This window comes from Oryctolagus cuniculus, chromosome 19, assembly GCF_964237555.1.
Source record: "Oryctolagus cuniculus chromosome 19, mOryCun1.1, whole genome shotgun sequence".
Taxonomy (NCBI): Eukaryota; Metazoa; Chordata; class Mammalia; order Lagomorpha; family Leporidae; genus Oryctolagus; species Oryctolagus cuniculus.
The window spans coordinates 5,736,246-5,797,372 of NC_091450.1; the positions used below are offsets into that span (position 1 = coordinate 5,736,246).

The 61,127-nt window shown below is 50.3% G+C and overlaps 1 protein-coding gene, 1 long non-coding RNA gene and 1 other non-coding gene across 3 annotated transcripts; all 3 read right to left on the reverse strand.

The window, feature by feature from the left end:
- Window positions 1-495: 495 nt before the first annotated feature.
- LOC103345192 (uncharacterized) lies at window positions 496-5,841 on the reverse strand. The gene is made up of 3 exons (XR_515178.4): window positions 5,677-5,841; window positions 3,926-3,999; window positions 496-1,582 (listed from the first exon to the last, which is right to left on the reverse strand). It is a non-coding gene; the product is annotated as an uncharacterized lncRNA (long non-coding RNA).
- Window positions 5,842-13,635: 7,794 nt separating this feature from the next.
- Window positions 13,636-13,742, reverse strand: LOC127487916 (U6 spliceosomal RNA). The gene has a single exon (XR_007915194.1). It is a non-coding gene; the product is annotated as a U6 spliceosomal RNA (small nuclear RNA).
- A 9,605-nt stretch (window positions 13,743-23,347) lies between these two features.
- On the reverse strand, window positions 23,348-24,062 carry LOC100341219 (cytochrome c oxidase subunit 6A2, mitochondrial). The gene is made up of 3 exons (XM_002721728.5): window positions 23,832-24,062; window positions 23,575-23,711; window positions 23,348-23,471 (listed from the first exon to the last, which is right to left on the reverse strand). Exons 1-3 carry the CDS (start codon window positions 23,902-23,904, stop codon window positions 23,388-23,390), a joined length of 294 nt encoding a protein of 97 aa, XP_002721774.1. The 5' UTR covers window positions 23,905-24,062; the 3' UTR covers window positions 23,348-23,387.
- Window positions 24,063-61,127: the final 37,065 nt, after the last annotated feature.

A 61,127-nucleotide genomic window follows, 5' to 3' on the forward strand; every position in this document is an offset into this window, starting at 1 on the left:
ATTTCACAGCAAATTGGAAGTGTTTTGTTCTGGCTAGAGCTGGAGCCCCACAGACTAGGCCTGAATGAGACGTGGATTAGCTACATCTGTAGGCTTGAACATATCCAATAGTTTGAGAATCACCTAGTGCAGGAAACTGGCCTGCAAATCCTTCTGCCACCAAGGAAACTAGATCAAAAGCTGAGTTTGTATCCCCAGGTGAATGGTTAAGTGTGGGCTCACCTTCTGTGGGGAGAATTTCCCACAGTTGTTGTTAGGGGACTCTGTGGTCAATATGATAGGCCCCAGGCCACGGACCCTATTAGGAATGTTAGGGCAGTAGCTTGCTGACATTTTTACACATCTCTTGGTTCTCATGTTAAGAGTCATGAATAGACACCTCAGCCAGTAACACCCCAGTTTCACAAATACAAATTCAAAAATATATACCTATATATATATATATGTGTGTGTGTGGGAGCTCAAAAATGTTTGTAAAAAAGTTGAACGACAGAATAAAATATATAAGCTTTATTTTTCAACATAAGCTCCATCAACATCAAGATACAGCTGCAAGGGATAATAGCAGTCATCTAGACAATTCCTAAAGAACTGAGGATACTAGGCATTTAACTATGTGAATACAGTCTGTTTTTACATTTTTAAGTGAAGAAAAAATGGGCTTTTTAAGCCTTACTAACATTAGGAAACAAACAGAAGTCAAAGGAATCAAATCCAGACTAGCAAAGCTGCATGTTTGGTCAGAGGAATAAGCAGGAGCACTGTTATGGTGCAGAAGGGCTCTCTGATGTGGCTTTCCTGGCCAATTTTCCACTAAAGCTTTGAGTAATAGTTTCAAAATACTCTCACAACTCACAAATATCATTATTTGGCCCTCAAAGTCAACAAGTAAAATGCACTGAGTATTCAAAAAAAAAAAAAAAAAAAAAAAAGGTTGCTATGACCTTTTGACCTTTTTTCTTGACTGGACCACTTCCACCTCTTGGTAGCCATTGCTCTGATTGTGCTTTGTCTTCAGGACAGCACGGGTAAAGCCGTTTCATCTCCTGTTACAATTCTTCTAAGAAATGCTTCAGGATCTTGATCCCACTCATTTAAAATTTCCTTTGCAAGCTCCGCTCTTGTGTGCAGCTGATCTGGGCCCAACAATCTCGGGACCCATCGAGCAGACAGCTTGCTCAACTTTAACTTTTCAGTCAGAATCTTGTAAGCTGAACCAATCGAGATGTCTATGGTGTTGGCAATTGCTTTTGCTGTTAATGGTCGGTCCTCTTCAATGAGGGCACGGACAAGATTAATCTTTTCCTCGCAAATTGATGTAGATGGCCTGCCACTGCGAGCTTCATCTTCGACATCCTCTCGACCCTCCTTAAAACGAGTTATCCATTTGTAAACTGCTGACTTCTTTGGTGCACTGTCCCCATAAACTTTTCGTAAAGCATCAATGATTTCACCATTCTTCCACCCAAGCTTCATCATAAATTTGATGTTTGTTCTTGCTTCAATCTTAGCTGAATTCATGTTGCTCTGATAAGGGCTCTTCTCAAACTGATGTCTTATCCTTCTTTTGTCAAACTAGGTTCTGTTCAGACATGTTATAGTAAGTTAGTACAAATTTATTTTTATGCAAAATAATTTTGAAGTCCATGCATGGTTTTTCTCATAATACACATTTTCCATTAATACAATACAGTTTACTAGTCACTAAATTTGTAAGACACAAATTATTTCACAAGGTTATGTTAATCTTTTAAGTCCCAAGTTTCAATTGTATGAATATTTCAATGACATATTATTTATTTCAAAGTTAACCTAAGTGGTATATTTATTGCTCCCTTTAAGTCTTTATAGGTGTCCTACATACACAACAATGGGACATAATGGGTTAAAATTCACAAAATGACGCCAGCACACCGGGTTCTAGTCCCGGTCGGGGCGCCGGATTCTGTCCCGGTTGCCCCTCTTCCAGGCCAGCTCTCTGCTATGGCCAGGGAGTGCAGTGGAGGATGGCCCAGGTGCTTGGGCCCTGCACCCCATGGGAGACCAGGAAAAGCACCTGGCTCCTGGCTCCTGCCATCGGATCAGCGCGGTGCGCCGGCTGCAGCGGCGGCCATTGGAGGGTGAACCAACGGCAAAGGAAGACCTTTCTCTCTCTGTCTCTCTCTCTCACTGTCCACTCTGCCTATCAAAAAAAAAAAAAAATTTCACAAAATGGGATTTAAAATATTTAAAGTCAGAATCACAGTGTGGAAGGTAAGAGAAGGTATTATAACCTTATGATAAAATAATGAAGCTTTAACGAAAGGAGTTAGAAACAGGTCATGTCCATCTTGGGGTTCCTACATGTGGTATCTGGTTCCACTCCTGACTACAGTTTCTTGTTAACACAGACGCTGGGAGGCAATAGCTATGGCTCAAGTGACTGGGTTCTTGCCACCCATGTGAGAGACCCGGATTGAATTCCTGACTCCTGGGTCCAGGCTAAGCCATTCCACTGTGGGTATTTGGTGAATTAACTAGCAGATGGGAGTTTGTTCTGTCTTTCAAATATATAAATCTATTTTTAAAAATAAGTCACTTTGTGTTCTATGGCACTGCCTAAATAAAGTGGCCTGCTCTCAATGCCTGGAATAAACACTATTCATTAGAAACATTGTAGGGTCTGCACTGTGACACAGTGGGTTAAACCACTGCCTGTGATGCCAGCATCCCATGTAAGGGCCAGTTCGAGTGCTAGCTGCTCCTCTTCTGATCCAGCTCCTTGCTGATGTGTCTGGGAATGCAGTGCAGGATGACCTAAGTACTTAGGCCCCTGCTACTTGTGTGGGAGACCCGGGTGGAGTTCTAGCCTCTTGGCTTTGGCTTGGCCCAGCCCCAGCTGCTTAGCCATGTGGGGAGTGAACCAGTGGATGGAAGATCACTCTCTCCCTCTCTCTGTTTACTCTGTCAAATAAATCAATCAATCTAAAAAACAAGAACCAAAAAAGCCTGTCACAGCTTGATCTGGGCTAAACTGAGGCCAGTAGCTCCACCCTCATTTCCCACATGGGCGGCAGGGGCTCAAGGACTTGGGCCGTCTTCTGCTGCCTTCCCAAGCACATTAGCAGGAAGCTGGGTGAGAAGCAGAGCAGCCAGGACTCAAATTAGCACTCAGATATGGGATGCCGGTGCTGAAGCAGCAGCTTAACCCATTGCAGCATAACACCAGCCCCTACAACAGCACCTCTAAAACGGTAAAAACGTCTTTCGACATCTGAAAAGTAAATTTTGGTAACTCCCATGGCCTTCAGAATAAAAACAAAAATTTAATTATCAGGAAGTTTAAGTCAAACTCCACAAACTACTAAGTGACTAGATAAGCAATATTTCAGCGGGCCATCCAACTGTGATGCTGTAATAAACAGTAAGAGACTACACTGTTATGACATCTGGGCATCAAGACATTTGATTAAGTCTGTTTGTGTTTTTATTTTTTTGAGTGAAGCTGTTGACAAAGGCAAGTTACTTAACAGTGCACCATTCTCCCTTCTGTAAAACGGTTAAAATTCTTAGCTACCTAATCAGTAAATAAAAGTAATACAATACTCTGTAACCTGCTATGCATATATTAAGATATCTACTTAGAGAAACCAGGGGAAATTGGGATTTTTGCATCCATTTGTTTAGTACTGGGCAGCGGAGGATGATGCTATGCTACTAGGTTGAAAAGCTAAATTATGAACTAGAACACTCATATATGCCAGCTTTTGGCTCATTTATATGATTATGTGCCATTTTTTACATCTGGTCAACTCAAGAAATAAGGGCTCTGAAAGTTTCTGAACAGTTCAAATTTCTAAGAAAATGTTTTACATTTATTCAGATACATCTTGGAACATCATATGCCAGGCACTATGTTGGGCCTTGAAGGAATCAGCAGTATTACCTGGAAACTCCTGGAAAGTGTTCTTTGCAGTGTAGAAGAGGAATAGAGACAGTTGGTGTAAGAGTTGAGCCAATCTGTGGGGAAGAACAAGCAGTTCTGATTGGTCTGAAAACAGCAAGCAAAGGAAGGGATATGAATGTCTTAACAGGCAGGCTTCACCCCGTCATTTGAATCAGTTCATTTCACAGCGAGCTCACCTGAATGAACCCCAGATTTTTTTCAAGTATACAGAAAGAACCAGTAAGGCTGTGAGGGGCTAAATGGCACTCTGCCCAACCAAGTACCTCCAACAGTGCTTGGGAAGCACTGAGTAGGCAACAAATACCAAATTCTTGGGTCTTCCTTTGTATATGGACACACAGCATACGGTCAAGAGTGAGTGATGAACTACGTACATAAACCTGCAGCTTCACTGGACCCTGGACAAGCCCTGCTCTTCACGTCTCAGAGAGGACAGGAATAGTAATCACCTCTCAGATTTGCTGTGAGACTCAAAGACACAAATCTTAGTCACTGCCTGGCACACAGCAAAACCTCAACAATCAGCTTTTACAACAGGTCTATAAACTCCTTTAGCTGCCACTCTCACGCGGGAATCTCTGAAAATGAAAAGAAGCATCCCCAGGTTTAGCACAAAACCCACCTGATGGCAAAATCTGACCTGAAGCTATTTATACTTTCTGCTAATCCCCACTTGGAGTGAATATTCACTTCGGGCGGCTGCATAAATAGCAATATGGGATAACAGCGCCCCCTCCACTCCGTGTACCCAGGGGTGTCACATCTCCTCTTTGTCTAACACATAAAGATGAAACCTCAATGGTTCTGAATTCCAAAATACAATGGGCCCCAAAGGCTGCAGTTAAGACACAGGAGGAAGGGACAAGGCGTGCCCAACATATGCAACGCAAATCAGTTTCAGAAGCAAATTAGTTTTTCAGGCTCAGACACCAGCCTTAAGAAAAAAATGCTATTCTTCCTGCCCAAAGAGCACTCTGCAGCAGAGAACTTCTGAACTATTCTGAAGGCTACCTCTGCCTTCTAAACATGCCTTTACAACTAGCAGGTGCACGAACGGTGTAGGAAAGCCATATTAATTCTTTTTTTTTTTTTTTTTGGCGACTCTCGTTTGATGCTTCAACATTAAAATCTCGTTAAAAGCACTACTCTCGGTTCTCAGGCTAAAGAGGAAGACTGTGCAGCTATTTATTAGCTACGTGCTCCGAAACCCTAAAAGAAAAGCATAGAGACAATAGTACAGAACACGGCACGCATCAGTCGGTCGCGGGTGTTCCGCTAGTGTTAATATGTGGAGCCTCGTCAAATGGCAGACTGCCCCAAAGCAGCCTCCGAGATTCCCGAGCTGTTCCGATCGAACGATCCCTTTTCATCGGAAGCTCACGGGAGGCCGCGGCGCCCGAGCAGCCGCCCTTTCAAGGGGCCGCAGAACAAAGGGAGGCTGGGATCCAAGGCGGCGGCCCCGCCCCGCGCCCCGCCAGGCTGACGTCAGCGCCGGGGCCCGGGCGGCCGCCCCGCGCTGGCCCCCGCTGTCTTCTCCCCGCGAGGCGAACCGAGGGGCAGCCCCGCGGCGCTGGAGGGAAGCGAGCGAGGCCACGCGCGGGGCCGCGGGGAGGCGGCCATGGCCCTGGCGTGGAGGTGACGCGAGGCACCGCGCGCCCGCGCCCGCCAGCCCGGCCACCTCGGCCGCCCCGCTCCTCCCCGCGACGCCCCTAGCTCTGAAACAGCCTCACCGGACGAAAGCCGAGCTCGCGGCAGGGTCCGCAGGCGGCGGCGGCGCTTCCGAGAGGATGGAGCCGGAGACACCGGGAGCAGCCCACTGCCTGCAGCAGCGTCCACTGCGCCAGCGGCTGAGCTCCTCCCAGCGCCGGAACTGGAAGCGCCCAGCGCCACGCCCCGCCCCCTCCCCTGGGGCCGGGCGGCGCGCGCCCCCTGCTGGTCCCTGCGAGCACTGCGGCCCTCCCGGGCTGGCTCGGGTGTGGCTGGTATTCGTTGTCTCAGCGGTCAGCGGCCACACTCCTGGCTCTCTAGGCATTCGGAGGAAATGCCCCGGGCAGGTGCGGTGCAGGGCATCCCGGCAGAAACTGCGAACTCGTTGCCTCAAGAATAGATTTTGGATTCCCTATGCTCAGTTCAGAATTTTACAGTCAAGCCTCGATTCCCACTGTGTGTGTGACTGCAGACAAATTGCAGCCGGATCTGGGATTCCTGACTCAGAAATGTGTGAACTGAGACGGAACCCATTAAAATCCGTTTTGCAAAGGCATTTCTCTAATATCTGTAACTCTAGTTTGTAAGAGGCTAAACCAGAGAGCTTCTTTAGGAAGGGCTTATAATTCATGGAATAATAGCAATCACAGTAAATAGCAAAATATGGCGCAGTGATTAATTACGGATTTTGAGCAGAGTAACTAGGTTTGAAATTAACCTGCTACATCCTGGCTATGTTATCTTAGGACAGTTACTGAACCTCCTTAATTGTCGTAGTGCACTTTCTGCTTCTCTAATAGAATAATAAAAGTAAGTAAATAAAAACAATAAGTAATAATAACAATCAGTAAAAGAGACATTTTCATTTGGAGTTCTGGAGCCTGAAAGCCCAAGATTGGATGGCTTCATGTGGTCAGCTTCTGGTAAATGCTTCAGGGTTGAAGAACAGGGGCTTAACTTTCAGGGTGGCTAACCCATTTCTGGGAGACGGCACTAATCCATCCAGGAGGGCCCCGCCCACATGAATACCTGCCCTAGGTCTAACCTCCCAAGACTGCTGTATTAAGGAATTAAGCCTCAAAAGCGTTCTGGGGGGGGAAACCCCAGCACTTATCACCACTTTTCCTGTTAGAAAGTGAGAGCAATCATGGTATCTAATGCAGCTTGTGTTGTGAGCACTAAATAAAATAACACACGTAAAGTAATTGACTTAGAGTTGGCATATGGTAAGGGTGCATTCAACTTAAATGTGGTTTCCACTTTTTGTTGTGGTGTTCTGGTACAAGTGCAGGTTGTATTTTGATTTAGAATCATGGGGTACTTCTAAATATCTGTTTGCTAACACAGAAAGTATCCCCCCCTCTCAAACACACACACACACACACACACACATTATTCAGTAAAGTTAAATAAAAATTCCCTTATTTTTTTTTCCAAAATCTGGGGCTGTTTTTTCGCATGGCAAAAAATATTTTCCTATTCCAAATCAAACATGAAGAGATACATGGGCACCCAGATTAACAGGCCACATTCCTGGTGAATTTCAGCCACAATTCGGAGACATTTAAAGATCAGAACCCAGGGAAGCTGCCAGGAAGTCTCGTTCCTTATATATCCTGTACATCAACACTTCAGTGTCAGTCAGCGCTCACGCTGACCAACATGGGGTAAGCGTTCTAATCATCACAGATGAGGAAACAGAAAAGATTGAGCAGCTTGCCCGAGGTCAAAGAGCTAAAAGCTAAAACCAAATGCTTAAGCAGGCATTCAACTGACCCTAACAGCAATATTCTTGATCATTCTACAAAACTAAACATCAAATCATACATGCATACATTTTTATAAATTTTTTTTATTTTCTTGTCCCTGAGCTGGGTTGCCTCACAGGGAATATTCCACCACAGACACATTTCCAAAATTTAGAACTTGGCTTTTCATAAAAAGACCATTTGGTAAATGCCACAGGAGAACTGACTTTTGCAATGAAAATTGTATTTACCTTGTAAATTTAGATTCTGGGATATTATGCTTGTTCAAAATATAGTATACATCCTCATGACCAGTTATGGAAACTCTTTTGAGTTCTTAGTGTATCAGATTGGGCTAAGGTCTCAAATCCCAATAGGAAGCAGACTGGAATCCTAAAAATATGCATGGCTTTGAGTCCTAAATTCATCACTGTGACATTAACTTTAAATGTCTCACCACGTTTTACCTTTAAGAAAGTACTTTGAGAAACTGCATTTTGTGAGTGATGAAAATGAGGCTTCAAAAAATTCATCTATGTTGGCTGAGGTCACACAAGGCTAGCTATCAGATTCCAGAGGCAAGGCAAGCATTCTCTATAGCCGTGTTTGTGACCACGAATGCTCTCCCTGCTGCTTCTACCCTCTCCTGATCCCAGTGGTTTGCAGCAACTCTCTAGGCCTCCATTTGCATTGGAGCCAGTGTTGTGGCACTGTGGGTAGTGCCACTGGTTGCAACACTGGCATCCCATATGGGTGCCAGTTCGTGTCCTGGCTGTTCCACTTCCAATCCGGCTTCCTGCTGGTGACTTAAGAAAAGCAGCTGAAGATGACCCAAGTACTGGGCTCCTGCACCCACGTTGGGAGACCCAGGTGAAGCTCCTGGCTCCTGGCTTGGGCCTGGACCAGCCCTAGTCATTGTGGCCATCTGGGGGAATGAACCAGCAGATGGAAGATTCTCTCTCTCTCTCTCTCTCTCTCTCTCTCTCTCTCTCCTCTATAACTCTGACTCTCAAATAAATAAATGAATCTTTAAAAGATTAAATGAAGAAAAAAAAAAAAAAAAAAAGGCCGGCGCCACAGCTCAACAGGCTAATCCTCCGCCTAGCGGCGCCGGCACACCAGAGTCTGTCCCGGTTGCCCCTCTTCCAGGCCAGCTCACTGCTATGGCCCGGGAGTGCAGTGGAGGATGACCCAAGTGCTTGGGCCCTGCACCCACATGGGAGACCAGGAGAAGCACCTGGCTCCTGGCTTTGGATCAGTGCGGTGTGCCAGCTGCAGCGCGCCGGCCGCGGTGGCCATTGGAGGGTGAACCAACGGCAAAGGAAGACCTTTCTCTCCGTCTCTCTCACTGTCCACTCTGCCTGTTGGAAAAAAAAATTAAATGAAGGGAGAATTATGAGATAAATAATGTAAATCATCTTATAAAGAGACACATTATCTTCCTACCTCCCATAACTGCCACCATAATTACCAAAAATGCCTAACAATAGAGAAATATGAACTAATGAATTGATTCTAAATACACTAAAAAATAGAAGCACGAGTAAAACACAGTCCTCCTGGGATTGCTAGAATGGAAATCCAGAGACATGTTCTCCCTGGCTTACACAGCAGTGGCTGTTTCTGGGTCCACTTCTGCTCCCACAGATACAACTTACGCCAGATAACTTTGAATTTGGGCATCTGTGCACTCCTCCGCTTCCTCACTTCAGCAGCGCTTGCTGTTGCCTTAGCTAATCTCTGCGCCTGAAAGTTCCAAGGAGATTTTGTTGCAGTTCCCTTTTCGTGCAAGGAAGCATTCACTCTGGCCACAAGGTCATCACCTGGCCACAAACGCTCTCATGAATCTGTGTACTGTTCTAACACATACACTCCCTCCCTGCAAACAAGGAACAGTCAGGCAATTCTGGCCCCAACCAGGGACACTACGCGACATGGAATGTAGGGGGCACGCAGGTTTGCAGGCACTGATTAACATAGAGAGAAGGAAACGTCTGTCTTGACAGTGAGTGCTAAGGATGAGAGTGAGCAGATGTGTCTCCTTATCGCTTGGGAAGCTGTCATCTGGTTCCTCACTGCTTCCCAATCAGACCAAGCCCAGGTGCTCAGGTCTTTTCCTCCTGTTTTATCTCAGAATTCTCTATGCTTTGGCAGTCTTTTTTTTTTTTTTTTTTTTTTTTTTTTTTTTTTTTTTTATAGGCAGAGTGGACAGCAAGGCAGTGATCTTAAATACAGCTGCACGTTTGCTGAACTGAAAAACAGTTCGGACAAATCAGGTCTTCATGTTTCCAGACCACAGAAAGAGAGGAGGCTGATGTCAGAATAAGATCAGGCGGCAGAGAAGGCACCAGCACCAAAGACAGAGCAGCTAACTCAGGAGAGGGCACACAGTGCTTCCCAAGCCCGAGTCCGCCCCGACTCCACCCAGAAGTGCGGCTCCACAGCGTGTAGTCAGGTGCTCATTTTAAGCCATGGAAAGACACATGTGCTGGCCTCCCAGAACAGAGGGCCCCCCTCAAAAGCTGTACATGGTGATCAGACGCCGAGAGCAGCCAAAACCCTTGCCAAATGGCAGGGGTAACCAGAGCATCCAGAGACCGCTTGTTCCAATGTCGTCACAGGAAATCCCAGCCTGGAAGGGCAAAGAGGACGTCGGGCTGTTCCTTTCACTGTGCACCCAGCAGAGGAAAGAGCAGTGTCCCTGCCCCTTGTCCCCATCCCTGAGGGTGGGCAAATAGGAAGAGCAAGGAGCTCACCAAGATTTAAGGTTTACTTTAGCTGTGTGAAGGGACGTTCTTGTCATGCGGGTGTATCACTGAGACTAGAGAGTTGTCTTGCTGAGATTCTCACTAAAACGAGTGGAGTGTTCTCAGGAGTAGCTTCCATCCCCACCATTAATTGCGTTCATGCAGGGAATCTAAGAGTCACAAGGCAGCCGTACTCTGGACTTTGATCAGACTTGTAAGGAGCTTGGAAATGGTCATTCCTGTCTACATCAAGAAAAAAAATGAACAAACTAGAAATCAAAAGCCCCCTTAGATCCATCAGGGAGTGGATGCTACAGTGCAAACTATTGCTTGAAAAATTAGAGTGACAGCCGGATACAGTGACTGAGCACACCCCAGAGTGGAATCCTCAGAGGGGTCAGCACGCGGTGCTAGGACAACCTGGGATGTACCTGCTGAGGCCCTGGAGGCCCATGGGGACACACATGACCTTTCACAATGCCACGAGTGCCCGGTCACACCAGGGCTGCCACACTTTGTGTGTTTTCTCTCAGTGAGTTTCAACAGTCTCCCAGTATATATTGGAGAAACAACATCTCCTTAAAGAACCATGGTATGGTAAAGCCAGCTAAGCCTCCACCTGTGGCACCAGCATCCCATACGGGTGCTGGTTTGTGTCCCGGCTGCTCCACTTCTGGTCCATCTCTCTGCTATGCCCTGGGAAAGCAGTGGAAGATGGCCCAAGTGCTTGGGCCCCTGAGCACACGTGGGAGACCTGGAAGAAGCTCCTGAATCCTGGCTTCAGATTGGTTCACCTCCGGTCGTTGTGGCCATTTGAGAAGTGAACCAGTGGATAAAGACCTCTCTGTCTGTCTCTGTATCTATTTCTCTCTCTGTCTCTCTAACTCTACATCTCAGATAGATAGATAGATAGATAATCTTTTAAGAAATCAGTATCATCAATATGAAGCACATGAATTAATGCAAGCCCCTGAGGGTCGGCACTGTTGCATGGCAGGTACAGCAGCTACAGTGGGCTAAATGGGGCTGTGAAGCTCTCACCAAGCAAGCTAATGGGACAGTCGTGATAGGGAATTCCTCTCTGATCACAGACTTCACATAGGAATCCACAGTGAAGGAAGCTGGGAAGCTACAAAGTACTCGGAGATTACACAACAGCATTCTAGAGAGCACCTGAGCCAGAGAAGCAGTGTTGAGACAAACAAAACACTTCTACGTAACGACTGTGCAAGGGGACTTGTTCAAATTGGCAGGAGGCGGTCCACGTGGAGCTCTGAGGGCAGCTTCGAGTGCTGAGTGCAGCTGCAGGGTGCCGGGATGCCCCCATCACGCTCTGTATGACTCCACGGACACCCATGTGCTACTGCTGGATTCTCCCAGCAAGGCCAGTTCTCCAGAAGAAAATGGCAAATTCAGAGATTCGCAAGGAGCCAGCAACACTGAGCAACTTCCAAGAAATTCCCAAGCAATCACGCATACAATGAAAATGGCCAGGCCAGAGAGGGAATATGTGCGATGATGACATTTGTGCAATTGTGAGAGGTCTCCAACCACTTACAGTATTTCAGTCCAAAGAATCAGCAAGCTTCCCCAAGGTGATCCTACCTCTCAGTGAGGCAGGGCGGCCCACTGCTTCAGGTCTCACAGTTCCTGCGTGGTAGCAGCCTGGTGGGTGCTGTGGCATGGGCATCACAGAGCGAGGGTCCCACGGGCCCCACCCTTGCCAGCGCCCAGTGCCGTGCAGGAGTCCTTCTTCATCACACTCCTCCCTGGGATTAGGCAGTTCCTTCATTTACAGATCAGTATTATGGCTTCATATCCACATTTTTGCAAAGCAAACTTACCTTTAATATTTACATGTCTTCCTATATATAACTATATATAATATTTAAGTCTTCTTATAACTTTTAATGAAGAAACGTATAAAGAAACATGGACTACTAGTTCATGACAGTTATGTTGATATTTTGGAGCAGCATACTGAAGTCTGAAACTGAACCTGTAACAGCCACAATAAGGTGGGCTGATGCCCAGAGGGGTGGATGCACAGATGGCTGGATAAAGATACACCCAGTTTGGTAAAATGTCAGTCTTTCAGGTGTTCCATGCTTTAGTGGTCTCATAGGAAGTTGGTGGCATTTAGCTAAACTCAAATGTCTCCCATCAGTGACTTTTCTTCTGAAGAGTCCCCAAAATGCTTAGAATTCTACATATTTGGAAAAGTGTAGGCATACTCCCAATTTGAGTTTTCCCCAGTGAATTCGGCATGGAGTTGGAAAATGCAAGGACATACTGAGAAGTTTTATGGAGATTTTACGTTTCGGGTGTTTTGTTTGTTTTTTAGGGAGAGGATCAATGGGAAAAACAAGTCCCATGTCCCTTCCCAAGGTAAACGATAGAGAAATTGTGGTGTGTCCAACAATTCTACACAGGCAAGAAGGGGAGCAAATTACTAATACATAAAACAATATGGGTCTGTTTCTGGCCATGCTGACTTAAGTGACCCAGAATAATAATAACCAGCAGCCGATCACAATGAGTCCCTTCTGTGACATGTGGCTGACTGGGACCAGTGGTGCAGAGGAGCATGGGAGGACAGGAGGAAGGGGGGAGCGGCTCAGATGGATGCACAAGGGGCAGAATTCCATCTTGAATGCGGTGATGGAGTCATTGCTTCCACAATGTTAAAAATGAATCATTCCAGGGCTGGCGCTGTTGCATAGTGGGTAGAGCCACCACCAGCAACTCCCCAATCCCATATGACATTAGGGAGCGGCTGCTCCACCACTACTACTACTACTTCTTCTTCTTCTTCTTCTTCTTCTTCTTCTTCTTCTTCTTCTTCTTCTTCTTTTTATTTTTTTGTTAGTTTTAATTTTTACTGTGGACGCTTTATATAGTTATTCAATATTTTAAAAAGCACGAAATATTGAAATTTGCTTTATTAACATAGTGTGAAATTTTCAGTAACAAAATTTCTCATCACAAAAGATGTTTAAGTACAACAGAAATACTGTCACTGACAATTCAATGAGATAACTTTAAAAAAATGCCCTATGTCATGCTTTTTCTAGCCTGTCTAAATTCACTTTTGTGAGACAGGTACTCTCTCCTATCTTATTCTTCTGAATAGATCCTGCAAGATGCTGTGAAGACCACTTGCACCATCCCCCATCCATCCAGAAACAGCAGGCTTGCAGGATTTCTTTAATTCTCTTGAAATCAATAATCCTCAATGACAATAGTTCTTGAAGGATAAGATTCAGCTTCTACAAATATATATCAAAAATCACATTCGCCACTCTTTGGGTTCTCTTTCACTTCCATGTGCACTGTTCCTTGCTTCCCTGGCTCAGAGCCCTCAGTGTAGAATTTCACATGCATGTATTTCAACCCATCTTTTACATATTCAATAAAACTGTCAAGAAAAGTTAGTAACAGAAGTCTAATTTCCTTTCATTTAAAAATTATCCCTAAGCCTCCTGAAAAAAAATATGAATGCTTCATGAATTTGCATGCCATCCTTGCACAGGGGCCATGCTAATCTTCTCTGTATCATTCCAATTTTAGTATATGTGCTGCCGAAGTGAGCACTGCTCCACTTCTAATCCAGTCCCTGATAATGTGCCTGGGAAAGCAGGGGAAGATGGCCCAAGTGCTTGGGGCCCTCCATCCAGGTGAGAGTACTAGAAGAAGCTCCTTGTTCCTGGTTTTTGGCCTGGCCCAGCCCCAGCCATTGCTTGAGGAGTGAACCAGCAGATGGAAACTCTCTCTCTCTCTCTCTCTCTCTCTCAAGCTCTCCAGTTCTGCTTTTCAAGTAAATAAATAAATCTCATAAAAATAAATCATTCTATTATTTAAAGAAATACTGTCTAATATAAGTAACTTTACTGAATTTGATTTGTAGAAAAAAACCTAATATATAAGATGAGAGCTTTATTTTTCTGCCAAAGACGTGGAAAATACTAAAAAATAATTGACAGGATTTCACCTCTGAATTAATGTCAATGTATAATTGACTAATAAATATATACAAGCTGACTGTGGGTGAGAAGCCAAGATCATTTTTTTTTTTTTTGACAGGCAGAGTGGACAGTGAGAGAGAGAGACAGAGAGAAAGGTCTTCCGTTGGTTCACCCTCCAATGGCCGCTGCGGACTGCGCACCGCGCTGATCCGATAGCAGGAGCCAGGTACTTCTCCTGGTCTCCCATGGGGTGCAGGGCCCAAGCACTTGGGCCATCCTCCACTGCACTCCCTGGCCACAGCAGAGAGCTGGCCTGGAAGAGGGGCAAGCGGGACAGAATCCGGCACCCCGACCGGGACTAGAACCCGGTGTGCTGGCGCCGCAAGGCGGAGGATTAGCCTAGTGAGCCGCAGTGCAAGCCCAAGATCATCTTTTAAATATTCAGGAACTACCTGTTAAAAATTTTGCAGGACATAATAAAAATAGTAACTGTATGAAAAATGAAAAAAATACATAAATGTGCTCAACATATCGGTAAGAATCTTATTTGGATACATGTTTATAGAAACGGACTTTACAGAGAGAGGCAGCTGCCATAGCAATAATACTGGAGTCCTTTTTGCAGCAGAAATTAAGTGCAGATTCTTGTTTAGCCAACTTTCTAAAAAGATTAACATTTTCTCTCACTGTTCAATATTTTTTAAACTAATTTAACAATAACCAAATTAACTTCAACAGAAAATGACTGAAGAAAACACACAGGTCAAATACACCAGCTGTGAGCTTCTTAGGCTAATTCTGACAAAGACAATCCCACTGTTTGAGTGCTTATCAGAGCCTGCTTGTCATTTCTCATGACGCAATGCATGTCCTCCTGAAAGCCACTGTGTTGGAGCCGGTGTCGGGGCACAGCAGGTAAAGACACTGCCTGCAGCACCAGCATCAGCTATGGGCACCAGTTCCTGTCCTGGCTGCCCCACTTCCAATCAGTTCCCTGCATATGGCCTGAGAACGCAGGGGGAGATGGCCCAAGTGCCTGGGCCCCTGCACCCACATGGGAGACCTGGGTGAAGCTCCTGGCTCCAGGCTTCAGCCTGATCTGGTCCAGGCTGCTGGGGCCATCTAGGAGTGAACCAGTAGGGGGCAGATCTCTCTCTCTCCCCCTCTCTCTCCCTCTCTTTCACCCTCTTTCTCTCCCTCTCCCTCTCCCTCTCCCTCTCCCTCTCCCTCTCCCTCTCCCTCTCCCTCTCCCTCTCCCTCTCTCTCTCCCCATCTCTCCCTCTCTCTCACAACAAAACCACTGTACTGTGCACAATCAGCAGCATCACAGGTCTTAGAGGGAAACGGTTCAGCAGCACAACACTGAAATCCCCATCAGTGCCACAGGAAACACACGCACTGCCCAAGGAACCTCACACATGGCAGCTACAGTCATCACAGGGCTTGCCTGGCAGGGGTCCACTCCTGAGCTCCCTCTCTGGACTGACGATAGTCTCAGCGCCCCCCCACCCCGCCCCGGCTGCCATCCAGACCTTTGCTTTCTGAGCCTCTACTTAGGGAAGTGTCCAATGTGGCAGGCGGCTTCCCCAGACCAAGAAGAGTGAGGAAGGTCACCCAAGTGGAAGCCACGGTCAACTACAGGGTGTCGTCCATTCCCACTGGACATTCCCCAAGGAAGGAGGGGCCCAAAAGTTGAGATCACATAATCTCATTCGTTTCTGGAAGCTGAAAAATGGACCTCCCAGAAGAAGGGCATGGGAGAGAGGTCACAGGAGCAAGGGACGGGGGAGCAAGGGCACAGAGCATAGAATTACACAGGGAGACAGGGTGGGGGGCAGTCAGGTATGGTCATCCTCGTACGGGGGGCTAACTGTCTACACCACCGGCTTAAATGGATCTCAGACTCACTACTGCAAGTGAGTTCATAGGGTCCCAGCACATGTCTGAGGGGCTGAAAGTGCTCTTGACCCTGATCTGATCCTGACATGGTTGGTGCATGTTCATGTGTTGAAATATCACACTAGGCCCTAAACAGACACAAAGGTTAGATGTCACCAAGACACAAACACCACATGGTGATGACAATGAAGAACAGGAGCAACCCCCCGCCCCCATCCTCAACTCGGGGAGCTGTGGGCAGCACTCTCCCTGGGCGAGGAGGGCGGGGCTCACTGGGGGAGAGGTTGGAACAATGCCCACCTCCCCGTTATTTTGAAAAGGTTAGGAAACCGGCTCTTTGCTATTTTTTCTATTATATGGACATGATGATTTTTTTAAAAGATTTATTTATTTATTTGAAAGGGAGAGAAAAATGGAGAATGTGAGAGATCTTCCATCTGCTTTTTCACTCCCCACATGGCTGCAATGGCCAGACTGAAGCCAGGAGTCTGGAACTCCATCCAGGTCCCCCATACAGGTAACAGGGACCCAAGCACTTGGTCCATAACCTGCTGTCTCTCCCAGGTGCATTAGCAGGGAGCTGGATCAGAAGTAGAGTATCCGGGTCTTGACCTAGCATTCGCATGGGATGCCTACATCACAAGTGGTGGCTTAACCCTCTGTGCCACAATGCTGACAACTGATCGAAATTATACATGCTTTAAATAATTGCCACATCTATACCAAAATAATTTATGCCAGAGGTAGAGATTTTGTCACACATTTTAACCTTCAGAGTCCATTCCTGGGTTTTTAAAAATAGATAATTTAGGTTGGCACCACGGCTCACTAGGCTCATCCTCCACCTGCAGTGCCGGCACTCCGGGTTCTAGTCCCGGCTGGGGCGCCGGTTCTGTCCCAGTTGCTCCTCTCCCAGGCCAGCTCTCTGCTGTGGCCTGGGAAGGCAGTGGAGGATGGCCCAAGTGCTTGGGCCCTGCACCAGCATGGGAGACCTGGAGGAAGTACCTGGCTCTTGACTTCAAATCAAAGCAGCGCACCTGCCGCAGCGCTGACTATAGTGGCCATTTGGGGGGTGAACCAACGGAAGGAAGACCTTTCTGTCTGTCTGTCTCTCTCTCTCACTGTCTAACTCTGCCTGTCAAAAAAAAAAAAAAAGATAATTTAGGGGTTACCATTGTGGCATAGCAAGGAAAGCCACCAACTGGGATGCAACATCCCATATGAGTGCCCATTTGTGTCCCGGCTGCTCTACTTCCAATCCAGCTCCCTGCTAATGGCCTGGAAAAGCATCATAAGATGACCAACGTCCTTGTACCCCTGCATCCACATGGGAGACCTGGAAGAAGCTCGTAGCTCTTGGCTTTGGATTGGCCCAGGTCCAGACATTGTAGCCATTTTGGAGTGAACCAGTGGATGCAAGACTTTCTCTTTCTCTGTCTCTCTCTGTCTCTCTGTAACTGTGACTTTTAAATAAAAAAATCTTAAAAAAGGCCAGCGCCCGTGGCTCAATAGGCTAATCCTCCGCCTGCGGCGCCAGCACACCGAGTTCTAGTCCCGGTCTGGGTGCCGGATTCTGTCCCGGTTGCCCCTCTTCCAGGCCAGCTCTCTGCTGTGGCCAGGGAGTGCAGTGGAGGATGGCCCAAGTGCTTGGGCCCTGCACCCGCATGGGATACCAGGAGAAGCACCTGGCTCCTGGCTTCAGATCAGAGTGGTGCGCCGGCTGCAGTGCACCAGCCGCGGCAGCCATTGGAGGGTGAACCAACGGTAGAAGAAGACCTTTCTCTCTCTCTCTCTCTCTCTCTCTCTCACTGTCCACTCTGCCTGTCAAAAAAATCTTAAAAAAAGATATGTAAAATTTTAAAAATTATTTATTTTAATTATTTGAAAGAGAGAGAGAGATCGCCCCCTGCTGGTCCACTTGCCAAATGCTCACAACAGCCAGGGGCTGCGAAGTCAATCCTGGTCTCCATTGTGGGTGGCAGGAACCCAACTATTTGGCTCACAATCTACTGCATCTCAGTGTGCACAGCCGCCGGAAGCTGGAATCTGAAACAGAGCTGAGACTTTAACCCGGGTACTCTGGTATGGTATATGGATGTCTCACGTGGCATCTTAACCACTGCTCCAATCATCCATCATTCCTTGCAATTTTAATTTGGATTTTTCTAATGACATTAAGCAACTTTTTCCTGTTTTTCCTGTTTTCCTGGGTCATTTAGATATTTCCATTTGAGAAGTGATTTTCCACATTTGTTTTTTCATTGTTCAGTAGAAGGTCTGTATTTTTCGAGAGTTCTTTACGTATTCTGGGTTATCGATCCTTTTTTTTTTTTTTTTTTTTTTTTTGAAAGATTTATCCTTATTTATTTGAAAGATAGAGTTACAGACAGAGATAGAGCCAGGGAGAGTAAAAGGTCTTCTATCTGCTGGATCACTCCCCAAATGACCACAATGGCCAGAGTTGAGCTGATCTGAAGGCAGGAGCCAGGAGCTTCTTTGGGTCTTCCACGTGGCTGCAAGGGTCCATGGACTTACGCTATTTTCTACTGCTTTCCCAGGCCACAGCAGAGAGCTGGATTGGAAGTGGAGCAGCCAGGACTCAAACCAGCGCCCATTGGGATGCCAGCACTGCAGGCTGTGCCACTCCACCAGCCCCAAGGTTACTAATCCTTTACTAGTTACATGTGTCTAAATATTTTTCCAAACTGGCTGTTTGTCATGTCAGTCTCTTTATAGTGTCTCTTAATAAGCAAGATGTTTTAATTTGATTGCAGATTATTTTATTAATCTTTTATTTGTATTTAGTGTCTTTGTCCTGATTAAGAAATACTTCTGGGGTGGGCATGGTAGCTGGAGCAGAAGCAGAGCAGCCAGGACTTGAACCTGTGCTCTGCTACAGGACACTGGCACAAGCCATGGCTTCACTGAGACACAACACTGGCCCCACATGCGTGAGGCTTCATCACAAGGCGTAATCCTCCCATCAGCATCTCTTTTAAAGAGGGAGAAATGCAGGCAGGGCTCCAGCAAGGTTCAGTAGCTTGCCTCAGGTTACTCAGGCCTGAGACGTGGAGCCAGGTGGTCCTACCCCAGTGCCCGTGTGTTCTGAGTCGCCAGGAAGGCTGGGAGAAGACTGCTGGGCCTGCAGGGCTTCTGGGTGCTGGGGGCTGTGCAGAGGAAGGCTCCTCTGGTGGGCCCCTTGATTCTGCTGAGACTTGAGAAGTTCAGCTCCAAGAGGGCAGGGGTTGTGGCTTAGCTGCTGACTAGAGGGCCAGCACACACAAAACACTGATAGAGGCCATGGGTGGATGGACGAGTGGACCGACAGGGTGATGGATGGGTGGATGAGTGGATGGATGGGTGGGTGAGTGGATGGATGGGTGGATGAGTGGGTGGAAAATGAAGAGAGGGAGGGATGATGAGTGGGCTGACAAGAGTGATGGATGGGTAGTTTGGATGGATAGATGGATGGATGGGTGGGTGGGAGGACCAACAGAGAGGGAGGGATGATGAGTGGACTGACAGAGTGATGGATGAGTGGGTTGGATGGAGGGAGGGAGGGAGAGAAGAGGGAAATCCTCCTGCAGCCTGGTGCCCATGTGCCGTAGTGCCTCATGCTTACTTAGACACCTGTCTTTCCTGCACTCCGCCATGGAGGCTCCCACTGCCACGTCTCCCAGGTGGCCCAGCTGTTGTCCCTGCAGGCCCCTTGCAGCCTCCCCAAGCTTAGCCCCAGGCTCACATGCACCTGCCCCAGATGCAACGTGAACGCCTTTTCCCACCGGGAGATGTTGTGATGCTGAGTGGGGTGAAGGTTCGGGTGGGACATTAGGTGGAAATTTGCAGAGTGGGAGTAAGGACACTCAGGCAGAACAAGAGCTTGGGCGACGTCATGGAGGACCCAGGGCTGGCAGAGGACCAGTGCATAGTCCCAGTGACAGAGGCAAAAGGCATGGAGGTGGTGGAGACCCCGTTCTGCCCCTGGGTTCTCGGCTGGGCCCCTCCGAGTCCCTACGCCTGACCCGGCACAGCCCAGCACAGCCTCGAGCAGGCCGTCACCAGGTGGCCTCTCTGTCCAGGCACGAAGGCTCCACCAGGTTCTTCAACTTTTCCACTTCCGCTGAGAAGAGCAGCAAAGAGGCCGAGCACCGCTATCGGGTGAGCGCCCGGGGAGCCCCCACGTCCACGCATCCACGGGGCAGACAGAGCAGGAAGTTGGTGGGGGAAGATGGAGAGGAGCTGAGGGCCCCGCTAGCGAAGAGGTGGGAGTGGGCCGCGCCAGGGACCACCGTCACGTCCTGCCTCGGTTTCCCGCAGGTGAACAACCTGAGTCTGCGAGATGTGGCCGTCAGCGTGGACTTCTGGGCCCCCGTGCAGCTGAACGGAGCGGCTGTGTGGGACGTGGCGGTGGAGGCCCCAGGCCAGGTGCCCACCACGCCTCGCTGGCCAGGGCCCGGTCCCACAGCCCGCACACCCTGGCAGGGGCACCGTCCACGCTTGGGTGGCTGAGGATTCACGTCTCTCTCCAGAGCCTGCCCTGTGCGCGGGAGAGGGAACCTCCGAGGACCTCTGACCTGAGCCGGGTCCCGGGGAGTCCCGTGCTGGTGAGAAAGGCCCTGAGCCCCCAGTCAGTGCGGGCGTGGCCGCGCTGAGGGGCAGAGGTGCAGCGCTGGGCTGAGGGCAGGACCGCGTCCTGGGCTTGCTCAGCGCTGCCCCGCCCACACAGCCTCGGTTCTCTGCCTCGGCCCCTCCCTAAGTGAAGCCCCCGCAGCCTCGCGCTCCTCTGGTCCCTAGGACTGCGGCGTTGCGCACTGCCTGAGGTTCCGCTGCCACATCCCCTCCTTCGGCGCCAAGGAGGAGCTCCACTTCACCCTGAAGGGCAACCTCAGCTTCGCCTGGTCAGCCAGGTTCGGAGGCCCCAGCGGCAGCGCCCGTCCCCCACCCGCGGGCGGCACCTGCTGTGGCTGCGCCATGCTCCAGCCTGGACAGTTCTGGAACTCGGAGCACCCCCAGAGCCAACCGCCCGGCTCCTCTCGCCCTTGCAGATGCCGCAAAAGAAGGTGTCGGTGGTGAGCGTGGCCGAGATCACCTTCAACAGGGCCGTGTACTCCCAAGTTCCGGGTGAGGAGCCCTTCATGAGAGCCCAGGTAGGGTCTGCGAGGGAGGCTGGGCCAGGTCCCCAGGGCTCCTGGTGCTGCATAGCTAATGCTGGGTGGGGGTTGCCAGGGTGCAGGGAGGAGGAGGAGGGGTGAAGGTCTCTGGGCAGGACGGTTGTCCCTGAGCTCAGGGGTCTCTGCCTGGCAGCCCTTGGAGCAGGGGCAGGAGAGAGAGGAGGCAGGAGCTGGGAGGTGGGGACAGAAGGCCTGATGCCCCTGCAGGTGGAGACGGTGCTGGAGGAGTATGAGGAGCACGACCCCGTCCCCCGGTGGTGGGCAGCTGCGTGGGCGGCCTGCTGCTGCTGGCTCTCATCTCAGCCAGGCTGTACAAGGTGAGCGCGTGGCCCTCTCTCCACACCACCTGCATCCACCAGCCTTCTCCAGACAGGCGGCAGAGGGATTGCTCAGAGCACCGGCCCGCAGCCTGGCTCATTGTTGGCTCTGTTCCCGATGGCTGTTTAAGGTCAGAGGAGTCGCTTGACCTGCAGTGTCAGTGTGTCCCTTCTAAATGCTCACAGCATCCACAGTGCAGAGCGGCTGAAGTGAGACAGCCATGCGCCCGGCGCCTGCTTTCCCCCAGACACAGCGTCGCAGCCGCGGGGCACATTCGTGGTCTGGCCCAGAATCTCAATCCCGCGCAGCCCCCCTCCCTTCTCCCCACTCAGCTCCTTCCTGCCCCCACCTTTGCCCCTGCCCTCTCACCCTGATTCTGCGGTTTCTTTCCCCTCCAAGCTTGGCTTCTTCAAGCGCCGGTACAAGGAGATGCTGGGCGAGAAGCCGCGAGACGCGGCCACCTTCCCCGGGGAGGATGCCAGCTGCGGGGCTTCAGATTTGCCTTTGTCCCAGTGATCCCCTCTCCTGCCCGTCTCCTCCCGGGGCTGGTCCTGCCTCCCACTGGAAAGCTGTCTCCGTGGGTGCAACCTCTGCAAGGGTCGACTGGTCTGAGCATCCCCTGGGTGCTGAGCCCCATCCCAACGGTGGAAAGGTTCTTCTACTTCTGCACCTCTGCCAGGCTGCTCCAGTGACAGCACTGCTGACGCAGGAGGCAGGGTGTGCACGTGTAGAAGAATGGCCACATGGAATGAGGATGTCGGTGATGCATTTGCCTTGTATGGAAAATGCCCTAATGCAGGCATTGGCATGCTACCAGAGGTAGAGTTGAGAGAACCTACTTATGTGTACAGAAAAAGTTCTCTCACTTTTCTCTGGTGCCTGGGCCGGAGGTCGTCTTTGCCTGATGTTCCATGAGGAATACAAGGGGTGTGGGACAAGGATGTGTCTGTGCACATGTGTGTGAGTATGTGTGTGTGCTAGTGTCATCTGTGAATGTACATGTGTGTGCATGAACATGTGCACCTGCATATGTATGTGCTAATGAACACGTGTGAGTATACATGCGTGTGCATGCATGCCTATACACCTGTGTGTACCTGTGTATGTGTGTGCTAGTGTACATGTGTGTGCTCATGTGTGTACTGGCACATGTGTGCACCTGTGTGACTGTGTGTGTGAGTGTGCATGTATGTGCGTGTGTGTCCTGGGTCTCAGTAGCGGCTTCTGTCCGGTCAGTGGGCAGGCTGTCCTAGGAGGTGAATGAGACATGTAGCTCATATGCACCAGTGCCGCCCTGAATTAGGTCTCCAAAAGCCAGGAAGTCCAGGCTTCCAGGAAGGAGCTGATTTCCCAGACTACCCCGAAAGAGCATGACTAGAATATTCCGTGTAAAGATTTAGGACCCGAGGCCGCACGCATTGGCTCAGAGCCCACGATTGAGATGGGGTTTCCTCCAGATGGCCGGAGTTCAGAGGCTGTTACTCTGGGCTGTGGGCATCAAGGGACAGTGGGGATGCAAGGTCTGCAGCCCTGGGTTCACTCGGGACATCGAGTCCCAGCTGCCTGAGCCGAGACCAGCCATTGAATCTGCTGGCACCTCAGCGAGTCTATCTTGTCCCCTCTCCCCGTTCCTGTGACAATTCCGTGTAAGGGAAAGCCCTCTGCTGCCTAGAGCCCCAGTTAACCACCGGAGGCAGAGGCGCGAGGTCTCCCACTTGCTCATGAAGGCCACGGCCTCGGACACCCCCGAGTCAGCGACGGGGACAAGGGGGAGGAAGCACATGGCGCGCCAAGGGCACTGCACCTGCGCGCGGTCCCGCCCATCCCGCCGTCCCGCAAGCCGGACTCGGGGCTTCTACACCTTTATTGGCCTGGGCCGCCCGGGTTCAGGGGTCCTCGTAGCCCGTGGGCAGGGCGTTGAAGTGCGGGTTGTGGAAAAGCGTGTGGTTGCCGTCCCCCCAGGAGTAGGGCTGCGGAGAGAGGGAGGGGAGCACAGGTCAGCAACGCCCGCCTGGGGTCCCGCACCCCGTCCTGCCCCACGTCCCGCCCCACGGCAGGGCCTCGGCCGCCTACCTTGGTGCGGATGCGCAGGTGGTGGTAGGGGATGAACTCGGGGCGCTCGCGGTGACCTGCGTGGAGCCAGCAGTTGAGGGTGCACAGGGCCACGCTGGGCAGCGCCAGCACGAAGGTCAGGAGGCGCCAGGTGTTGGCTGCGGGCGGCCAGGGGAAGGCATGTGAGTCTGGGCTGAGGAGGCCTGGTGGCTGGGGGAGGGCGGTCTCCGGGACCCCTGGTGGACCAGGTGGGCAGGGGTAGGCCGCACCCTACTCACCTCCGGCGCCTCCGTGGTCGCCCTTGGCTGCGGTGGCCAAGCCCCGGCTCAAGGCCCTCAGCGGCAGGGCCATGGCGTTGAGGACTTTGGGCAGGACTCTGTGCTGCAGGCTCCTTCCCCCAGGCCGCTCTCTCCTCCCCTCTCTCTGGCCAATCACCTGTCCAGCCTGGGACGTGCGGGCCTATTTTTAGGGCGATTCTATCTTTAAAATGGGCCCTGACTGGCAGGAGGGCTCTGCGGACAGCTGCCCTCAGCTGCCTTTTATCTTAGCAAGCAGGCAGGCATCTGGAGTCTGAAATGCCAGTGTTACTGTAGCCTGTACCTAGGCTAATTGGCTGACACAGGGTATGCTTTTAATAAATATTTGTGGCATTCGTTGTGTCTTCTGCTTGTTCATTTTTTTTTTTAAAAAGATTTATTCATTCATTTGAAAGGGAAAGTTACAGAAAGGGAGAGGCAGAGGCAGAGACAAAGACAGATTTCTTCCATCTGCTGATTCACTCCCCAGATGTTTGCCACGGGCAGGGCTGGGTATACCAAAGCCAGGAGCCAGGAGCTTCATCCAGGTCTCCCACAGGGGTGCAGGGCCCAAGCACTTGGGCCATCTTCTGCTACTTTCTCAGGTACATTAGCAGAGAGCTGGATTTATTCAATTTTACTTAGAAAGGCAGAGGGAGACAGAGGAGAAGGGTGGGGGGGGGAGAGAGGGAGAGAGATCTGCATACCCTGGTTCATTTCCCAAATTCCTAAAACAGAGAGGGCATTGGACGGAAGCCATGAGCTCAGAACTCAACCCCTGTCTCCACTACATGGGCTGCCTTCTGCTGCCCCAGGATGCACCTGCAGGAAGCTGGTTTTGGAGGTGGAGCTGGGATCAGACCCAGGCCCTGCTCTGCAGGATGCAGGCATCCCAAGCTGCGTCTGCCCTGCTGACCCCACACCTGCCCTTCATGCCCTTTGACCTGGAAGTGCACCGGTCAAGTCACAGTTCTTTGCAAGGAGCAGGGCTCACTCTCAGCATGGTATAAGGTCAGTATGTGAGAACCACGGGTAGCCCACAGTGTCTCTGCTATGGCCACTGCAAACCGCACATCCAGAAGCCTCCGTGTGGGCCAGCTGCCCCAAGAGCCCACCAGGGCCCCCACTGCTGCACCCCGGCTGCCAGAACCTTCGTCAGCGCTGCCTGGAGAGCCACACGCTCACACCACACTCCCTTTTGCACCCAAAGGAGCGCTGCACCAAGCCTGTGCCCTCGGGTCTCTCTCCGCTGAGTCAGCAGGCCACACAGGTGCACCCATCAGCTGTGCCTGCGTCACTGCTGTGCCCTTGCTCTGTGAAAGGCTGGGAAGGTGAGTTCTGCCTTCAGCTGCGTGGAGTGGGAGCTGCATTGCAGAGAAAATCCCCAAACACAGGAAGAACATTGAAAAGATCCGGGGTAGCCACGAACCTGACCGTGCCTACTGCAAATGAAGTTCTTGAAGTCTGAAACTCGGACTGCCTGGAGGAGAGAGAAAGCCTGGGCAGGACCACAGCAACCCTAGACCCCAGCAGCTCTCGGGAAAGCCACAGGGTTGGGCGCGCTCACCGTTTCATCCTCAGCACCCGGCACAGAGTGGCTGTCCTGAAACCCGTATTTGATAAATGGGTGAGCATTGCTGCATTGTGCCCCTGCAGAAATGGCGTCTCAGAGCAGCCGTCCAGCAGGATGCCTCAGCTGTGAGCAAAGGCCGAGGAACCCAACGGAGGAACAGTGAGGAAGGTGCATTTCCTGAAGGGGCTGTGCACCTGCTCCTCCTCGGATTCTCAGCTGAACAGTAGCTCCCAAGAGGCTGCTGCTGTTTTATTTTAGGGACCTTGTCGAGCTGTCAAATGTTGCTAAAGTACCCCTGAGCCCTGAGATGAAACTGAGCTTTGCCTACTGTTGCTTTTCCCACCTTGGCCTCTGGCATGGCTGCAGACATGGGGCCTTAGTCCGGGTAAAGTGACCTGGCGTCTCCCTCCACACAGGCCCCTCGGATCCCCGCCTGCTCAAGTAAGAAAATGGCTCTGGAGATATGAAACCAGGAGGGGAATTTTAGCTTGAGAAAGTTCCGCCCTCCATTTTCCGCCACTATATAGCCTCTTCCTCTGACACCACGTCTTGATGGACACTGTCTAACAGCGTTCTGGGGGCTTCCTATCCCACGTTCTCATCATGGGAGCTCCCACCTTGAGAATTCAACGAATGCCTCCAAGGCTGCTCCCACCCTTTGCACCTGGCGCCCTCGTGTTGTGCATGGTCGCTTGCGCCCTCGTGCGGTGCTTGGCCGCAGTGCCCAGAGACTTTGGCTCTGCACGAGTATCTGGGTTTTTTCTCCAATGCCTTTGAATGTAGGCGAGCAGAGTTGTCTCTGCAATCCTTGCTACCCCCTTTGTGTCCTACGTTCTTCCTAACACGAGTGGGTAACTGGGTGCCTGCCGCAGTTGCTGGCCTCTAGAGGTTCAGCTCTTCTTGGTTGTAGATGAGGGAGGAGCACACTCAGTCCGCAGCATCCCAGCCCTGTGCCACACACACCTCTGCTGTGGGCGGTGAGGGTGTGGTCCACAGCTCAGTGTATTTCTCTAGGCTTCTTCTGGGACGCTCTGTACCCTGGCCATACCTTGCGAAGATTAGGGGTGGGCATTGTGGCATGGTGGGTTAAGCCGCACCACTCGAAATGCTGGCATCCCGTATCTGAGTGCCTATGCAAATCCCGGCTACTCTGCCTCCAGTCCAGCTCCTTTCCAACGTGCCTGGGAACCAGATGATGGCTCCGCTCCTTTTGCTCCTGCCACTCACTTGGGAGGCTGAAATGGTCTTGGCTCCTGGCTTTGGCCTTGCCCAGCCCTGGATACTGCAGCCATTGGGGGGAGTGAACCAATGGATGGAAGATCTCTCTCTCTCTCTCTCTCTCTCTCTCTCTCTCTCTGTCTTGTCTTTCAAATAAAACAAATGAACCTTAAAAAAAGTTCAATCACAGCATGCAATCTATTACGTCAAAATTTGTTCATGGTGCCCTAGGACAGAATACTCAAAGTCGGAATTATCTCTCAAGGGCAACCGTGTAATGCTATAGGATCTGCACTAGCCAGGCTGAATGGCAGAGGGAGCTGTAGATACGGCAGAGCCAAGGGTGGAGCCCACCTGTGGGCTGATGGCAGTAGGGTGGGAGCCTCAGAAGAGGGGCTCTTGTCTCCCTCAGTCCTTGGGAGAGGCTTGGGAGCCTGTTCTAGTGAACATCCATTGCTTTGTGTCATCTTCCCAACTTCTCTTAACAGAAAAAATAAAGACATTAAATTCAGGCTGGCGACGTGGCTCAATAGGCTAATCCTCCACCTTGCGGCGCCGGCACACCAGGTTCTAGTCCCAGTCGGGGTGCCAGATTCTGTCCCGGTTGCTCCTCTTCCAGGCCAGCTCTCTGCTGCGGCCAGGGAGTGCAGTGGAGAATGGCCCAAGTACTTGGGCCCTGAACCCCATGGGAGACCAGGAGAAGCACCTGGCTCCTGCTTTCGGATCAGCGTGGTGCACCAGCAGCAGTGCGCCGGCCGTGGCGGCCATTGGAGGGTGAACCAATGGCAAAGGAAGACCTTTCTCTCCATCTCTTTCACTGTCCACTCTGCCTGTCCAAAAAAAAAAAAAAAAAAAAAAGGAAAGAAAGAAAAAAAGAAAAGAAAAAGAAAAGAAAAGAAAGAAATTAAATTCAGCGGTTTATTTGAGCAAAGAATGATGTACAGTTTGGGCAGGGCCCTAAGCTGAAACATGTCAGAGTGTTCCCCTTGTAGGAATCTTTTAAGGGGGGGGGGCAGCGCTGTGGCGTAGCAGTAAAACCACAGCCTGCAGTGCCAGTATCCCATGTGGGCGCCGGTTCGAGTCCAGAATGATCCACTTCCAATCCAGCTCTCTGCTATGGCCTGGGAAAGCAGTAGAAGATGGACCAAGTCCTTGGGCCCCTGCACCTGCATGGGAGACCCGGAAGAAGCTCCTGGCTCCTAGCTTCGGATCAGTGCAGCTACAGCTGTTGCAGCCAATTGGGGAGTGAACCAGCAGATAGAAGACCTCTGCCTTTCCTCTCTCTGTGTAACTTTTTCAAATAAATAAACAAATCTTTTTAAAGTCATTCATTTTTCATTGATTTACTTAAGACAAAGAGCTATTCAATGCACTGCTTCATTCCCCAAATGCTAACAGCATTTAGGTCTGGGCCAGGCTGAAACCAGAAACCCAATCCAGGTTTTCCATGTGGATGCAGGGGAGCAAGTACTTGAGCCCCAACCTGCTGGCTCCTAGGCTGCCCATCAGCAGGGAGCTGGAGTCAGGAGCAGAGCTGGGACTTCATCCAGGCTTTCTGAGATGTGCTGTAGGCATCTCAGGCAGTGTCTGAACCCTGCCAACAGCCAACACCAGAGAGCTTCATGCTCTTGAGCCATGGCCGGTCGCCTCTGGATGCAGTAGCAGGACGCTAGCTGGGACATGACTGTGCACTCTGATGTGTGATGCAGGCTTCCCCAGCAGTGATTTAACCTGTTGTGGCATAAAGCCCGCTCCAGGTGGGCCTTCTTTGGACCCACCCCTTTCATTCTTTCCCTAGAAGTGAGTTACCACTTGAAAGTGACCCAGTGGGGCAGGCATTTGGCACAGTGCTTAAGCTGCCTCTTTGGATGCCTGCATCCCATCCACTGAAGTCCCTGGGTTCAAGTCCCAACTCTAACACACACCCTGGGAGGTACCAGAAGATAGTTCAAGTACCGTCATCCATGTGGGAGACCTGTGTTTAGTTCCTGATTCCTGGTTTTGCCCTGGCCCAGCCCCAGCTGTTGTGTGGACATCTGGTGAGTTGGTCGGTGGATGGAAGCTCTCTCTGCCTGTCTCTCTTTCTGCCTTTGAAACAAAAAGTTATAGAAAAATAAAAGTTATGTGCTATCATCATTCACCAGGGAAATGCAAGTTCGATGAGTAGGAGGCACCTGTTAAACTGCAAAAATCAAGTAAACAAAGAGGCATGGCAGAACTTTAAGGGGTGATGGAAAGATTCTACAGCGGCTGGCGCCGCGGCTCACTAGGCTAATCCTCCGCCTTGCGGCGCCGGCACACCGGGTTCTAGTCCCGGTCGGGGCGCCGGATCCTGTCCCGGTTGCCCCTCTTCCAGGCCAGCTCTCTGCTGTGGCCAGGGAGTGCAGTGGAGGATGGCCCAAGTGCTTGGGCCCTGCACCCCATGGGAGACCAGGAGAAGTACCTGGCTCCTGCCATCGGATCAGCGTGGTGCGCCGGCTGCAGCGCGCTGGCCGCGGTGGCCATTGGAGGGTGAACCAACGGCAAAGGAAGACCTTTCTCTCTGTCTCTCTCTCTCTCACTATCCACTCTGCCTGTCAAAAAAAAAAAAAAAAAAAAAGATTCTACAGCATGAGGGTGAAGGTGGTCACACCAGTATTGACATTCATCAAGGATCATCAAACTGTGCACTTCTAACGGGTGCATTTTATGTGTAACTTACACTTCAATAACACTATCAGTACAGACATGCTAAGCCTTTACTCAGATACCGAGGGTGGATAAAGCATTGGTGCTGACTGGCCAATTATTCTGAAAACCTTTTATTAAATTATAAATAAACTGGTTAATTAGCTAGCACTTATACTGACTACATGCCAGGTACGGGTCTAAGTTTCCACAAAAAGTTTGAGGCAGGGGCTGCCGCTGTGGCATAGTGGGTTGGCCATCTGCCCACAGTGCCGGCATATCATATGGGTGCCAGTTCAAGCCCTGGCTGCTCCACTTCCAATCCAGCTCCCTGGATTTATTTATTTATTTGAGAGGTGGGGGGGGGCAGAGAGAGGTGTCTTTCATTTGCTGGTTCACTCCCCAGATGGCCGCAACAACCAGAGCTGGGCCAATCCAAAGCCAGGAGTCAGGAGCTTCTTCCGGGTCTCCCACGCAGGTGCAGGGGCCCAAGCACTTGGGCCATCTCTTACTGCCATAGCAGAGAGCTGGATCGGAAGTAGAATGGCCGGGGCTCAAACTGGTGCCCATATGGGATGCTGGCACCGCAGGCAGCAGCTTTACCCACTATACCACAGTACCAGCCCTATAAATAAATCTTTTAAAAAAAGCGTTTGAGGCCAAAAAAATTGAAATTCATGCAATTTTTTGTAATATGTATTTTCCACTAACTGATGACTCCTTGTATGCATGGATTTCAAAACTGCACTGAAATAAACTTATCTTTTCATTCCATATTTCCATGAACTTTTTGAAGTCCCCTTATACTGATTAAACATCACAACACCTTTAAGATAGGTGGCCACCATTACTCTATCTCTGGGGCACAGAAAGGTTAAGTGATTGGCCAGAGGTCAACCATGTGTGTGGCCGACCCAGGATTCAGGTTTGGCTCCTCCTAGCTACTCTGCTACAAACCCCTCATTTAGCCAATTTTGTACAAGAAATCCTCTTTGTGGGGCCAGTGCTGTGGCGTAGCGGATAAAAGCCGCCACCTGTAGCACTGGCATCCCATATGGGCACCGGTGCAAGTCCCAGCCGCTTCACTTCCTATCCAGCTCTCTGCTATGGCCTGGGAAAGCAGTAGAAGATGGACCAAGTCCCTGGGCCCCTGCACCCGCGTGGGAGACCCGGAAGAAGCTCCTGGCTCCTAGCTCCGGATCAGCACAGCTCTGGCTGTTGCAGCCAATTGGGGAGTAAACCAGCAGATGGAAGACCTCTCTCTCTCTGCCTCTCCTTCTCTCTGTGTAACTCTGACTTCCAAATAAATAAATATTTTTTTAAAATCCTCTTTGCTCCATAATCCACCTGCTCTAACAAAACCTTCTTTGTATCTGCCTTTGGCCCAGGCTGCACAAGATGCACTAGAAACAGGCAGGGAACACCGAGACCCTTTTGGTTGGGGTAAGGGCTATCTAAGTTAATTCTCTGTGACCTCTACCGCTTATCCTGTCTTCACTACAGTGTGACCCTTCTGGGGAGTGGCTCCAGGCTATTAATAAATAAAGGTCAAGGCCCTGAACTGAGGCATTGGATGCGCGCGGGAGCTGGACTAAAGGTCACAGGCTACATTTTAACCTCATCCAACTGTGCAAGCCTCAGGGAGCGTCTGGGCGGGGGGCTAGCCCGTACAGGCTTAAGTCACAGCGATCTGAGAGCAAGCTGGCCACAGGGAAAGTGGGAGCTCCCGCCCCCAGCGCACGGGGTGGCAAAGGGCTGGATCCGGGAACAGGCGGAGGCCGGGACTTAGGCGGGCCGAGCCGCCGTGGCGGGGCCAGGGCTGCCGGAAGCGGCAGTTTGGGGAGGGAGTCAGCTTGCGGTGGGACGCGCGCTCCAGGAACAGCTGAAGAGGGCAGTCAGGGTGCTTGTCCCGCTCCTTCCCAGCCCGGTAACACTGAGTCAGTCGAGGTGCAGGGTGCGTTGCCCCAAACCGTGGGGGCTTGGGGGTGCTCGGGCCTCGGTGTTCACCCCCACTCTCCAGAGAGGGCCAGAGTCCAGCGCCAGAGAGGCCCCAGCCCGACCAGAGGCGGGTCCAGGGTGAACGCCGCAGAGGCGGGGCCGGGATGCAGATGAGGGCGTGGCTTAGCCGCCGAGTCCGAGCGAAGCCTGCTGGGAAATGTAGTCCCCGCAAGGGGTGCTGGGAGCCGGGGGCTGAACCGTCCTAAGGCCGCCTGTGAGGGAGTCCTCGCGGTCCTAGGAGGAGCAAAGCGAAAATGTCTCGTTCACTCTCGCTTCGGCCACGAGGACTGCCGTTCCGTTCCCGGCCGCCCCGCTTGCTTCCTACTTCCCCAGACCTGTCCCCTGCCCCTCCTGACACGGGGCCACGCAAGGCCGCCAGGAACCGCTGCGCTCCGGTCCCTAACTAGAAGCAGGGGGGAAGTGGCCAGCGGCGACCCCGCTTCAGATGAGGAGTTCTAGGTCCCAGGGGGCCAAGCCAGGCGAGGCTACATAAATCGGGAGGCGCCGCAGGAGCCGGAGACCCGGGGGGTGGGGCCGATTTCCGTGCGCATGCGCAGGTACTGGCTGCAGCCCCGAGCGCGCTGCTCCCCTCAGCTCGCAGGCGCGCCTGACCTGAGAAAAAGCCAGTGGGCCTGACCCCTGGCCTGCTACGGGCGGGGATGTACAAAACCGGGTGGCCAGCACTGGCTGTAGTTCCCTATTTTTTTTTAATTGGGTTAAGAGGGGCCGTTGTGCTGTGAGTTAAGCCACTGCCTGTGATGCGGGCATCTCATATCTGATCATCGGCTGGAGTCCCATCTTCTCCGCTTCCACCTTCGGCTCCCTGCAGATGTGCCTGAGAGAGCAGCAGAAGATGGTTCAAGTACTTGGGCCCCTGCCACCCATGTGGGAGACCCCAGGGGAGCTCCAGGCTCCTGATTTAAGCCAGGCCCAGTTTAGAACTTTGTAGCCATTTGGGGTGTGAACTAGTGGATAGATGATCTCTTTCTCTGGTTCTCCCCCCACCCTACCCCTGCCACCCTGCCTTTCAAATAAAGCTTTTTTTAAAAATTGTGTTAAGGCACTATTCATCTTGATGGGAGAGTACTTTGGCGCCCCCTTAAAGTCTGAGCTAAAAACTAGTACCTTGCTCATCTTAGCCTAGTTCTGCAAAATGCCAGCCCCAGTTACTTTGCATGGTTACAGGAATGGCCACATGCAGGCTGCTGTTGGAAGCTGAGAAGGTGTGGGTACCGTGGGGTGTGTGTAGAACTTGAGGTGGAGAAGGGGATGTTTCAACAGGCCCCCATCAGCACCCCTGACATCTCCATTACATTGTGTAGGCCCCTCTGTGAGAGCTGGGGTCCACCTAGGGTCCCAGAAGAACCGAGTCACTGGGTGGAATGCACAAGGGTTCTCATCTCCACCAGACTGTTAATAAAACATGTAGGCCAGTCTGATTGAAAGATCCTTTCACAGAGTTGAGCAAACCCCTCTAAGGAATTGCATTCTGGGGGTTGATTACTTGGAGTGGGGGAGACGTGCAGAACGTAAGGTGTTCCTCGTGGCAGCTTCAGGAAGGGCCTCCAAATGCATTGACCAAGGCTGTTGACTCCAAACCCTTCACCCTTAGCCAGCTCCGGGCACTCGGCCTGGCTTCCTGTTGCTAGCACGTTTCTCTTTGCCTGAGCGTTCTGGCTTGCCTCTGAAGAGAGTCTGTCTGCTGCTTGCAAGGTCCATTATGCCAATCAGTTAGTGCCCCTGAAAGCACCTTGAAACCCAGGACTGCTTGGGGTTGGTGTATTCACACTCCGGAGTTGGGAGTATCCGGTGGCAATGGGCACCCTCTAGTTGACCGTGGCTTCCACTTGGGTGACCTTCCTCACTCTTCTTGGTCCGGGGAAGTCGCCTGCCACATTGGACACTTCCCTAAGAGGAGGCTTAGGAAGCAAAGGGCTCAGGTCTGTGGACGGCAGCCAGTGGGGACCTGAGATTGTCGTCAGCTGAGAGAGGGAGCTCAGGAGCTCCTGCCGATTTGAATGCCCATGGCGTGTGACCCCTCTGCCCCAGGAACCCCCGCCTGCTCCCCACCGCGTCTCACAGCTGCACCTCGCTGACACTGCGCCCACAGCTGGCTCAGGGCTTCCAGGTTCAAGTGCCGCACTTGCTTTAGCGTTCGTGCATTACTTAACTGTTGAGTAAGTGTTAAATAAGCAATGAAAGCAGCCTGCTGTCAGGGCGGGCATTTGGCCTGGTGGTTAAGAGAGCAGTGGAAAGCCCACCGCCCACAGCAAGGGCCTGGGCTGATTCCCTGCCCCGGACTTGGTCTCCACCTTCCCACCCATGCAGACCCCGGGCAGCAGCAAGCGATGGCTCAAGTGCTTGGGTTCTGCCATCTAGATGGGAGACCTGGGCTGAGTTCCTGGCTCCTGTCACAGGCATCTGGGGGCTGAACCAGCAGATGGGCGCTCTCTTGGCACCCCCCACCCCGGGCTTCCTACATCTCAAAAAGAAAGAAAGAAAAGCAAAAGAAATTTTTAAAAAAACAAGTGCTGCCATGTGTTAGGTTCCTTGGGGAGTGCGTGTGTTTCCTGTGGCACTGATGGGGATTTTAGTGTTGTGCTGCTGAACTGTTTCCCTCTAAGACCTGTGATGCTGCTGGTTGTGCACAGTACAGTGGTTTTGTTGAGAGAGAGGGAGAGAGAGAGGGGGAGAGAGAGAGGGAGAGAGAGAGGGAGAGGGTTGAGAGAGAGAGAGAGAGAGAAATCTGCCCCCTACTGGTTCACTCCTAGATGGCCACAGCAGCCTGGACCAGATCAGGCTGAAGCCTGGAGCCAGGAGTTTCACCCAGGTCTCCCTTGTGGGTGCAGGGGCCCAGGCACTTGGGCCATCTCCCCCTGCGTTCTCAGGCCATATGCAGGGAGCTGATTGGAAGTGGGGCAGCCAGGACAGGAACTGGTGCCCATAGCTGATGCTGGTGCTGCAGGCAGTGTCTTTACCTGCTGTGCCCCGACACCGGCTCCAACACGTGGCTTTCAGGAGGACATGCGTTGCGTCATAAGAAATGACAAGCAGGCTCTGATAAGCACTCAAACAGTGGGATTGTCTTTGTCAGAATTAGCCTAAGAAGCTCACAGCTGGTGTATTTGACCTGTGTGTTTTCTTCAGTCATTTTCTGTTGAAGTTAATTTGGTTATTGTTAAATTAGTTTAAAAAATATTGAACAGTGAGAGAAAACGTTAATCTTTTTAGAAAGTTGGCTAAACAAGAATCTGCACTTAATTTCTGCTGCAAAAAGGACTCCAGTATTATTGCTATGGCAGCTGCCTCTCTCTGTAAAGTCCGTTTCTATAAACAAGTATCCAAATAAGATTCTTACCGATATGTTAAGCACATTTATGTATTTTTCCTTCATTTTTCATAAAGTTACTATTTTTATTATGTCCTGCAAAAATTTTTAACAGGTAGTTCCTGAATGTTTAAAGATGATCTTGGGTTCTCACCCAAAGTCAGCTTGTATATATTTATTAATCAATTATACATGGACATAAATTCAGAGGTGAAATGCTGTCAATTATTTTTTAATATTGTCCATGTTTTTGTCAGAAAAATAAAACTCTCAGCTAATATACCAGATTTTTTTCTACAAATCAAGATCAGTAAAGTTAAGCAGTATTTCTTTAAAGAATAGAATGATTTATTTTTTAAAGATTTATTTATTTATTTGAAAAAGTTACACAGAGAGAGAGGAGAGGCAGAGAAAGAGAGAGAGAGAGATCCTCCATCCACTGGTTCACTCTCCAATTGTCTGCAACAGCCAGAGCTGCACGGACCCAAAGCCAGGACCCAGGAGCTTCCTCCGGGTCTCCCATGCAGGTGCAGGGGCCCAAGGATTTGGGCCATCTTCCACTGCTTTCCCAGGCCACAGCAGAGAACCGGATCAGAAGTGGAGCAGCTGGGACTTCAGGCCAGGGCGTTAACCCACTGCACCACAGCTCTGGCCCTGAATGATTTATAATTTTTAAGATTTATTTATTTATTTGAAAAGCAGAGAGAGAGAGAGAGAGAGAGAGAGAGAGAGAAAGCGCTTCCACCTGCTGGTTCACTCCTCAAGCAATGGCCGGGGCTGGGCCAGGCCAAAGCCAGGAGCAAGGAGTTTCTTCTAGGACTCTCACCTGCATGGAGGGCCTCAAGCATCTGGGCCATCTTCCCCTGCTTTCCCAGGCACATTTGCAGGGAGGTGGATTGGAAATGGAGCAGCCTCTTCTCCAACCAGAGGCCATCGGGGTACGGGAGTAGCAGGCAGTGGCTTTACACACTATGCAACAGCGCCGGCCCTGGAATGATTCATTTTTAACATTGTGGAAGCAATGACTCCATCACCGCATTCAAGATGGAATTCACCCTTCACCCCAGACAGGTGCTTCTGCCCCTTGTGCATCCATCTGAGCCGCTCCCTCCGCCCTCCTGTCCTCCCATGCTCCTCTGCACCACTGGTCCCAGTCAGCCACATGTCACAGAAGGGACTCATTGTGATCGGCTGCTGGTTATTATTATTCTGGGCCACTTAAGTCAGCATGGCCAGAAACAGACCCGTATTGTTTTATGTATTAGTAATTTGTTCCCCTTCTTGCCTGAGTAGAATTGTTTGTTGGATATACCATAATTTCTCCATCATTTCCCTAGGAAGGGACATGGGACTTGTTTTTCTCATTGATTCTCTCCCTAAAAAGAAACACCTTAAATGTAAAATCTCCATAAAACTTCTCAGTATGTCCTTATATTTCCCAACTCCGTGCTGAATTCACTGGGGAAAACTCTAATTGGGAGTATGTCTACACTCTTCCAAATGTGTAGAATTCTAAGCATTTTGGGGACTCTTCAGAAGAAAAATCACTGACGGGAGACATTTGAGTTTAGCTAAATGCCACCAACTTCCTATGAGACCACTAAAGCATGGAACACCTGAAAGACTGACATTTTACCAAACTGGGTGTATCTTTATCCAGCCATCTGTGCATCCACCCCTCTGGGCATCAGCCCACCTTATTGTGGCTGTGTTACAGGTTCAGTTTCAGATGTCAATATGCTTTCTCCTAAATACCAACATGAATACCATGAACTAGTAGTCCATGTTTCTTTATACATTTTTTCATTAAAATTTCTATATAGGAAAACACAAATATTGTATATAGTTACATATAGGTAAATGTGAATATTAAGAGTAAATTTAGTTTGAAAAAATGCAAGCAATAGTTTGGGCTGTAGCATCCACTCCCTGATGGATCTAAGGGGGCTTTTGATTTCTAGTTTGTTCATTTTTTTTCTTGATGTAGACAGGAATGACCATTTCCAAGTTCCTTACAAGTCTGATCAAAGTCCAGAGTACAGCTACCTTGTGACTCTTAGATTCCCTGCATGAACGCAATTAATGGTGGGGATGGAAGCTACTCCTGAGAATACTCCACAGGTTTTAGTGAGAATCTCAGCAAGACAACTCTCTAGTCTCAGTGAGACACCCGCATGACAAGAACTTCCCTTCACACAGCAAAAGTAAACCTTAAATCTTGGTGAGCTCCTTCCTCTTCCTATTTGCCCACCCTCAGGGATGGGGACAAGGGGCAGGGACACTGCTCTTTCCTCCACTGGGTGCACAGTGAAAGGAACAGCCCGACGTCCTCTTTGCCCTTCCAGGCTGGGATTTCCTGTGACGACATTGGAACAAGCGGTCTCTGGATGCTCTGGTTACCCCCGCCATTTGGCAAGGGTTTTGGCTGCTCTCGGCGTCTGATCACCATGTACAGCTTTTGAGGGGGGCCCTCTGTTCTGGGAGGCCAGCACATGTGTCTTTCCATGGCTTAAAATGAGCACCTGACTACACGCTGTGGAGCCGCACTTCTGGGTGGAGTCAGGGCGGACTCGGGCTTGGGAAGCACTGTGTGCCCTCTCCTGAGTTAGCTGCTCTGTCTTTGGTGCTGGTGCCTTCTCTGCTGCCTGATCTTATTCTGACATCAGCCTCCTCTCTTTCTGTGGTCTGGAAACATGAAGACCTGATTTGTCCAAACTGTTTTTCAGTTCAGCAAACGTGCAGCTGTATTTAAGATCACTGCCTTGCTGTGTGTTGCGTTCAAGAGAAATATGTTCAAAAGTTCTGTCCTTTGATCTGTTTTCTTGGAGACTCTAAGAACAATTCTTGGTTCAGGACTCATTATGGATATTGAGATTCACACACACAGGGATTAGTTACTGGTACAGTTGTATAATAATTAGAAAAATGTTCTCCATTTCTATGATGAAAATTAAATTGTTCGGTGTTCATTTAATGTAATGTAAGCAGGTGTTTTGATAAAAAATAAATTATTTACCTTTGTGGTCTTTACCAGAAATGGTCTGATGTAGGATCAACAGAAAACTCTAACTTTTTCTTATTTTTTAACCCTATGAATTCATTATGTTAACTCAAATGATTTTTGTAATGTCAGTGGATTCCTATTTTCACTTTCTTGGGAGCTTCATTTCCTGATGTTTTTCATCAAAAATAATTTTTTCTTTCCTAGGTAAAGCCTCCATTACAATATAGTATGATTTTCATCTTTCATTTGCACTGTAGTGCTTTCTCAGTACTGGTATTTCACTTGCATCTAATTCAAGTAGGAGCAAATACTGTGATTTGTGATGTCTTCTTGACTTCTTTCTCCCTGAATGGTTTAATGTTCCTGGTGTGAATCTTAAATGATGGCAGAGACAGAGTTGTCATCTATTGAGATAGGAGAACAGGAAGAGGAAGAAATCTTTGGATTTGGAGAATGAGATCAGTTTAGTTTTACAGGGAAATGATTAGGAAGCAAGGAGGGAGGAGGAGGGAGTATCCTGGCACGACCTGGCTCTTGGGGAAATGGAAGATGATTCAGACAGGACCTGAGCCTAACAGGAAGCTTAAGGCTTAGAGGAGAATCCAGGTTCCCGGGCAACATGTGTGCCCCATGAGAGCTTTGACTCACTTGTGCTGAGTCTTACATGGAGAGAGCCTTTGATGCCAGTAGAGAATGAATGGAGATGAACTTGATGCAGAGTGGGGTAGTGAACTCCATATGGGTTTCACAGACTATGATGATTCATGTGATGCTGCCCATTGAGAGCCAAATCGGCTGCCTGATGCACACGGGGCCTACAGTGCTGCTTTCTCACAGTGAACGCTGTCGGGGGTGCTGGGAAGACGCACCGCAGGGCCACAAAGCTCACACCGTGGGAAAACACAAGTACAGGGCAAGGATGCGCTCTGGAGTCAGATGAGAGAATTGAGCGTCAGAGGAGCCTGGAATCCTGGGCTGCTTGGTGTGCTTACGAGCGTCACCCACCTGTAAGACGCAGGCTTCCTGCGCATTGTTCATGATGTGAGAGCAGGTCTGTGCATTTACCGGGAAGGCCAGGCTCATGCCTTCCTATCACGCCCCAGACTAGCAGAAAGTCAGGGTTTCCCATGGGCTTCTGGGCAGTGTGCATTTCTTTCCCATCTCAGGCAGCAGGTGAGGAAGCCACAGGAGCAGGTGGGAAGGAGAGGCAGCCGCCAGAGGCAGAGGGGAATCTGAAGCCGGCTGAAGAGCAATTACAGAGGCCGGTGTCACGGCTCAATAGGCTAATCCTCCACCTTGCGGCACTGGCACACTGGGTTCTAGTCCCGGTCAGAGTGCCGGATTCTGTCCTGGTTGCCCTTCTTCCAGTCCAGCTCTCTGCTGTGGCCCGGGAGTGCAGTGGAGGATGGCCCAAGTGCTTGGGCCCTGCACCTGCATGGGAGACCAGGAAAAGCACCTGGCTCCTGGCTTCGGATCAGTGTGGTGCGCTGGTCTCAGAGACTAGGAGAAAGGTCTTCCTTTTTCCGTTGGTTCACCCCCCAAATGGCCGCTATGCCGATCCGAAGCTAGGAGCCAGGTGCTTCCTCCTGGTTTCCCATGCAGATGCAGGGCCCAAGCACTTGGGCCATCCTCCACTGCCTTCCCGGGCCACAGCAGAGAGCTGGACTGGAAGAGGAGTGACCAGGACAGAATCCAGTGCCCCAACTAGGACTAGAACCTGGGATGCCAGTGCTGCAGGCGGAGGATTAGCCAAGTGAGCCGTGGCACCAGCCAATAAATACAATCTTAAAAAAAAAAGACCTCACAGCGGAAAGAACCCGGCAAGGGAAATTTTACAAATGACCCAGAATGGTGAGCTCACTGTCCCTGGTGCCTAATGCTGGCCAAAGGCCGTGGGGACGGGGCTCCCGGGATGTTGCTGGGGGAGGGGAAGTTGTTGGGGTCTGCAGGAAGGCAGTTTGCTGGAGAAGAGGTGATGGCCAACACACTGCTGGTGCGAGTTTGTAATCCCAGCTGTAGCCACTCTGGGAAATACAGCGGGACAGGAGAAACGACTCTCCCGGGAGGCTCAGCTGGGGAAATAGAATGGGTGAGGAGACTGCATCAGCTCAGAGCCCTGCGGGTTTATATTCTTAATAGGGGAACGACACAGCCAGCGCTCTTGTTCCACTGAGCCTTTATTACCGGGGAGTAAGACGTTGGATCTGGGTGCACGCGCTGTGGCCCCGTGGGAGGATACTGGCCACATGGGCGCGTTACATCAAGTCATGGCCAAGACCTGTTCTGCATCTGGTGAACGTGTATCTGGATCACAGGAGAACAATTCAGGAACTGCAGGAACAGCGGGAGCGAGGAACCTGCATTCCGCCAATCACTGCAGAGTTCTCCTCCCCTCAGGCAGACGGGTGCAGTGCCTTAGAAGCCCTCAGCTCCTCATTTCCGGGTGAGGGCTTGTCCAGGAGGCTGCTATGAGAAGAAGGCGCAGAAGACCAGGGGAGACTTCGCTTCCTTCCTTCCACATGCCCCGTCTTGCACAACTACACCTGTGCATGCGTACGCTCACAGATCGAGGCTTGTGCTTTGGGCCAGGAGGAGGGAGCTTGCCCACGTGAGCCCCAGGTGCTGGATGGGGCAGACATTTTTCTTTTTAAAGATTTATTTTATTTATTTGAAAGTCACAGTTACAGAGAAGAGGGAGACAGAGAAAGAGAGGTCTTCCATCAGATGGTTCACTCCCCCAAAAGGCCTCGACGGCTGGAGTTGGGCCTATCCGAAGCCAGGAGCTTCCTCCAGGTCTCCCACATGGGTGCAGGAGCCAAGGGACTTGGGCCAGCTTCTGCTTTCCCAGACACATTAGCAGAGAGCTGGCTGACGTGGTGGCTCAATAGACTAATCCTCCGCCTGAGGCACCAGCACACTGGGTTCTAGTCCCGGTCGGGGTGCCAGATTTTGTCTCAGTTGCTCCTCTTCCACTCCAGCTCTCTGCTGTGGTTCAGGAGTGCAGTGGAAGATGGCCCAAGTGCTTTGGCCCTGCACCTGCATGGGAGACCAGGAGAAGCACGTGGCTCCTGGCTTCAGATCAGTGCAGTGTGCCGGCCGCAGCGGCCATTGGGGGGGTGAACCAATGGAAGAGGAAGACCTTTCTCTCTGTCGCTCTCTCTCACTGTCTACTCTGCCTGTCAAAAAAAAAAAAAAAATGGAACAGCTGGATCTCGAACCAGTGCCCATATGGGATGCCAGCTTTGCAGGCAGTGGCTTTACCCACTACTCCAAAGCACTGGCCTCAGAGCAAACATTGTAAGAGTGACTCTGATGAGAGCAGGATGTTGAGATCTAGCAAGAGATTTGGTGTCCTTGTTATTTAGGTCCATTAGATTGGAAAATTACAAACATGCAGGGAGGCAGAAGCCAGCGCTAGGAAGATCTGACCCCGAGAGGCCTCTGTGCAGAGGTCGGAGCAGCAGGGAAGGGCGGGGCTTCCCTCCCACTGCTCATCCACAGGCCCCTTCCCTCAAGCCTGCTCTAGGGGGATCCTTCTGTCTCCTGATGACAACCCTTTGCACTCAGGTTGAAGAAAGCCCTGCCCTGCAGGTGGCAGGTTGCACTGGGCCCCAACGAAGGCAGAGCTCAAGGCCCCATCCTGAACGGGGCCTCTCCCACAGTGCTGGGCCTTTTGGGGATATCTCAGACAAAGCCCAGAGGAAACCTGTGCCAGCGCCTCCTGTCCATCTGGAGTCCACGATGCAGCCTTACTTAGGTTCACATGAGAAAACTGACACAAATGAACAAATGCTGTGTATTTTGCAGAAAGGTGAAATTATCTTCATTTTCTTCTGGAATAATATTCTACCAGTTCTGCTCTGATACAACACGCATGCAATTGCTATTTTGGGGTGTTTTTGTTTACTTTTTTTTACTGTCAACTATAGAACTCCATTGGTAAATCAAAGTTCTCTGCAATTTCATGCCTCTTATATAAACAGAACCCTCAACATTTGCACTTAGCCCCCACGGCACTTTCCTATCAGTATCTGTCTGATTGTTAGTCTGTTTAAGTCCGTTTCGGGCATAACTGCTGATATAATGCCTGGCCACACAAGGAAAGCTGATTTCATGTAGACTCAGACTGAAAAGCCACCTGTGGCTCACAGGCTGGGGCTGCTCCTGTCCTGGGTTTGTTGATCTTTTTATCTCAAGCTGTTCTTACAGCCCTGCTCGATTTGTTCCTAAATTGTAGTTCCCCTGTGTGTCCTGAGTGGCGCTGTTTCCATGAAGATTTCCTGTGCTTTTAGCTTTGCCGTCAAAGACCCCCGCCTGGGTTCAGATGCTCTCCTTCTCGCTGGTCCATGCAGGGGCCGCCCCCTGGTCCTCGAGGCTCATCTGAGCCACCTGGTAAATCCCGGGCCTCTGGGATGGAGAGGAAGGCAGTGAGTGTGGCGAGCAGGGCTCTCCCGCACAGAATGCTGAGTCGGAGGCAGCACAGTCCCTTCTTGGCCTTCAGCAGGTGCAGGACTGCACGCAGTGCCCATGAGCAGCACAGGCCGGGCCCCAAGGAGACACGGAGCACAAGGTAAATGCTGCAGTCGTTTTCAACGCCATGCATTCAGAAAGCTTCTCCTTGCACACAGCACCTTCTCCTGGCCCCGGGTCTGCCTTCTGTGTCCTCTTTTTAATTTTTAATGATTTATTATTTTTTTAACTTGAAAGGCAGAGTGAGAGAGAGAGAAGGAGAGATAAAGAGATACCCTCCATCCTCTGGTTCATTCCACAAATGATTGCAACAGATAGGGCTGGGCAGGCTGAAGCCAGGAGCCAGGAGCTCCAACCAGCTCTCCCACATGGGTAGCAGGGGTCCAAGCACTTGAGACATCTCCCGCTGCTTTTCTCAAGCCAGGAGCAGAGAGCTGGATGGGAAGTGGAGCAGCCAGGACTGGAAGTCGCACTCCAACATGGGATGCTGGTATCGCAGGCAGTGGCCCAGTGCTGCGCCGCAATGCCAGCCTGTGTCTCCTGCATTCTGTGATAGGTTTGCAATGTCTTCAGCATTTCAAAAAGCAAAATCTTTCCCCAGAGCCTACAGGGCTCTCCCTTCTCAGCTTAGCCCCAGAAGCTGCAGAGCTGGTATGACCCCAGGAGCTGCAGAGTTAGGAGGCTGAGGCCTGGGGGTTTCTCTGTCAGTTTCTGGAAATGGGAGGAGGAGGAGGCACTGAACTCCGGGCTCCCAGCCTTGTGGCCCAGCGAACCCTGTGCAGCCCTGTACCTGGGAGGGGCCCAGGTCACATTTGGTTGTTGGGGGAAACACCTCCGTCCTGTTTTGAAAGGTGAAGAAGTGAATGAGGCTTCCTGGTTGACTCTCCCCTTACACACTCGCAGAGTCCCCTGCTCAGTGCTGGTTTCCCCGCCCAGAGTGGGCCCCAAGGACGGAGCACTGCTGCACACAGCAGAATTCAGAGCTGGCACGGCTCAGCACAGACGGTTCCCTGACTTCACCTTGGTCCTGGGTTTATGAAGTCCGCTGCTGGCCTCTAGGGGCAGGGGACTGGCCCAGCGAGCATGTTCCAGCTGCAATTCCCACCTTGCTCTGGAATCCCTAATGCACGAGGACCAAGTGTCGGCCACAACTGGTTGTGCAAGTCCCATTCACCAGATTTCCCTGTCTTTAAATGAAATATGTCAGAGGAGTTTCTTGGAAAGGGTGAGGTTCGTTCTGACTTGGAGGTCCCAGCTCAAGATTGGGCAGCCCCCTTAGACTGGCATCAGGTGGAGGCTGGCAGGGGCCAGGTGTGAGTACAGGAAGGATCCCACGCTGAGGAAGGAAGCAGAGGAGACAGAGAGGCAGGCCCAGCTTACATACAAAGTCTTCTTGTGAGAACTTCCTTCTTAGCCAAGCCCCAGGGCCACGACACCTCCGCCAAGACCAACCATCACCAGCACTGGTGCCCACCACATCCATTCCCTGGTTGCAAACCTGAGACCTCAGGGTTTCAAAATCTGCCTGAGTGCGGGGAGCTGAGTTCTATCTAGTCTGTGACAGAGAGGTCGCTGTTAACTCAAGGTCATTCAGTAATGAGTCTCCAGTCTTTGCAATAGTGCGGCGAACATGTCAGGTAGGAACCATAGAAGGTGCACTCCAGAAGCAGCCGGAACCTCCCAGAGGAAGCCTCTCAGTGCAGGTAGTGGACACCTGGACAGTCACCTGAAAACCAGAAAACTGAACGTTGTTCCTTATTTCAAAGTGAGCAGGAACATACATGGCAAGTGGTCTATGATTTAGGGATTGACGAGAAATCATGCGGCTTTTGGGAGTGTGCATCTGCCATGCCCCATCAAATCATCCCCGTATGTAGATGGCGTTTGTTATTTGCAAATCATACCTCATCAAAGTTAGCTAAAAAGCATAAAAGTACTAGAAGAAAATGTGGGAGAAATCTTCATCACCTTGAAGTTGAGGGGGTGATAGTGTTTTTAGCTATCTGTCAAAATCTAAGGATGATAAGGCAGTTCATAAATTTGCACAAATACAAAACCATCTACCTGGCTTCAAACAAGAAAAATAAAGACAGCTCCACCTGCACAACTATTTGCAACGCTGAGCACAAGAGAAAAGGACTTCTCACCTATGTAGTTTCTGGACAAGAAGAAAATGCCAAACAACCCATTAGGAAACCAGACATAGAAGCAGAACAGACTTTGTCAGCAAAGAAAACACCAGTGGCTCATAAGAACCCGAGGAAACGCAGAATTGGTAATGCCACTTAACAGTTGCTGGTGCCAGTGATGGTTAACCACAGCAGGAATTTCACTACGGTCTTGACATTGACAAGGTGAAGGTTAAATTCACAGCAACCATTTCTTCCACAAGATTCTTAATCATTCAGTATATTTGCTTATCTGGTGTTTTTCCACTGGGGGATTTAAAAGAAATGTCATAGTGTATATACAAATAATGCCTCCTTTTCTTAAAAAAAGGTAAATCTAAGTCTGATGAGATGTCAATATCAAATAAATATTCCCAATTAACTGAAGGAAATGCCAGCCCACTGAGTCCACAAAAGAAAGAACAAGTGCAGGAGACCGTGAGCTGCCTGTCAGGTCTCCCTTCCTTTGTTGCGGCTCTGGGTGGAGTTTCTGCACCTGCGCTTCTAGAATAAAATCCACAGCCAGCACCAGGGTTCTGCAGATCCGGACCCCGAAGATCCCAGGTTTCTCTGGAGTTCATTTTAGTTTCTGAACATCTGCTCCCTATAGAAAAACACCTTTTGCTTTAGCACTTCTTACTCACGCCCAACATCATATAATCACCGACAGGCAAAAAATGCCTCATCTGTGGTGCTGTGCAATGTGAGTGCAACAGAAAGTCTGAAATTAGCTGTTGCCATGGAACACAAAAGTGGTGACACAATGAGATACAAGATCCAGGTGAAAATCAAAAGTCTCCAAAGAACAGGGACATATGACATATTCCATCCTTTCCTAAAATAGCCCTTCATTATGCATTTTCTCCTATTTCTATTATTATGCTAGCCTGAAAACAAGGGTTTTTTAAAAATTTTATTTGACAGGTAGAGTTATAGATAGTGAGTGAGAGAGAGAGAGACAGAGAGAAAGGTCTTCCTTCCGTTGGCTCACTCCCCAAATGGCCGCCACGGCCGGTGCTGTGCCGATCCGAAGCCAGGAGCCAGGCGCTTCCTCCTGGTCTCCCACGTGGGTGCAGGGCCCAAGCACTTGGGCCATCCTTCACTGCACTCCCGGGCCACAGCAGAGAGCTGGACCGGAAGAGGAGCAACTGGGACTAGAACCTGGCGTCCATACGGGATGCTGGCGCTGCAGGCGGAGGATTAACCAAGTGAGCCATGGCGCCACCCCCACAAGGGTTGTTTTGTTAAATGGAACTGAAAGAGGATTTCTGGAACTGGGACTTTGAGGTGTAGGTTTGCATTCGAAGGTTATTGGGAAACACTTTCAGCACAACTCCTGTGGGTGTGGCTGCGGTAGGATGAAGCAGAGAAGTTGCACCATGAGCAGCACCTGCAGGAAACACACTCAGAAGGCGGCGCAGCTGCGCAGACAGGGTCTGCCCGACAGGGTGTGGGCCAAGTTCTTAGGCTCCTGCGTGTGTCCCTGGATGTGGGATTTGCTGAGAAGGGAATGGTATTGGGTCAGGCAGCTCTGCCCCAGCTTTCTTCAGTCAATGGATTCACAAACTAGAAAACGGGCAAAGTCTTTCCCTTAGACTTCCTGTTTTATTGTATTTGCTGGCTGATTTTAACCACAGGGACACCAACTTCTATTAACCATCTCTGTAACTCTATGCTGAGTCCCCTGGCTACCCAGCTCTGATAATCTCTCCCACTGAGATAATGACACTTACCCGATATTTGATGATTATGTGACGCCACCTGGTTTCTGTTCATTCTTCCAGGGTCCCGTCTCCCACCGCTGAATACAAAGACTGAACTTATGCATCAGAACCTGCTGCCATTAGTTCTGGCCTCCAAGCACACAGTGTACTGAGCTCCCGTGACCCTAAGCCGTGTGTTTCCTATGCTCTGGCAGAGTGCGGTAGCTTCTGGATTCTCTTGTAGAACCTTCCACTTGCTGCTATGCGGGCCACTGCTCTTTGCAAGTGGCCAGGATCATCTTAGCAGCCTTGTGGAATCATCTTCCGGGGTCTTTGCCCAAGTAGTAAATCCTGCGTTTGAAGAGAGCGCCTTCCCCTCAGGGAAGTCTTCCTCCGACGCTGGGCTGGGCCACCTCCCTCCATCCAGTGTGGTGGAGGTCTGAGTCTGGGAGCTCCTTCAAGTTCCTTATTAATGGTCAGTGACCAGAGTTGGGGGTGGAGAGATATGTGGGCAGTGGTCTTGCATGGAAGGGGGTGTGTACCCCAAGGGAGGACATGAGCTCTTAACAAGGAAGCCTGTGCCACCGCTCCATGCCTTTGTGTCTGGGGGAATCCTAGGGCCAAGATTCTCAACTCCTCAGCCTCAACCCTAGGGCAAGGGCCCATTCTTCCTCATCAAAGCCCCGATGTCAGTGCCGCAGACCCACCTAGGTGGAGAATCTGTCTCCTCAATTCTGTGACTTTTCTGATGGAAAATTAGGGACCTGGTCTTCAGCTTTCTTGGTCCCTCAGCTGCTGCACGAGAGAAACTTGCGTTTGCTGCACATGAGGCCACATGGGTTTACACGTGGCTTTTCACAGATGACTTGTCCCTGTACCTGCTCACTGTCCCTCCAGAGCCTCGCCCGCCCCTGCAACTGTTCAGCTTCATGGCTTCCATGAGGACCGTTTTCCTGCTAGTTCTTCAATGCCTCCTTCCTTCTGCCTGCTAGCTGCATTTTTTCCCCCTACTAATACATCCCTGAGTGCACCATGAGATGAAATGAGAAGCTGCACTCCTAGCTGAGGCCACAAGTTTCCATGCCTCACCTGCTGGACAGGCGGTGCTAGCGTCAGCCAGGCAACAGGTGACCCAGCTCAGCTTCAAAGTCCACCTCTGCTTCCCTGGCTATTCCTGGTACCAAGGAAGAGAGGCAGCTTAACCTAGACGGTCACCTCAGATGGCGATTCACAGAGAGTAAACTCACTGGAAAGTGCTCTTAGGATTTATGCCCATGAAGCAATGCGGGCAGCAGGGGGAATTTGGCTGCAATGCAGTTGCAACATCCTCAGCTGGCTCCATAAGGCGATGTGCTCGTGTTGGGGTAATGAACCTGACTTTTCCCTCCTGGACTGTCCAGCATTCGCTGTAACCTGATGGGCAGTTTCCTGATCAAAGCACAAACTTCTCCTGCAGTCCCTCTCATTTGCCTGTAGACTGACACCCTTATCCTCCACAGTTTCTGAGGGCTAAGTGTCCAGGTTTCTATGAAGTGAAAGGCAACACTAACTTAATAGAGGAAGATATGTTGTAAATATTTGCTGAAAACCCCATGTACACAGCTCTCTATCTCTCCCTCTCTATCTGTAATTCTGTCTTTCAAATAAATTAAATAAGTGGTTCAGAAAGCCACAAATTCGTTCATACAAATTCCAAGCACTTTCCCCTGGTAGTAGAGGTAACGGAAGTGGCAGGTGTAATAGTTTTTGTCAGCACATTCTACTAATCAATTGATCATTCATGTTCTCCCACAAAATATTTCTAGTTTTTCTGAATAATAAGAAAAAACTCTCTTTAGCCCTCATGGTTCACAGTTTCACAATCAGAAAATGATGAATCTGATTCTTTACATAACTTTTTCATGACTTCATATAAAGACTGATCGGTAGTAGAGTGTGGGGCAAACAGGGCCTGGTAAGTGATTTTTCCTATCATAATTTATTTTAGGTTAAAATATATTCTTTAGTTGTCAAATCATTCTACAAAATTTATACAGAGGTTGGCATTGTGGCACGGTGGGTTACACCATGGCCTGCAATGCCAGCATCCCATATGAGAGTCAGTTTGAGTCCCGGCTGCTCCACTTCCAATCCAGCCCCCTGCTGATGTGCCTGGGAAAGCAGTGGAAGTTAGCCCAAGTGCTTGGGCCCCTGAACTCACGTGGGAGACCCAGATGGACTTCCAGGCTCTTGACTTTGGCCTGGCCCAGCCCCAGCTGTCCTAGCCATTTGGGGAGTGAACCAGCAGATGGAATCTCTCTCTCTCTCTCTCTCTCTCTCTCTGTAACTGTTTCTTCCTCTCTCTTTGTAACTCTGCATTTCAAATGAATAAATAAACCTTTACAAAAATAAATTAAAAAATTTACACGTGCACTCATATGTAAATTTGGAAATAGAGACCTTTGACAATAACGTCTCATATAAAGTTTATTTACATTTTTGCCAGCATATTATTTATGATGTGGCAACATGCCTTTAGTTTCTTTTTTTTTTAATTTACTTATTTGTTTGAAAATCAGAGTTACATGGAGAGAGGAGAGGCAGAGAGAGAGAGGTCTTCCATCCACTGGTTCACTCCCCAGTTGGCTACAACAGCCAGAGCTGAGCTGATCCAAAGCCAGGAGCCAGGAGCTTCTTCCGGGCCTCCCACATGGGTGCAGGGGCCCTAGGACTTGGGCCATCTTCTACTGCTTTCCCAGGCCATAGCAGAGAGCTGGATTGGAAGTGGAGCAGCAGGGACTCAAACTAGCGTCCAAATGGGATGCTGGCATTGTAGGCAGTGGCTTTACCTGCTACTCCACAGTGCTGGTCCTAGTTTGAATCATCATGTTCAGAGATAACAACATAACCCTTGTCATTTTCCAGTGAGTTGTGTATTTGGGAATTAGCAAATGAGGTTACCTATGATCTTTTCAACAGAAATCCAGAGTCACCAGTTTCTATGCCTTTTCCTTATGCATCATCTTGTGTCTTCATGGATGGTGCCATGCTAATATCACTAATGTTACCGACGTCCTTGTCTTTGTTGTCATAATGAGTAACATTTTTGTTAAGAACTTAGATGACATAAACACATTGGAACAGGCACAGCTGTATGTTATATTCACTTAAGAACAACCTTTAGGACACATGTCCACAAACCTCTCAAATTTAATAGTTAACATTGAGCTTTCTCTTCTCTAAGAAACGATGTTAAACCGCTTGGAGGTATCCCATGCTTTTTCCAGCTCCTAGTCGTTTGTTTCTGACGCCCAAGAAAGAACTGCCAAGTCCCAGCTGTGCATTCTCTGTAGAAAGAGTTGGTTACATAATAGACTGGCCAGACAGAAAACATGTACAGCAGCCAGATGAATTCATTTGACACAGACAGATTTGGTCTGCAATTTATATATTGTCTTTCTTTAAAAAAAAGATTTATTTATTTTTATTTGAAAGTCAGAGTTACACAGAGAGAGGAGAGGCAGAGAGAGAGAGGTCTTCCATCCGATGGTTCACTCCCCAACTGGCTGCGGTGGCTGAAGCTGTGCTGATCCAAAGCCAGGAGCTTCTTCCGAGCCTCCCACATGGGTGCAGGGGCCCAAGAACTTGGGACATCTTCTACTGCTTTCCCAGGCCACAGCAGAGAGCTGGTCAGAAGTGGAGCAGCTGGGTCTCGAACCAGCGTCCATATGGGATGCCGATGCTTCAGGCCAGGGCGTTAACCTGCTATTGTCTTTTAATTTAAAGTTTATTATTTATTTATTCACTCATTTGCTTGAAAGAGAGAGAGAAGAGACAGAGGAAACAGAAATCTTTCATCTGCTGGTTCACTCTCTAAATCCCCTACAACTGGGCCAAGCCAAAGCTAAGATCCAGAATCCCATCTGGGTTTCCCACATGGGTGGCAGGAACCCAAGCACTTCTGCCACCACCTACTACTTCCCAGGCACATCCCTATGGCCAGGGAGCTGGATGGGAAACAGAATGATCAGGACACAAACCAGCCCTGGGATATGGGATGCGGGAGGCCCAAGTGGTGGCTCAACATGCTGCACCACAGTGCCCACCCCTAGATTTACATTATTTATTTATTTATTTTTATTTATTTGAAAGGCAGAGTAACTGAGAGGAGAGAGAGGAGACAGAGAGAAATCCCCATATTCTGGTTCACTCCCCAAATAGCCACAGCAGCCAGGGCAAGCAGTCAGGATTTGAAGAAGTCAGGAACTCCATCCAGGTCTCCCACAAGAGTACAAGGAGCGCATGTACTTGGCCATGCATATCATGCAGAAACTATGCATGGCTTTCAAGTTTTTTATGCTAAAATAAACTCATCTTTGAAAAAAAGAGACTTATTTTATTCATTTGACAGGCAGAGTTACAGAAACAGAGGGAGAGACACAGAGAGAGCAAGACAAAGGTCTTCCATCTGCCAATTCACTCCCCAAATGGCCATCATGGCCAAGACTGGGCCAAGCCAAAGCCAGGACCCAGGAACTTTATTCCAGTCTCCCACTTAGGTAGCAGGGGCTCAAGTACTCTTCCACTACCTTCCCAGGCACATTAGTAGGGCACTAGATCCGAAGTGGAGCAGCTGGGACTCTAACCAGTGCTCATATGGGATGCTGGCCAGGAAGGCAGAGGCTTAAGCCATAGCGCCAAAACGCTGGCTCCTAAACTTATCTTTTAATTCTATTTTTTCCATGAACATTTACATTTTGAAGTACACTTTATGTTAATATTTTTAAAGATTTATTTATTTCCTTGAAAGTCAGAATTACATAGAAAAGGAGAGGCGGAGAGAGAGAGAGAGAGAGAGAGAGAGAGAGAGGTCTTCCATTCGCTGGTTCACTCCCCAGTTGGCCACAATGGCTGGAGCTGTGCCAATCCATAGCCAGGAGCCAGGAGCTTACTCCAGGTCTTCCAACGCCAATGCAGGGGCCCAAAGACTTAGGCCATCTTCTACTGCCTTCCCAGGCCATAGCAGAGAGCTGAATGGGAAGCAGAGCATCCAGGACTCAAACCTGTGCCAATATGGGATGCGGGCACTGCAGGCGGTGGTTTTACCCGCTATGCCACAGCACTGACCCCTACTTGGGAATCCTGCTTCCTGCTGAAGCTCGGGACTTTATAACCTATGAACTGAATGTCTTTGAGTCACACGAGCTGATAGAAAGAACAAATGTCCATAAGGTTAGAGGGACTATCCAGAAGCTAATAATAAAGCATTGATGTAAAAATAGAACTTACTTCTGTAAAAAGTGCTAAGTGCACTTGTCCTGATTTATGTATGTTAGTATCTTGTGTTCACTGCTAGTTTGAAAATAGTCAAGCTCATTTTCTTTCCAAGTAAGTGCTTTTGTGGTTAATGTATGTTTTTTACACTAATCCATTCCCTATAGAAAACATTTCTATTCTTTGCAAGCAATGACTATTATGAATAAGGTTTCTATGAACATCTTTGTATGAGTATAATCATTTATTTTAGGGAGATATCCAGATTGGATTTAATGTGTGGGTGACAATAACTTTATAAGTAATAAATGGGTAGGGTCTTTCACTTCTGTCACTCCCAGCGCTGATATGTGAACACTTGTCTGTAATTCTCAGTGGTTTTCATTTCAGCCATTCCAGACAGGTGGAAGCTGTATCTCCTTGGGCTTTTATTTTCTCTTCCCAAAGACTGATGACTTTGAGCATCCTTTGGTGTGCTTGCTCACAACTTTGAGGAAGTAGGCTCAAGTTTTTCACCCCATGTTTATAGCTTGCTTGTGTAGTTTGTTTCATGGCTTTACCTTTCCGTTTTCCGGATGGTATGTGTGGAGGGATAGAAAGGTTTCAAGTATGAGGCACATATGAAATACTGCTTCGCAATCCCTTCATTTATCTAGGGCTTCCATTTTACTCACCAATATTTAACTGTTTCCCATAGCTGTCTTGAACATATTTTAGTGGGGTAGCTGTGAAAGGGAATTCTGCATGAGTGCATCCTTTGCCAGGAAGGACATAAAACATCAATGTGTAAGGGTGCAGACCTGAGACTTTTTTTTTTAGATTTATTCATTGGGCCGGTGCTATGGCATAGTAAATAAAGCCACTGCCTGCAGTGCCCACATCCCATATGGGTGCCGGTTCAAGTCCCGGCTGCTTTACTTCCGATCCAGCTCTCTGCTGTGGCCTGGGAAAGCAGTAGAAGATGGCCCAGGTCCTTGGGCCCCTGTACCCACGTGGAAGGCCCAGAGGAAGCTCCTGGCTCCTGGCTCCTGGCTTCGGATCAGCACAGCTCTGGCCATTGTGGCCATCTGGGGAGTGAACCAGCGGATGGAAGACCTCTCTCTCTCTCTGCTTATCCTTCTCTCTGTGTGTGTGTAACTCTGAATTTCAAATAAATAAATAAATCTTTTAAAAAATTTATTTGTTTATCTTGGAGGTAGAATTAGAGAGAGAGAGAGAGAGGGAGAGCGAGAGAGAGGGAGAGACAGAGAGAGAGGTCTTCCTGGTTCACTCCCAAAAGACTGCAAAGGCCAGGGCTGGGCTGATCAGGAGCCAGGAGCTTCCTCCAGGTCTCCTACGCAGGCGCAGGGCCCCAAACATTGGGCCATCTTCTGCTGCCTTCCCAGGCCATAGCAGAGAGCTGATTGGAAGTGGAGTAACCAGGACACAAACCAGCACCCATATGGGATGCTGGTGCCACAGGCAGAGGCTTAGCCTACTACATCACAGTGCCAGGCCCAGAGCCCTAAAGACTTGCACTACATAAATGATAAAGAACTCTGGGACAGGCATGTGAGAATTGATCCTGATAAACTTACAGAGACAGAGGAGCCAGTCCTCAAATCTGAGAAGCTGCGCAGTAAACATTTAGCAGTAGGCAAAACCTCTGATACTTCTGGTGCTTTTGGAAAATATTTCTAAGCAGGAAGGTGGTCGCCGTGTGAGAGCAGTGAACAGCCGCTGAGGGCTTGGGGCTGAGACAGGCCGGATACAGATCTCTCCCCAGTTTGGGTTTAATCCCCATGAGGAAGTAGAAGCTTCTTCTGCCTCTTGCGCATCATAGGGTTCCTGGCAGGTGGCTCGATCCGAGGCAGATTTGGACTGATTTTCTTGTCTTGCATTTCGTGTCCGTGTGTCACATCTCCCAGGTGGCCTCAGCTGCACCACCAGCAGGTGAGGGACAGTTCAAGAAGAGAAGGGATGCCTCTGGGTGTGGGGTTTGAAGAGCATTCACAGAATGATTAAACAAAGCCCTGAACTCCTTTCAGAATCTTTATATATAAAGGAGAGAGAGAGAGAGAGAGAGAGAGAGAGAGACAGAGTGAGTCTTCCATTCGCTTGTTGACTCCACAAATGGCTACAACGACTAGAGCTGCACCAGATCAAAGCCAGGAACCAGGAGCTTCAACCGGGTTTCGGATACAGGTGGCAGGGGTCCAAGCACTTGGGCCATCCTCTGCTGCTTTTCCCAGACCATAAGCAGAGAGCTGGATCAGAAGAGGAGCAGCCAGGACTCAAACCGACGCCCATCTGGGATGGCAGCACTGCAGGTGGCGGCTTAACCTTCTATGCCGCAGTGCCGGCCCTCCTCAGAATCCTTTTATACATTTGTTCTTACCCACACAAGTTTCCATGTACCTTCTTTGGGGCTGGCCTTGTGGCATAGTGGATTAAGCCTTGGCTTGCAACGCCGGCATCCTGTAGGGGCACTAGTCTGAGTCCCAGCTGTTCTGCTTCTCATACTATTCCCTGCCAAAGCACCTAGGAAAGCAGTGGAAGATGGCCCAAGTACTTGGACCCCTGCCACCCACATGGGAGACCCTGGTAGAGTTCCTGGCTCCTGGCTTCACCCTGGCCCAGTCCCAGCTGTTTGCAGCCATCTGCGGAGTGCACCAGGGGTTAGAAAATCTCTCTCTCTCCATTTATCTCTCTTTTTTGTCATTCTGCCTTTCGAATAAACCTTTTTTTAAAAAAGATGTGTATTTCTCTTTTTACTCATTTCTTTATTTTGTTTTTTTCCATCTTGGCATTTATAGCTATCTCTATGCAATAAAAGGCAGAGTTAGTGCTGAGTCACAGAGCTTACCGAGCAATTTGTTTTTTATATACGCCTGTTCTAAATAGGAAAACACGATTCAGTTTTCCCACCTACCAAACAGCGGTGATGATCTTGTTTCTGCCGTGGGGGCCGTGAACATGGCTTGGGATCGGCCGCCAAGTGCCTGACCCAGGATCTGACACAGACAAGTACAGTAAACCCTCGTTGTTATTGTTTCAGTATAGTTGGGAAAATCCTATTGTCACAAAATCTCCAGGTATGACAATGAGACCCTTGAGACTACACACGTACTTACTTCCCAGTAATGGCACTGGGTTTTGGATCATGAGCAGAAAATCTCCTTCTAGCATTTCCTCGTTTACTAGAAATAACTCAGGCTCTGAAACCAGTGCGGGGCACCTGCCGGTGCGAACATGCTTCAAATCTGAACTAAACAGAACAGCGCCTCGAACTCAGACCTGCAGGGGGCGCTCCTCAGAGCAGCCGCTTCAGGCCTGGGCTCCTTCCCTCCGGTGGCACCACCCCGTCCGGGCCTCGGAGTCCCGCCCGCGCCCTCTGCCAGCGGCGGACCCTGGGCCACCACAGGGGAGGACTTTAGAGCGCCGACCTGGCAATGATGCGCCTCACTTTTTCCCACGTCCCACTGCAGAGAAAAATTAAAGATCAAACGTACTTCTGCAGGTTACAGCTCAGAAATTTCCAATGTCATTCATTTACAGTATTGCTGAAATAATCACTTTAAAGATATTCACCACTGTCACTGAGGAAACCCAGGCTCATGGGTATCTCATTTCCATGCTATTCGTAGTCCAATTTTTAGTTAATGAAAAACCCGGAAAAGGGATTTTTTTTTGCAAGGGATTTTCCTGAACTCATCAGTTCACAGAGCCGAGCATAAAATTCCCGTTTTTGGAATGCAAATACCTGGGGAGACTGGGGCAGGTATGCCATCTGTCGATCCAGGAGGGACAGGAAATAGGTTATGGGAAGCTGTAATTATAGATGCTGTCATTGCTGTTTTGTTTTTTTCACGTTGCTCAATCAGCTAACTGTGAAAAGTTACTCTGGTGGTATTGTTTTTAACATGCACAGAACCAACATTTTATTCTCACACTGATGTTTCTTAAGTGATTTTATAAATTTAGTGTTTTGTAGACTATTCCCAACTGCTTTGTAAGTGTTGTTTGTGCTTCTTGGATAAAATTTCAGTTTGATTAGCATAATGATGCATGTATCGAAATCTTATTAGCTGGGCCGGGGCTGCGGCTCACTTGGCTAATCCTCTGCCTGCGGCGCTGGCACCTCGGGGTTCTAGTCCTGGTTGGGACGCCGGATTCTGTCCCTGTTGTTCCTCTTCCAGTCCAGCTCTCTGCAGTAGAGGATGGCCCAAGTCCTTGGGCCCTGCACCTGCGTAGGAGACCAGGAGGAAGCACCTGGCTCCTGGTTTCAGATCAGCGCAGCGCCAGCTGTAGCGGCCATTTGTCAGGTGAACCAACGAAAGGAAGACCTTTCTGTCTCTCTCTCTCATTGTCTAACTCTGCCTGTCAAGGAAGGAAGGAAGGAAGGAAGGAAGGAAGGAAGGAAGGAAGGAAGGAAGGAATCTTATTAGCTGAATGAATGCTTAAAATGACATTATGCTTTAAAAATTATATCCTTAATTAATTAATCTTCAGTGTCTTTGTGTATAGTTTGTCGTTTCCAAACATTTAACTAAATAAAAACTGAACTAGGAATAGCACAAACATGTCATATCCATAAGCATGAGTTCCTATATGGCAATATGGATATATTTAAACAGATTATCTCAATGATTCTTTTATTCATAAGCTTTCTGCAACAGCCAAGCCAGGACAGATTGAAGCCAGAAGCTCCATCTTGGTTCCCCACACGGGTGACAGGGGCCCAAGTCCCCCGATGCCTTCTCAGGAGCATTAGCAGGGATTTGGACTGGAAGTGGACCAGCTGGGACTCATTCTGGCACTCCCAGAAATAACTAGAAATAACTGGCACTGCGTCATCACCAAACACAAGGAGCCTCAAGAAACACCTTCAGATAGCAGTGCCCAAAGTCTGAGCTTCGAGAATACTCCAGACTCCCCCTCGTGGACTGGGGGCTGGGTGCCCTCTCAGACCGTGCGCTCACTGGACACAGGGCTTCTGCGCCTGATTAGAGACCTCGCCGCAGCCCCTGCTGCGGTCACAGCTTCCGGCGCACCTGCTCTATCACGGGTTACCTTGGTAGCCATGCTGGCAAGCCGCCCACTCCCCGTTGCGGCTGCGGAAGGAAAGTGTTCCGGCCAAAGCTGCACCTGCCGTGGAGCCCCTACCATGGCGGGGCCTGTGGGAAAGGCCTGGCCCCGAGCGCCTCCCTCATCCAGCACAGCGAGAGGTCTGGGCGCTGTTCCAGTGTGGCAGGACCTTCTGCGCCAAGCTCTGGCCTCGGCGGGCCCCAGCCAGTGCGCTCCCGCGGAGAAACCGCGCATCTGTGGGGACTGTAGCCCTCTGCTGCTAGCTCTCCAAGGGATGCGCACTGGCCTGAGGCTCCACTCCTGTCCCCAGTGTGAGAAGGCTTTGGGGGACCACTCAAGGTGCTTCACCACCAGAGTCCACACAGGCGAGCGTTCCTTTTCTACTCCGCCTGTCCTCGGAGATGGTGTTAGAGACCTCCCTCCCCCAGCACGTTGTATGCCGGCATCCAGAGCCCAAGCCTTGTCAGTGTGGGGAGTGTGGGGTTAGCTTCAGCCTCTGGGCCAAGTTCAAGCACCTTGTTGCTTGGCACAAGCCCCAGGCACCACCCCAGGGCTCCAGCCACAGCCGCCCGCCCGCCCCTCGCTGCAACCCAGCAGGATCCCAACTCCTTCCATTTCCATCTCCTCCTATTCATGCTCCTGCTCCACCCTCTCTCCCCTTATCCTGCCCCTCCAGTTTGCAGCCTTTCAGTCAGTTTTGCCTGGCACCCCCTCAGCCTTACCTCTGCTGAATGTGGGGGGGCACTTCACCCACAGCTCCTCCCTGAGCCACCACAGAAAAGCCACACCTGTGTGTGGAGTGCCGCCTGCTGGAGCTTCAGTTAGCAGGTGCACCTGACCAACCACCAGCGCACACGCTCTGGAGAGCAGCGGTTTGCTTGGCTGACAGCCTTTAGGGCTTCCAGGACACCTGGAACCTGCCCAAGCACCGTCAGCTGCCCACCTGCAGCTCAGGGGTCTGGGGGTGGTGTGGGACTTGCAGGAAGTGGTTCAGGCCACGGGCTGCTCTCAGTCAGCACGGGAGGACTTCATAACACTGAGCAACCCTACCGTTGAGGCCAGTGTGGATGAGGCTTTGCAGAGAGTGCCAACACCTTTGCCACCATGGAACCCATGGTGGTGAGAAGCCCTATGTGTGTCTGCAGAGCGGGCGGGCCTTCAGCCAGGGATCCAAGCTAGCCAGACACCAGAGAACACACCTGGGGCAGCCCAGGTGCGACCCCAGACAGCGGATCCAGCGCAGCAGCCTCTCCCATCACACCCCCTCAGCTGTGCTGGGAGCTGGGTTTTCTCTCCCTGAAACTGCTCGCCTTTCCATCAAGCCTTGCAGAGAACAGAGAAGGGGTTTGCTTGACGGTGGTAGGCAAAGGTACATTACTGAAACACGGTGTTATGGACAAGGATTGATATCAGTGACTACTATTAAATTATTTCCCTTGGGCTCTTTTTTTAAAAAGATTTATTTACTTATTTGAAAGTCAGAGTTACACAGAGAAAGGGGGAGAGAGAGAGAGAGAGAGAGAGAGAGAGAGAAAGTCTTCCATCTGCTGGTTCATCCCCAATCAGCTGCAACGGCCGGAGCTGTGCCAATCTGAAGCCAGTAGCCAGGAGCTTCTTCCTGGTCTCCCACATGGGTGCAGGGGCCCAAGGACTTGGACCATCTTCTGCTGCTTTCCCAGGCCACAGCAGGGAGCTGGATCAGAAGTGGAGCAGCCGGGACTTGAACTGGCACCCAGATGGGATGCCAGCACTGCAGGCAGCAGCTTTACCCACCAAGCCACAGCGCCAGCCCCTCCCTTGGGTTCTTTTAAACAAGATTCTGTAAATTCAGTGTCCCAGCAGCGCTGTCAGAGTGAGGGCTTTGGGACCCTGTGAGAATGAGAGCGGCAGGGGAAGTCCCCGGTGGCATCACCCATCTGCTTGCCAAGCCCCGGTCCCTGATTCCTCTTCCTCCCCCGGCACTGCACTCCCAGCCGGAGGCCCGTCAGGCACCACATCTTGTTGGTTCCTCTTCAGAAGGCTTCTCAACGCCACTCTTCCCCCTGTGTTACTTGCGGCTGTTTGTCGTCATTTGCCTGCATTCCTAACAAGGGACACCAGCCAGTCTCTCCTGCTTCAGCTCTGCATTCTGGTTCACCATCCATACAACCCCCCAGTGGAGTCCCCTTCCTCCCCCGACTGCACCCCGACATCTGATGTCAGCTCCTTGCTACAAGCACCCGTGCCTGCCACTGTCCGCTTCCCCAGCGTGGCCCGTTTGCCTTTGCGCCAGCCCTGTGGGTTTACTGCCCAAGGCTTTTCCTACCTCTGGGCCTTTGTGCTTCCTCTGTTTCCCTCACCTGAGGCCTTCCCCCTTTCTGTCTCCCATAGTTGTCTGCTTTTCATAGGCCTCGCCAGCCTGGAGAGCTTTCCCTCGCCTTCACATTATACTTGATGTGGGAACTGCTTAAGTGGCACTTGACAGTTGTGAGTGCTGGGGACACGTGAGACTTCCCAGCAGACTGTGAGCTTCCTGGGCACAGAGGCCAACCCAGGGCCTCGCTCAGAAAATTTTGCTTGAATGAAGGCGCCTCTTCCAGCTGCTCAAGTTTTTTTATGCTAAGACCTAGGTTTCTTTGTCCCCCCCAGACGCAAAGTGGACGCACTTAGAAAGCTAACCAAGGTGACACATCCACTCTGTGTCTTTCTGGTCACTTTTTGCCCACAAATTCCATGGGGATGTCAACAGTGAAAGCAGAGAATCACAATGGAAACCATGTTGTGTCCTGGGGTCTGGTGTATTCCAGGCCCACATTTGTCATGAGACTGTCACGGATTGCCAGGATGGACACAGCAGGTTTTCAGCTGCATCAGGGATAGGACACAAAGGCCCCCCGTGTGTCTGCAGTAGCCGGTGACAAAACGCTGCTTCAGGAAACGTCTACAGCAACCAGCCACCATTTCAGCGCTTCTTAATGGATGAGGGTGTTTCAGAAAGTTGAGGAACATGGAATTTCTCTTTTCTTTTCTTTGTTTTTTTTTTTTTTTTTTGACAAACAGAGTGGACAGTGAGAAAGAGAGAGAGAGAGAGAGAGAAAGGTCTTCCTTTGCCGTTGGTTCACCCTCCAATGGCCACCGCGGCCGGCGCGCTGCGGCCGGCGCACCGCGCCTAGAGGAACATGGAATTTCAAGATAAGTTTGTTTGGGTTTAAAAATTTTTGAGATCCACGTGTATGTAGACTTTTCATAATATGCACTTCCATGGGCTTTTAAGAAGTCCTCTCCTATGCATCAATTTCAGAATTTTTTTTGTACCAAAAACAACTTCTCATTCAAATGTTCCACAAGCTCTTTGAAATACCCTCAAATATAAAGAGGTAGTGAGTTCACAGGGACAAGCCATCCTGGCTGTCACTGTCAGTGAAGGCATGGATGGGTCAGGTCACACAGGCGTCACCCGGAGGGGATGGAAACAAAACCAGGATTCGCCTGTAGAGCCAAAGTCTCCAGGCACTGTGGCCATGCACCACACGAGGGCGCCAGTGGCCATGCACAACACGAGGGCGCCAGGTGCAGAGGGTGGGTGCAGAGTTCGGGGGCATTCGTTGAATTCTCATGGTGGGAGCTCCCACGCTGAGAACGCGGGATGGGAAGCTGCAGGGTGCTGTTTGGCAATGTCCATCAAGACGTGGGCTTGGGGGAAGAGACGCTGTGTGGCAGCGGAACAGAAGCTGGAACTGTCTCAAGCTAAAATTCCCCTCCTGGTTTCCTGTCTCCAGAGCCATTTTCTTACATGAGCGGGGAGGGGATCTGAGGGGGACGCCAGGTCACTTTACCTGGACTAAGGCCCCATGTCTGCAGCCATGCCAAAGGCCAAAGGGGGAAAAGCAACCGTCAGCAAAGCTGTTTCTTTTTCTTTTTTTCTTTTTGACAGGCAGAGTGGACAGTGAGAGAGAGAGAAAGGTCTTCCTTTTCCGTTGGTTCACCCCTCAATGGCTGCTGAGGCCGGTGCACTGCGGCCAGTGCACTGCGCTGATCCGATGGCAGGAGCCAGGTGCTTCTCCTGGTCTCCCATGCAGGTGCAGGGCCCAAGTACCTGGGCCATTCTCCACTGCACTCCCGGGCCACAGCAGAGAGCGGGACTGGAAGAGGAGCAACCGGGACAGAATCCGGTGCCCCAATCGGGACTAGAACCCGGTGTGCTGGCACCGCAGGTGGAGGATTAGCCTATTAAGCCACAGAGCTGGCCAAAGCTCAGTTTCATCTCAGGGCTCGGGGATACTTTAGTAACACGTGACAGTTCGACAAGGTCCCTAAAATAAAACAGCAGCAACCTCTTGGAAGCTCCTTGAGGCCGTCCAGTGGGGCTGGGGGCAACTGTGGGCCTCCTCGGTGTAGTTAGAATGTCCTTCACAAGCAGGCTGTCAGCTGTGGCTGGAAAGTTTGTAACCAGACCCACCAGCATCTCCCCCACTAGTAGCTTCTGGTGCTGCATGTGTGACCTTGTGGCTTTAAATCACACTTTCAGGGTGGGTGCAATCTTTCACCCTGAGCTGGCAGGGGAAGGGGCTGAGCCCCTAGGGAGAGGTGGAACAGCTCCAAGAGATCCTGGCTATCTTGTGTGACCTCACAGTTTTAAACCATGCTTTCAAGTGTGTTGCAATCTTCCACCCAGAGCTAGCAGAGAAGGGGGTTGAGCCCCTGAGGGAGAGACAGGCTGTCTCAGGAGACCCTCCCCCCACTATCTCCATGAGCCCCAAGCCAATCAACATACACTATATGAAAACTCTGTCCTATGGCCACCCATAATAGGATAACCCAATGAACAGATAGTAATGCATTTAACTGCG

Coding starts and splice junctions, on each gene's coding strand:
- LOC100341219 (XM_002721728.5), bottom strand. CDS start 23,904: ATGGCCCTGCCGCTGAGGGCCTTGAGCCGGGGCTTGGCCACCGCAGCC. Junction 23,712..23,831: donor CGACCACGGAGGCGCCGGAG/GTGAGTAGGGTG, acceptor GGCCGCCCGCAG/CCAACACCTGGCGCCTCCTG. Junction 23,472..23,574: donor ACCTGCGCATCCGCACCAAG/GTAGGCGGCCGA, acceptor CTCTCTCCGCAG/CCCTACTCCTGGGGGGACGG.